Below are 72089 nucleotides of genomic sequence, written 5' to 3'. Positions count from 1 at the left end.
TGGGCATGGATGACAATGGAAGGTTAAATTTACTAATCTAACTCCAGTCCTAAAATATTTGGGGAAAGAGCACCTTTCCCCCAAATATTCCAGAAAGTTTATTTACTATTCTAACAACAGCACTTGAATATTTTGGGGAAAGTTATGCATCTTAGGAAGGGTTGGTAAGTAGGTTTTGAACTGGAAAAAGTGCTGTCCTGAGGGAGCAGCTCAGGGCAAAAAAAAACTAGGAATACCGCTCTGGTGGCTCTGGCTCCAAGGCCAATCACTAAGTCTCAAACTGGTGTGCGGGGAGAGGGGTGAGCTACTGTTCAGCTCACAGTCTCCTTGAATGCAGACTGACCCAATACACTCTTCGCACTCCCTGTCAACCTTTTAGGTAAGGCCCAATCTAAAGCCGCTAAATTATGCTTTTCACACCCTTAAAGCATCTTTTCTTGCAATCCCAAAACGAGTCAAAACACACTCCCAAACACAGAAATCACATTAAGCAGTCTGTACACACTCAGGTTAGGGTATGTTTGTTGGCCTTTTGTGACTGTATTTTGGGGTGGGGCTAAGCTTGGCCTTTAGTAAACGTAGTACAGTTCAGGGTAAACAGGGAAAGAAATTTAAGCAGTTGTGCGCATACATAAACAACAGACGTTAATTAAAAAAAAAAGTTTCCTAACCTTTCTACATGCCCAGAAGGTAGTGAATCACAACTGAATATTACCAGCAGTAGTCGTTTTTCGTGGTTGCGCTGTTGTATTCTTGCTCTGGGGCATGAATGTTATAGGTTCAGATGTTCAGAAGCGACATTACAGGAATATTCCGACATGGAGGTGTGCATAATGGGAAAAGGTTGCTTAGTAATGCCAGGCATACTTCCTCTCTTATTTGCATCTCTACATAACAATGGCTTATGAAAGTTGGTTAGCTCCTTGTAAAGAAATAAATGACCCTCCTCCAGGGGTTCATTGTCTTGGTCTGTGCTTTACTGGCGATTTTATAACTCTATGCAGCAGCCATGCATGGTGGTCTACTGCAACCACTTGTGTGAATGTCAAGCCGCAGTCTCCCCCACTCGGCACCTCACGTAGGTGCCTCTGAGCAAAGCCATTGGGTGGATTGCGATGTCCCAAAAGGCCAGCAAATGCCTGGAGATGAGAGTTTGTGGTCTAAGGGGTCCTCTTGTATGTTAAGCGAAAAGCTTCCTATTGTCAAGCCCAGATTAACATTGCCACGTCAGTCGCTTTTCAGGATTTGATTACAGATGGCCTGTTATATTACCCCAGCCTGTTTGTGCAGGGATTGCAGTTACTAGTAGTGCAATATTGATCACATCTGGTAATCAATAGGTGAAAAAGTTTGCACAGTTACATTTCAGGTCAAAACTGTCAGAATTTAACAGGGAGGAAAGGCCTAGTATTTACAGTGACATGTGGATTTGGTGAGCAACAAAAAGTGCCTGTTATTCTCTAAAAAGGCAGAATAGACTAAAATGTTCAAATTCCATAAATTCTGAACACCGCACTGTCATATTTTATTGGGTGCAATAATTATCACATATGAAAGGAGACTCCTGCATTGGGCCTTTATGTTTTTCTTGGAGTATATTCTCAGCTCAGCCACAGGATGCGAGAAACTGGCTTGGCAGACAGAAGATGGTCCTTTTGCGCAAGTCTTCTCGTCTGGACTACCTATCATCACCAATAATTGCCGTATGCAAATCTAATTCTCTCGCACATTCATGGGCATGCCAAATCAGAACACTTAGAGAGCTGTATGAGACCATGTATGCGCTCTTCAACGGATGGAGGGTTCCGATCTCCAAGGCGGCCTCTGGGAATGGAGAACGGAGGCCACTTCTGATGGCCAGGCGCTGTGCTCATGATCGCCTCAATATGGAGAACACCAGCTTAAATAATTGAAAAACTCTGACCCGCGGGGAGGCATCCAGTGTCGGCCTGATATGAGGGCAGTTCCTGAACTACACTGTGCGGCACATATATCGCCACACTAAAGAGTTGCGAAGCAACACTGCATCTCTCCAGTGTTGTCTTGAGGTGACAGGGTGCAGAGAATGTAGTTAATATTTTTCTGGACATTTTACAAAGTTGGCAGCCATGAGAGCCGCTGTTGACCCCAGAACCCGTGGCAATACCCCTGCAATCCAATTTTCAGACTAAATACTCTCTGCTGTGAATCCATTAATAACCCCCTCCCCCATCAGCACACAACAGAAATGATGAAACAAAATGCTTTTTAAACTGAAGAGCAGAGTAGCGAGTCAACTAAGAACTTTCCACTTATTCTGGATAACCAGATCCAAGGAAAGTGTTGTCAACATGCACCTTCTCATCTCCCAAACTGAATATACGTGAAGTACAGATGAGAGGCCCTACCCAGGGGTTCAGAAGGTCCAAATTTACATTATTTCGCTGACCCAATATGATGGAAAGGAAACCTACACCTGACCTCAAAAACATTTAAAGTGGACCCTCACTTCCCCCAAATCCAGACTCACCTATTAAAGGCAGGACATCAATGCTACGATGCATACGATCCTCAGAAGGCTCTCTAATGCTTTACAGCTGGCCAAAAGTACCGAAATACAGGTGCAAAAAGGAATAGCTGGCCTAAAATCAGATCTCAAACAAATATCTGAAAGAATTTCACATATTGACAGTACAATAAGTACTGTGAAAGATGAAGCCACCAAATTGAAGAAGGACCTAAACATTGCTAAGACAAATTCCAAAGGCATGCAAAAGAATTTGGACAAACTTGAAGACAGTAACAAAAGAGAGAAGTTATGCATCTTCGGTATTCAGGAGGGACCAGATGATCAGGCTGGCACTTGTATCGCCTTTCTGGAGAACTGGATTCCTATACAAACAGGCACTGCATTTGCACATAATTTGAAATGAATAGTGCTCACTGAGTACCTACCCATACACACAGACCGTCCTCCCCCTTTTCGTCTCCAAGACGGATTGTCTGCAAACTGCTTTGATATCAACATGTTGAACTGATATTCGACTATCTGCACAAACACATTTATTTAATGGGGGGCTAAGATCAACAACATTTCACAGAACCATTCTAAGGACCTGGTGCAAACACAGAAAGGATTCTTAGTCTACTGCCCAAGGCTACACAGCATGAACAGTTTCCTTTCTTTTGCAGGTCTGCCTCGCTTTAGACTTGTCTGAAAAGGAAAGGCACAGATTTCCACAACTGCAAAGACTTGCTTTCATCTATAAGACTCAGACATGGACAGTCAAACTATACATGAGTATGTGGAAAATAATTTTCCTGGGACAGTAGTACCCTTTGTTTAGAATACACTTGAAATGCAAAGCGCCTAGTAAAGCACCCTCCAGTGATGGGTTCAGACCATAGGATCACTTTCCCTAAAAGGAAGTTATGTTCTTAGACATTTTAAAGAGGTTTGAATTATAGATTGGTTTGGGCATGTATTGTAGTGTCTTCATAATCTGCTGATTCATCTAATGATTCATATCTGATGATACATAGGGAAATACAGAGTGACTTCATAATCACTCAGCTATTTAAAGACGGAAACAATGCAAGTCCTTATTAGTTCAATCTTAAAACAGTTATTTCAATACAAGTGACTGTTCAGCATAAAAAATGATAACAATTACTTGCATATATGCTTTCGTTTCATCTCATATGAAGTTTAACGGTTCACTCCTATTAGTTGATAACAAGTTGTTTGTCAGCTGTTTGGGGGAGAAGTCCTTGTTACTATCCTCTTGGTTGCTACCATGCACTTCCCATTTCAGATGTAGGTGGGGGGGGGGCGGAGTGGTCAGCAAGGAAGTAGCGGAGGGGTCACGTGGTATGGTGACTGATACACAATCTGATGCCTTAATATATCCCATAATGTAGCTATCTACTCTTCTTTTACTCAGAGCCAATCACTTTTCTTGATGTAATTCATGTCTAGCCACAAGTGAATGTATAAAACTGGTGTTGTTGAAGGTATTAACCAAACCATAAAGAAGAAGGAAGATCTCAGACTTCTTATACACTTTTAAAGACGACATTATGTTACTCCAAGAAACTAAAATCACTGTAAAAGAAATAACATCTCCTTATGGTGATTGGGTTGGTGATGTACTCTTCTCACCTGCACTCAACAAAAAGAATGGTGCACCAACACAGCTAACAAAACAATGCAAAATATTGATTCTAGAAACTCACACCCAAGAAAGAGAGCTGGATGTTTAAAAAACACTCTAAAGCAGAGAAATAATTGTATTCACTTAACATATGCACTCCCAATGTCAGTGATACGAAGTTTTGAAATTCACTTAATGACTTACTAAACAAGACCCAAAGGACACAATGGTCCTATTTGGAGGATATTTCAACGTCCAACTAGGTAAGACCCTGTACCGTCTGCTCATCTATCCAGGTTTAATGTCCACCCAAACCATCACACAATAAAAAAATTTAAAAAAATCTGTAATAATTAAGCACTTACAGAGATGCTTGGAGATTAGAACACCCAAACAAAAAGGAATGTACGTGTTACTCCCACTCACCTCAAACACATTCTCAAACTGATCTATTTTCCAAAAACACAGTTAGTACCACAATCGAACCTAGGGTCGTTTCAGACCACTAAGCTATCACGTTGGCAATTGATCGGAACAGGACCAAAAAAAAAAAAAAAAAAACACAAAGACGACAAAAGTTGGTGATTAAATCTGGAACTTATGAAGAATCAAACATACTGTAAATACATAACATAATAAAAAATTACTAAAATGAAAATACCGAGGAAGACTATAATCCAAACTTAAGGTGGGATGCCTTTAAGGCAACAATCAGGGGGCTTTCTATAAGTGTATGTGCACAAATGAATAAAGAAGCCAACAACAAATAGAAATGATTAGATCTACATATCAACAAATTAGAACTACAATTTAAATCACAAAAAGGCATTTTTTTTTTTTATGTTGAATGGTAAGAAACATGAATAGCATAAAATTCTAATTAAAAGAACAGGGCAATGAGTAACAAAACTAAACTATAAAGCTGGACAAATTTTAGCAAGATATTTGAAATACAAACTAAGTAAAATCTAGGCACTTAAAATCGTAGTCAAAGGTGGTAAGATACACTCAGACCCCATGACAATCTCACAAATCTTTTTTGATTTCTAAAAAAGGTCTTTATGATGAAAGTAAATCCATCAACACAGAGGAAGGGATGAACTTTTTTGAGGAACATAAACTTACACAAACTCAACAATGACCAAAAATAAAAACCCTAAACAGTGAAATTACTTTAAACAACATATATCTGCTAATTAAAGAGTTTAAGGAAGGGAACGCACCAGACCCAGAGAGCTCAATACTATCAAATTCATTGGGATGCCTTGAAAGACCCCTTGTAAGACCTATAAAGACAACGAGAAATCAGGACAGATAAAAGGAACACTGGCCAAAGGCAATAACACTCATCCCAAAGGGAGGGAAAGATTGAAAGTTGCTTATTAAATATAGATCAATATCCCTGATAAATCTTGAACATAGAATTTATGCAAAGGTACTAGCTGAGACTAGAAAACTTTAACCCTCACTAATTGGATCATATCAAGCAGGGTTCAAGAAAGGATGATTGGCAAGAGATAGTATAAGAATGCTTTGTCATGTCTTCGAAATAGCTAAATACAATAAACACAAGTCGCCTCCAGTGGTGGCAATAGCTCTCCATGCTGAAAAGGCTTTCAATAATGTGACAATGCCTATTCTGCAAAACATACTTAAAAAGTGATTAAAAAAAATTCTATCATTGAGTCCTGGTCCTAATAACTACTCACTTGTGGCCAAATGTATGTTTTTAGCAGTCGCAAACTGAGATCCAGCCCGTTTGCAATGGCTAAAACAGCCTCTGGCATGTACAAACCCTGTTTTGCAAGTCAGTAACCTATTACGACTTGCAAAACCGGGTTTGCGAGTCACTATTAGGAAGGAGCGTGCCAAGGGCGTCCCTTCCTAACAAACTGTTGCAGGGGATGTACGATTGTTTTGCAATGGAATGCGGTTGCAAAACAATTGCAGTTTACCACCTACTTCAAGTAGGTAATAAGCCAGTCACAAATGGGAAGGGGGCCCCTTCCCCTTTGTGAATGGTAGCAAAAATGTTTTTAACAGCAGGCAGTGGTCCCACAGATCACTGCCTATCTTAAAAAATGAAAAGAAAACTTCCCTTTAAGGAAAACGGGCTGCATAAAAAATAAGTTGCTTTATTTAAAAGCAAACACAGACATGGTGATCTACTGTCCCTAGCAGGCCACCATCACCGTGTTATTGCCCCTTCCCAATAGTTTGTAAATTGTGACTTGCCTCATGAATATTGATGAGGCAGGTCCATTGTAACCCCATTGAGACTCGCAAAATGTGTCTGTGACACATTAGTACATTTCCTTTTGCGACTCACAAATTGCGAGTTGCAAAAATTCACAATTTGCGAGTCGCATAAGGAAATGGTTGAACATCTGGCCCTTGGTGCAGTAAGTTAAGATTATCTCCCCCATAATTGAATTACTTACTAATCATGAAACCAATCACATTTTCTGAAGGTTTTTTTTTTTTTTTTTAAATACTATAGCTAAAATAATTAACAACTTTACTCTGGTATGGGAAGGGAACAGAAAAAACAAGCATCTTTCAATAAAGAAACTAAGACTTCCCAATGAATTGAGTGGTGTTAATTTGGCAGATTTTAGGCAATTACAGACTGCTTTTTTTATTTTTATTTAATCAAGGAATACAATGGTTTCAAAACAAAGGTAACTATAACCCGCCCTGGCTTACTTTAGAGAAGTTACTGATGGAAGACCTACTCTTGGCAACCTCACTATCAATAAAGGCAAACCCATTCTGCAAAATGTGATCAGCGCACTAACTGATTCTACATATTCACATATTACCATTACAAATTTCAACATAGCCTCACTATGGCCAAACATGGTTAAAATGGACTGAACTTTCAACCTAGTAGTGAAATGGAGCAAGAAATGTGTTCTATATATTAGAAATCTAGGTTCCACAGACGATATTATGTCCTTCACTAACTTGCGGCAAATTAACGATCTGGAGAATGTACACTTTTATGACTTACTAAAATTGAAGGTGGCTATTCCAGACACCACTTCTTCCCCCAGCAAGACACCTCCATTAATCAATAAAATCAAGAAATGAATTTTCCATAATTTGCAAACTATTAAAGCCTTCCTCCTCCACTTTATTGAAGTCCAAACAAAAAAGATTAATAGGCTGGTTAGAGCACAATAAAATAAAGAGAAGATGTGCTCCAAGATTTGGACAAATGCCTTTTACAAAAAAGAAAAAACTAATCTGGCGCAGGCCAAATATGTTCCCCTTCATAGAGCATTACTGACTTCTGAAATACTGAATAAAAAAGGACTAACATCAAATAAAAACAAATACTGGCGACCTTGTGCATGTGCGTTTTTTTACTGCCCTCTGATTTGGCAATTGTGGGACAATATATATAGGGATGATTTAAATTTTCACCACCCAAGAAATGTAGTCATATGTTCCTAGGTCCCTCTTCGTCAAATAATATACTGATGTAGGGAAATACAACATACCATTATGAGATCTTCTGTTCACTTTAGGACATACAACTATTCTAACAAACTGAAAATAATTTTGGAATGCTTGAAGCCATGTGATGTGGTTCCGGTTAAGATATATTAAAAGGAGGAGAGCACATTATAGTTCCCCTGAATTTCAGTGAATTGCACCGTATGGAACAATTTGGATAAGTATCTTGAAAAGAAAAAACATATAACATCAAAATTTAAACAATTCAGATAACTATTTTTTTCAGATGCGAGTATATTTATACAGTCTTTATTTCAACGTCATTTTGAAGAGTTTATGTTAACGTTGCCTTTTATATTGTTGGCTGTGAGGTAAAGTTTTTCTCCTGTGACTCTCCATCTCTCTGTCCTCTATGTTCCTTCTTATTTTCTGATGTTCGTCCATTCTTTCCTTTTTCAGTCTCTTCTGGTCAGCTGTCTGTATAAGCACACCTGTTTGTTTCTCTTGAAATGACCATATAACCATTTTAAAGTAGTTATATTTGGACACAAAGATTGAATGAGTGGTCAGATACCAACTATCAAGTTTTTATGTTTGTAAATGTTTTTCATACCTTTGTAGTCTTTCCCATTCAGCATGCATAATGGAATACTAAATCTATTTAGGTCAGTTGCCATTTACCAATTTGATGCTTACCTGTTGTATCATCTGCTTTCAAAGGATCCTGCAACAATATTTTGAAAATTTTAAAAACCCAGTCAGGACATGTTTAACACCTGCACCTCTAGCTAAAATGTAACAAACGTGAGCAGCACAGACGCACCAGACCAGATGCCAATCGCCTGGCTGAGGATACTGCAGCATCCAGGGAAGTCTTGCCGCACATGTTCACAAGTTATTTGCCCTCTGGCACAACTATTAACCAATTATTAACCTTTACTCAATGCCCCAGAGTAAATCAATGAATATATTTTTCCTAGCTCTTCATACTGCTAACACTATAGCTTTGAAATACTATTAGGTTTACCACCCACCTCGAAATGGCATCTCCTGTTTCGATCCTCTCATCCACTGCCCAAAGTCCTCTTGCTTTGTATGTCTGCTGGTGGTCTTGGACTGGCACTACATTTCCGTCTGAAGCACACTGGGTCCTAAGACACAGGCCTAGATTGTGTTCAATTTAAATAAATGTGGCATTACAAAACATGGGTAGCTGAGTGAAAGCAGCTGGTCTTAAAATCAAGGGACATATTGAAGGTACTGACATCTACTCCGATACATACCTGGCCATGCGCAATATTCCTACTCTTACGGACAACTCTGATTCTGTTTGTATACACTCAGTATATGTGCATACCTCATATGGACTGGATAATTATTTTGATAAGAGTCAATATCTGCCGTCCCAAGCTTAAGTTTGCTCCAGTTCTTTCTCCACACGGATGGCAGAAGCTGAATGTCATGAGTGTCATAAGCACCAGATTTTTAAGGCAGTGCTATCTGACAGAGTACCAGTATACAAAGCCTCCTTCTCTTTTTATCCTTTCATGAACTCTTGTGGAGTTGTAGGAATTTGCCTCTATAATTGTGAATGTTATATTTTTCTATTATTTGTTGTTGCTTTTAGTTCAGTGTGAAAGTTGACCTCTTCGGCTGCACCATGTCTGGAACTGAAGATTCATTATGTTAGCGTTAGAGCTGCTCAAGGTAGCATCTCTTCTGGATTTCTAACTTGAGGTAAATTTCGATTTTTTTTATAGGTCATAGTGGTTTTTTTTTACAGTACATACTCATACCAAAGATACTGATGTATAATTGAAATGTATATTTTCTCTTGATTTTAGTGTCATTTTGAGGAGTTCTGCTTAGGTACAGAAGGGGAATATTTTTTGTGAGATTCATTAAAAAAAAATAAAAGACAAAATTCCGCTTGATGGGCACATTTAAATTCAAGGGCCCCTCACTGAATGCAACCTCCTAAAATCTGTCAGTTTTCCAATGTCTGAACCACTGCAGGCTGGCTGCACCTACGGACAGGTTTCCTGGTGATCACTAACCCACTGCTCTTCTGTACGCAACCCACTACTACTTTCTGAGTTCCCACACTTACATGCAAAAAAACACACTTGGGTTGGATATGGATTGCTGAAGACATAACCAGCATTCTGCACAGGATCTATTCATGTGTACCCTTTATTACTCCAAGAACAAAACCTAACCACACTTTACTCCCGGAGAACAGAACTCCTGGAAAAAAGCTGGACACAAAAATCTTGGCGTCGTTCTATATACAGTCAAAACTGGTGAATCTAAAATATCCTTCAACAGAAGTACATCCTGTGCCCACCTGGTTGACGCCAGCCTTTGTTGTTGTTTTTCTTGTAACATCATATGTGCTTCACAAGAAGCAGTAGGTAAAACTAAACAGGTCACCGAAGAGGGGGTGACTGTCCGCTTGTTTCAGTGACACTGTGATTTATTCAGGACATAACTCTGTTGGACACCCATATTTTTAAGTTTGAGAAAACAAGATATCATGCTGAGCCCTAGCACGAGGTGGACACATACACAGCACATTAATATGCAACATGATTTACTGGCTTGCAACTTTCTGTACATTACTTTTAATACTGGGAAAACGTTTTCATTTGACTTTTCAATAAATATTTATTGTTTCCGTTTGCCTCTAGGTTGCAAGAACCTTTGAAGATTGCATGAAACAGGACTGTGCCTTAAAGCAGTGCAGAAATAAAATAAATAACGTATACGTGGTACAAAAGCTACTTTGCATCAGAGCCCGCGCCCAAACTTGACCAGTCCTTCTGGTTCTCTCAGCGGGGTATGGTGCGCCTAGCTATGATGCAGCCTGTTATTATCAGCGCAACTGTTCTAGCCTGGATTGGTTTCCTTCCTGGACACTGTACGAAGCAGTTCCACCTGGGCTCTATCGGATCCAGAACAACCACTAACTCTGGTGGTCCTCCATGGTCGGCTGTTTCACCTTTCTGCAATAGCTATATTGCTCCCTCTTATCTGCGCAAAACCACATAGGTCATCATCTCTATGTCAAAATATACCACCAGCCGCAGGAAGGGTGTGGGAAATACCATTATTCGAGGGCCTTATGAAATATACAGTATACAAGAATACCCGAGTGATTTAAAGACGTAATCAGCCACTTTCCTCATGGCTGATCAAGGTAAATCGTAACCCAAACCAGAGCATCCTTCCTATGGTCCGGGTGCCAAGAACCTGCAGACAGCAGGTAGAGATAATAGCAAGCCCTACATCGCTGGGAGATTAGAACAAGCTCCCACTGATCTGTGCATCATAGTCCGTTTCCCCTCGCAATGTTGTGGAGCACTTTCAGGTAGATTATTTTGCACACTTTGACAAACAAGCGCCTTGCTATGAGATTGGTATAGTGGGCAACTAATTGTTGATGGCCAGGGAGCACGAATTCACACAGATGCCACATGAAGCAGTTTATCCTTATACCGCAGTCATTCAGTCTATCACCATTCTTCTGTGGGAGGAAGCTGTGGAATGTATGCAGTTTTTTGTAGTGGGTGAGAAGAGTTGAGGCTATGACCTACAGAACTCCCTATGACCCAGTCATGCACTTTGCACCCCTAGCTTGGCGCAACAATGTTTTTTTGTATTTTAAATTATGTTATTTAATTTTCACACTTCCAGATGTTATTTGCGAGAAACGGGTTTATGCTGAGCAGTATTGGAAATGGAAAAGGTTTAATTTGTGATCCCATATATTGGGTACCACAGAAAGATGCGCACAGTCATGTGGAAGGGAGCCGATGACCGTCTCTGCAATCTTTTTTTTTTTTTTTTATAGACTGCAGCCTTAGAAACTGAAAAGGAAAAATAATTAAAACTGTCCCGATTTGCTTACTGGAAGTTGCATTTTCAGGGGAGGACGGGTGGCGTAAAAGCCATTCTTTACATAGCCTGAAAAAGGTGGGTGTCTATAAGAATCAGTTGTTATAGGTCTCAGAAATAAGAGCATGTAATTTTACATGGAGCCTAAAATATTTGCTTCCTCCACCAGTCAGTATTCCTTCTTCTAGACCGCACCCTTCTTCTAGACCCCATCCTCCTGGTAGTTTTGCTCCTTTGCATCCTCCTCCGGTCTGCACCTGCACTCTCAAACTGGTCGTTCTACCCCTCATGTTCATCCTCCAAGGCCTTCTTCCCCTCCTATGCTTGCCTTTCCCACTGCCCCTCCTAACACTCTGGTTTCTCCTCGTCCTTTTTTCCCCTAGTTTTCATGGTCAACTTAATCTCATTTTTTTGTCTCCCTTGATGCTGCTTGACCCTCTAGTCGTCTTCCGGTCCTCCTGGTGTCCCAGTCTGGTTACTTCCGCTCCTTGGCTTGGCCTATGTTTCTAACATTATCCATAATGGTTGAAGCCTTACTAGATTTTCAAGCCAACCACAGGAAAAAAACGGACACCCCTTCAGAAAGTTACCTTTTAGAGGTAACATTACAACCTGCTATGGTTCGACCATCAACAGACACCAGATTCCAATGCTCTCAGGTTTATTAAAAAAAAATCTTCAACAAAGGCGAGACAGTTGTAAAAATGGACCAATAGTCTTCAAGTCATAAGAAAAGCTTAGTGGAAGGTTATCCTAAAATGCATCATGTAAGACTGCCAGGACCTCTGGCACTTTAGGACAGTATATGTGAAGGGGCATATCTATGAAACAGCTAGGAAGGAAGCCTTCATAAACATTTTTGCAGCATGTACTCCTTTCCTGTTTGGCAAATAAATTCATGACGTTAATTCAACTCCTCTTCCCAGTTATAGCCTATGTTTATGTCCAAATCTATTGTTTGTAGATATTGTGTCAAAAATAGGGATTTAAATTTGACCCTCTGACATTAGGTAATCAATCAATATATTTTACTCTCTGTTCCAATTGTAGCTGCTGTATCTTGTAGTCACTGTGGCTCGTGGGCTGTAGGCTGTTGGATCGGTCTAGTCTATATGGTACCAATGCAGTGAGGGTGGTCATGTTTTGGTGTAAATGCAGGAAAATCGAGCATTGTTAAATTTGGAGATTTCTAGCTCGCTAGACCTGTTTTTGCACTCATTTATCTTGGAAACTATTGTCAGACCAGCATCTCTGTGTGTACGTTGGTTTTTTTAGTGTCTTACAGGTGCAGATTTCAAAAACAAAATCAGTTTTCAAGCTGTAACCTTGTTTAAAATTCATGTAGCAAAACTGTACGCTTTCCACAATACAAGGTACAATTTTGGTGATATCTGCACCAACTGTTTGCTCAAAAGTGCTCCTTTTACATCGTGTTTTCAAGTTTCTACAAACTCTCAAAAAAAAAAAAAACAAGTTGAAGTTCGTGGTAAACGAGACACTCCTTTAGGGATTTCATTCAAAAACTAGACCTAGTCCAAGGCAGTTTCTACTACACAATTTATTACTGGCAGTCTGCTCTTAAATAATAATAAAAAAAAGACTGATGGAAATCCGACGGTAACAAAACAAACTCATGAGCGGTTTAGAGAAGGCTGGTTACGTGTAGGAAGATGGGGAAGCTTGCAAAGGCAGGCACCAAACAGTTCGAGAGCCACAGAGCCTCTGAACAGTCAGAGGGGCCACATTATTCCTTAGTGTCCGACCAGGAGCTGAAATTGATTAAAAACCCCAGACAGAACTCGTCAACACAAGAAACACTTATAGCTCAATGCAGACGAGTCCGAATGAGTGTTCTGTCCCCAGATACAAACAAGTTCCAGAACCCTTGTGGACAAGCACCTTTTGTTTCCAAGTCCGCAATGGACGGCCCTTGTTTTTTTATAAACCCAGCTCAAGGTCTTCAAGTTCCTCCTCCAAGGCCTGCCTCCTCCCTAGCTTCTCTTTCTGTTCTTTGGTCAGCTCCTTCAATTCCCCAGAGTCAATTTTTTGCTGCAAGTCCTCCACTTGCCGGAGCTTCTTCCGCAGATTCTTAATTTTCTTTGCCCGCTCAACGGCAGCAGGATCGGCAGTAGGTGTGGGCTGGGCTAAAGCAGGTTTGGCGTTCCCTTCTGCGGCACTCTTTTGCGACTTAGCATCGCCGTCCACACCAGGCTGCCGCACACCAACATCTGCTTTGACAGAAGCCCTCTCCAAAGCTTGGCAGAGCTCGTCCGCATCATCTGGGTCCCCCCTGTCATGCTGCTGCTTTCGTTTCTCCTTCCGCTTCAGGTTCCTCTTTGCGGTCTTGGACAGCCCAGACTCGCCGTCTGCCTTTTGGACCGGCTTTGCAGCAGGTGCTTCAACGGGACTGAGACCTGGCGGAAGGTCTGGTTTGCTTTTGAAGAACTTCACATATTTGTTTTCGTACCTAAACAAAAGGATGGGAGAAAAGGAAAACCCATCAAAAACCTCACTCGGACATGTGGTCAACTGGTCGCTAGTATCAGACACATCTTAGAAAAACAAACACGGCATAACCTGCCCTTCTTAAATAGCAAGCTAGACATTCATTTAAGAAGGTGCTGGTCCAGTTAATACAGTTTTTCCATGAGCAAATACAGAAGATTTGGAGCAGCAAAATAAAGTGGTGAAATAAGGCGTGTCAAGAGCGATCTATGTAAAACTGATGACCTTTGAGGACTGGGAGGACAACGTTGAGCTGCCTTCAACAAGGATGGTAAACATAGCTATGCTGTTGATCACGCTTCATGCAGATATGACTCAAATTAACACAATAAAGCTGGACAAGTATTCTGCTGTTAAGGCTTTGGTCATTCGTAAAAACTTTTCTAGTCTTTATATAAGCATTACAAAATCACATCCACTTGGTCAGCCTTTGGGGCCATCTCATCGTTAGTGTAATATTATTCAACTGATATATTCTGGAACAAATTAAATGTCGCTTTTTTTTAGCTTTCATGTCTATTTTTTTAACTTTCATTTCTATTTTTATGGGCATATGTTTGTTAGCCAATTCTAAAACCGTGATCTTAAATAAGGCTAGATTTCTGCTCATTCCAGTTTTAAGCCTTATATCTTTTCTCAGGGTAGGCTGCACAGAGATCATTTTAGTGAGAGTGGATTAGCAGGCATTTGGTGGCATCTATCAAGCTTGTGATCAATTAAGTTGTTGAGAGTACGCATGAAACACTGGCATAACTTCTACCTCGACTTGCCCTTGTGATGTTATTTCACACTTTTTTAAATCATTTTGTTTGTTTTCAACAATTACATCATTTCACACCACCCATCAGTGCTGGTTAAAGTGCAGTTACATAAGCATTTCAAGCCTCTTCTGGTTTCCAAGCACAACTCTTGGAGGCTACATTCTTACAAACATCCAATTTCCAGTAGCCCTCCCACCCCTCAGTATTTTCCACATTTCTAGTCGTGCCTTGGTATTTCTTCTTCAATGTTGCTTGTCGTTTTTGGTTTCCTTCCTCCCCTGAAAGCAATGATTTCTCCACTCATCCAACCTCTTTTCAAACTTCCGTGGGGAGCTTTTTCCTTCGCAGACTACTTACTGTGTGTTGGTGTCCATGCACGTCTTTCCTACTTACCATTTTGCAGGCATTCTCCGGCTTACTCATTCTTGTGTTATCTCTCACCTGGCTAAGAGAAAACCAAGGGCACTATACGTGAGCTTCTTCCTCAGGAAGGCAACATCATTATGGATGCCTAGTTTCACACGCTGGGGGATGCGTGATATTTGAAATTTCCAATTCACTTATTATTTCGCTCCACAATATCTGTATATCATCATATCCACAAACTGTGTGCAGAAAGGTGCATTCTTGAACTTTGCATATTGTACAGTTGGGTGTCTGGGCTTGCCTCATCTTACACAGCCTACATTTATAATAGTATGCCCTGTGTAGGGTTTTTAGTTGGATCAACGGCAACCTAGGCTTGATCGTCACTTCCCTTGGATGCATAAATGCTGATGCTCCCTCCAAGTTCATGTCTCTGAGAGGACCTTCTTCCCAGGTTACGTTTAGTTTCTTTAACAGACTGGCTATTATATATAAAGGTTTTGTGTACAGATGATACCACTTCTCTCTCCAAGTACCCTTCTAGTATTCAACTTTGAAGCAGTGTGGATTCAGCAACATCTGACCAGTCGATCGCCTATGTATGAATGGCCGGTCAGCGTTGAGTATAGTTATGAATCTGTGTCTGTGCAAGTTCATATTCTTCTTGCAGATTCATAAAGTTTAAAATCTCTCCCACTTTAGAAAGTCTCCTATTTTGAAATCCCTATGAGGTCCTAGTATTGCAACCCATCTAATTTCTGCACCTCTTTTAGCCTGCTCCCAGTCCATAATATTTATCCACCGTGATCTTATCTTTTAACCTTAGGAAATTACTGGTCCTATCCCAGGCTGTTAAGTTCACTGGTGTCGCTGATAGGAGTCAGTGTGCAGGCATGTCCATGAAATGTCTGTCTAATCTCACTGCTGGGTCATATTTTGGGGTGTAAATCCAATCATATGGGATGTAAATCCAACCACCTGTTACTGGGAGGTTAGCAGCCCAATAGAAAGCCCTTATAGCTCTGCTATCCCTCTGTTGTGCACTGCTTCTGCACATTGTTTTCAAAGCTATCCTGGTGGTCCTCTTCTCATAAAAAGATACACAACTTATATTTTAGTCACAGAAAGAAGGATTCGGGTATTGTAAATGGTTTATTTTGCATCACAGAGCAACCCTGGGAAAGCAATCATCTTAAAGATTCCCACCGTACCCAATATTGTCAGGGTGAGTGTTCTCCATCTGCACACATCTGTGTGAAACCCTTTTAACAGTGGTTCTATATTCCTTGAGAAGAAGAATTCTGTACTGGTTGTTTTATGTATTTAAAACCTTCTTTTGTTATGTTGATACTATTACGCTATTCATTTCCCATACATCATGCGTTTCCCCAGTTTACTGTGTATTCGAAGTAAGTTCTGAATTTCCCAAAGAGAGAATATTAATAATAGTAGCACTGGTACTGTCAGGGCTCGATTGGTGGTGTAAAGAAGTAGGCCTTATGCGTAAAGTGAGGTCTCCTCCTATGATGTATTACTTTAAATGGAAAATTCTACTATGCCCGTTTGACCTGAACCAGAAAGACAGTGGCTCCATAAACTATACAAAAACTAGGGCGGACGGCAGACACCCCACTCCTGTGCCTTGCTTCAAAACAAACTATGAGGACATAATTCAATTTACCAAAGCTATCAGACCATGTACAGTAGCCCCAGCCATTTAAAGAAAATCGGGCCAAAGCGTTGTAACGCCTGAAACAACTCTGGTCAGTGGATTAAGTCAACAGCCTTTTCGGCATTGAATAACATTATGACAAGGGATTTCTTAATAAAGCCTATACTATTCAACAGAATATGTGGCCTCCCAAGGTTAAGCATGGTGAAGCTTCCTGCCGTGAATCCAGACTGAGCTTTGTGAACTAAAACAGATATTACTTTCAACAGTCATCTGCTAGAGTCTTAGCCAACACCTTGGTCTCCACATATAATAAAGAGATGGTGCGATACAAGGCCCAAACCCCTTTTGATTGGTCTTTTTTTAACGTATTACTGCAATAACGGCACAGCTTATTTGTGGGGTTGGGTCCCAAATTCTTGAGCATCCTGTACATATTTAATAAGTGAGGTCTGACTAATGAGGATAGCTTTTTGTAAAGCTCAAACACAAGGCCTCTTTTTAATTTGATTACCCAATACATTCACATTCATGGAGAATCTTAAGTCACTTCCCAATACATTCACATTCATGGAGAATCTTAAGTCACTTCCTTTGCCTTGTAGCACCCGTGGTGATTTCTTACTGTGTGGTTTATTATAACCCTATTTATTATGAATCTGTCTGACTTTCCCTTCAGTGTTCTGTTCGACCTAATTAACTTTTGTTTAAATCTTAGCATTAACTTCCAGTACCCTTGTTCATCCCCACTTTTCCACTGCGTGAGTGGAAACTGCTCTCCTCCGCAATTCTGGAAAAATTTAGAACGACAATTATTTTTTATGTCTTAATTTCATGATAAACTATTACCTGTAAACCATTTTAAAGTGGGGGAGCCATTTCCCTCTTCCCTGTTAGATGGATTCAATCGTGTACACCTAACCTAGCAGTGCAGTGCTGGAGCAATGGAGCGAATACATGTCTTAAAATACAATTTCCCAGTTTATGTCCCACATCCGCCCGTCCACACTTGCAAAAACATTTCCCCTTTACCCTCTTGTATGACACAAGCAGTCAATAAAATAGGTTAATTGTGTGCTAACACTCTTCTCACTGCTGCTGCTGCCTGTCCCCCCCCGTGCCAGACTCTCTTTCTGCTTGGGCATAAAGGTCAGTCTTTGCCTTGCCAGGATTCCGATCAACTTCTGTTGAAGAGGTCTTGACAAGTTGTCACTGTGCCAACGACCTCACGCTGTATGTCGCTTTGTCAGCGTATGCAACCACGCAGAATACTTCCGGCTGGGTAAGGGTACGCACAGAGGATAATGAGCAAGTATACCTAACGTCATTGCTTATAGAGGACGGAAGCCTCATCCACCCAGGATGGCAGGCTTTGTCTTAGGGTTGCAGCCCATATCAACGCAGTGAGAAGGTGTTGATTCCTGCTCTAGAAGAGGAAAGCTTGAGTTTTTTCAAGCCCCAAAGGAGAGGAAATTGCTTATGAATTTCAGTGTTGTCAGAATGGAGAAAAAATAAAGAGAAAAGAGCTGGGGCAAGGGGGAAATAAGGGAATTAAAACGACCTATTAGTAGATCTGAGCTTTATTCTCATCCCCAATGGTATGAGAATATAAATTAAAGCTGCAGAGGCTAATTTGGTTAATTCAGACTCCAGAGAGAGATCAAAAGGTTTCTGATTGTATCACACCCTCCAAAGAAGTGTAAAACATTTGGCAAAGACCAAAACCCCATTTTTCTGTCATGTGGCTGCCCTTCCAGAAGACTGCAGGAGTGCAATGAACTGGAAGTTACATTTGCCTCACATTTTCGATTTAGAAGCAACTTGAGGTTAAAGTGCGTCTAGATTCAGCTGTCTGCAGGATAGTTGTTGCTCTACATCCATCATCACCCCCGATTCAGAGCCCTCCGAGGCCGCAACTTGTATTCACCTGCATTGCAGGAAGCACTGAAGAATCAGCACCAACTCTCAACCGCGGGGGATGCACTTCCAATGAGGACGGGGAAAGCAGTCGGAAATATCGAGAAGCCTTCGTGCACTTCTTTGCACTCTACAGCTCTCAAGGTTTAGGGACTGGTTCCACTTTCCGAGACCTTGTGAGACAAACGGCAAGTAAACCCCTGGGAGTGATTGTTCAGCACAATTGTGCAACCATGCGCGGCTCTCTAGGACAGTTTCCACACTGCTAGTATGGGAACTCCATTTGCCCGTGCCTGTGGCTGTGGCTCCTACTGCGCGACCGTGAGGTGTTTTTATCTGGCTCTAGTTTAACATATACCAGCTTCTTTTCTGGCCTGTCTACCTGTCCTTGATCCATGCACTGTTTACATGCAGCCTTTATCCTCCCTGTGTCTGTTTGGCCTCCAGGCTTTCTTTGCAGTCAGCAGCTTGTGTGCATTAAGTCTACGCAGCTCCTTCTTAGATCTCATAGGTCAAAGGATTTACTCTGCAGGTGTGGTTCCCGACCTGTGGTCCGGGGACCACTGGGAACCAAGAAGCCTCCTCAAGGGGTCCGTGACTGCTTAGAAAATGCAATAGTATTAATAGATTAGGTCCCCAGCTTCCAATAATGATTCAGTGGGGGTTCCCATGTTGCACTACTGATAAAGTGGGGTCCACAGAAGTCAAAAGGTTAGGAACCACTGTTCTACAGCCTTTTTTTGTCCATTCTGTCCTTTGTTTCCAGTTCTGTCCTCAGTTATAATCTGGGCCCACAACAGTGAAAAAGAAATTTTGAAAACCATCACAGGAATTTAAATGTTAATTTGTAATTTGAGCCCGAGGAGGAGCGCACGGGTCCGCTGTGACCCAAGAAGACCAAATGAGAATTAGCTGACACGTCTGGGTTGTAACTAAACATGCAGCAAGAGAACCTGGACCTTATGAGAATTCTACTTCACCTTAATGAAGAAAACAACGCTCTGCTTGCACTTCTCTTTGAACAGCCTGCACCAGTCCAGCTCTTCCTAGTTGTTCATGCCTCGGGTCTGCAGCTTGCTTCATTGCGCCCGGCCTTTAGTCTCTTGCTCCTGCCTGGTACGGTATGCCTTGTGTTGTCCTCTTGCTGCGAGCTACCACAAGAAACGTAACCCCTTTCCCCTTCTTATTGGCCATCTCAGTTCTCTGCCTTTGTATTCACTGTGGGTTTCTATTGTTTGATAAGTGTTCTATTGTACTGATGCCAATAAATGGAGGAAGAGTCCTTATAGAATATACAAAAATGTTTACATTTTTAAATACTCATTATAAAACCTTAGCAACATTATAATGACTTATTAGTACAATGTAACTTTTCAATTATTTTTGAGTTGCTTGCATTGCCAAACTCCTAACCAATGGTACAATATAATGGTTTATTAATGCAATAAGCCCCAAGCAACTTAATAGGCGTTGGACTTTTCTCTATTGTGCACGTTCTGTAAATTTAATGGTTAGAAAAAGAGTCAGTTGATGATGCAGTAACGTTCCTAAATAACACCTAACAAACAGAATAGTACATATAAACCACTCAAATTATGACCACAGAAAAAAAGAAGAACAACAGACCCGCAGCTGATTGTTTAGCACTACTGGAAATTACTGAAAATTATTCAGCAAATTAACTTTTTGACTACACGTAATCTTCTACACAAGTCCAAACAGTTAGCTTCAAAGCTTTACTTGTAAGTGCACATTTAAATAATCCTGCCAATAACCGATTTGGTCCACACCTCAGAAGGATTTAAAACCGGGAATGGATTGAGATTCTGAGCAAACAGATTAATTAATTTGTGCATTTTAGTTATTTTTGGTAGTCATTCTTCATTGCTTTAGCGCTGCCTAAAAACAGCCCCCTATTCCATTCTTAACTAGTAGGTTTCGCATACATCAATCAGTGGCTGCCCTCAACAAAGTTCTTTTCTCCACATCAAGTCATTCAAGACTGCATAATTCCAAAATAGGTGAACAATAACAGGGAAATAGTTTTATTTATAAACTTTTACCAATAGCTGGAGTTAGTGATCACCCACCTGTTGACTAAAGAGTAGAAGTCCACCAATAAGACATTTCGTCATAGCATTTCTCAAGTTTCCGATTGAGTTTGGAATCAATTATTACACCTAAATGTATTAGATTTCAATTGGACATTTTGAGGAATGCCTAAGGAAATACTTTTGCTCTTGGCATGGTTTACACCCAAACCATTATGGTTACAGCATTATTCCAGCTAATTTAGCATGCAGCGTACACCCACAGACGTGCAGCTAAGCAGTATCAAGTCATCGGCATGTAACAGTGCCAGGACCTGCAATAATTCCCTGGTGAATGTGCAGCCATTTCTTTCGAACGGCGATTAATGCAGATCGGAAATATATGAAAGAGCAGAGGGCCTAATAAAGAACCCTATTTTACATCCCAATGAGTTTCAATTTCCAACTTGCAGCTAGTCCTATTCAGGTCCCAGGTTGTCCACTTTACACACACTTTCATAAAGTTTTAAGATGCCACTTATGATTTTATCAGGAAAACACTGAGCATTTTACTAAAATGCCTTAAAACTGACAATTGTGTCAAATGCACACTTTAAATCAATAAAAGGACATGTATAAACCAGAATTTTTCTTCTGCAATAGACAGGGTACAATGCTGGTTAACACTGTTTGGTCTTTACAGAACCTTGTTTGGAAGATCTTGCGTACTGCATTCTCCTCAACCCAGACTGTTAGTGCACCATATATAATTTGTGAAAGCATTTCCGTTCAAACACCCTCCGCAGGATCTACAAGTGGATCCCGACCGACACCAGGAAGACAGTGACCCACACCCTCGTCAGCAGCAGATTGGACTACGACAAAGCACTCTATGCAGGAATCCCAGCAAAGTACCTCCAACGACTACAACGCATCCAAAACGCCTCCGCCCGACTCATCACCAGCACCCCCAGCCACAGCCACAGCCACATCACCCCACTCCTCAAAGAGCTCCACTGGCTTCCCGTCGACAAGAGGGTCACCTTCAAGCTCCTCACCCACGCACACAAGGCACTCCACAACGCCAGCCCTACCTACCTGAACAGCAGACTCAACTTCTACACTCCGACCCGCCAGCTACGCTTCGCAAGCCTCGCCCTCGCCACCGTCCCCCGCATCCAACGAACCACCTACGGCGGCAGATCCTTCTCCTACCTCGCCACCAAGACCTGGAACACGCTTCCTACCTACCTACGAGAGACCCAAGACCTACTCGCCTTCAGAAGACTCCTCAAGACCTGGCTCTTCGAGCAGTAGCAGTCATACACCCCCCCCCCCAATCCACCCCCCCCCCCAGAGCCTTGGAACCCTAACGGGTAAATATTGTGCTCTATAAGTGTATGTGATTGATTGATTGATTGACGGACTGCTTGGGCATATTATCACTAGAAGGTGAACATTTTCAAGGACTGTTTTCTCGCCCTTTTTCAATATGGGCACCATCACCACCCATTCCTAGTTTTTTAGGTGGAACTGATATACCACACTGCTTTAAATATATTGTAGGGTGTTAGTGCCACCAACTGAAGTAAGAACTAAGATCTTAAGTTGGTTTTATTGATTTAGTGGTATCCTTCAATGTCCTTACTGGGAAATCGCAGACATTCCTACATTTTATTTCCAATTAACGTACTTGACTTGAGTTTACATTACATTATGCCCCAACATGTTCCTCTCAGACCAGCTGAGGCAGTCATTTAACTTGTTTGTTTTCTTCCAACAGGATAGTGTTGGCTTTTTATGCCATCACATAAAAAAGTCATACCTTTGTTTTTTTCCATGAATAACAATTACATTAGAAGGTGCTGCTGCTAATAATGTGATTGAGGAGGTTGTCTTACCAGTGTAAATAATGTATTATTTCTTAAATGTAGGTCTGAAATCATCATGTCCAAATTCAAGTGACACTCTGTGGCACGGTACTTCATATATTCGATTCTTAACTGCCCTAACACTATTATTTTCCTACAGTGCTAAACTTGGTAGGAACTAGGCTGCGCAAGAGCATTTTCATGTAGATGGTGGGCAAGCAAGCTGACACACTGCTCTGTGACAAAGCACCAACAACTCCAACCAATCCTTTGCCCAGACGATTAATGAAGATGATGGGTTAGAATGCTACCCGGAGCGACTGCCAGTGGTTAGGCTTTTATAATCATTCCTCCCATATCCCTTTGAGTGAATTATGTTACATCCTAGGTGCCCAAGTGTATGCCAAGACGCGGGTCACTTGCCTACTGTGCCATAGGATCCAAGTTATATCTAACCTGACAAAGCCTAACAAGGCCGAAATCTGTCTGGGGTTGATAGGGTTCCTTTTTTGGAGAAGCCCCCGTCTGGCAGTTTGGAACAGACTGTTCCAATGAGGAGCAGGGTCAGTACTGATTTACATAAGGTGGGCCTTTGTCTTCAGTGGCACAATAGATGAAAAACAATGGGTTTGAAGGCTACCTCAAGCGATTGCCAGAGGTTTGACTTTTTGCAAGCATTTGTCACATCTCCTTTTGTGTGATTAGTGAGGACGACCCCTGCCCCCCAATATCGCTTTTAAGGGGTCTTGTGTTAGGCACTCTAAAGTACTGTGCCTAAAGTTGTTCCACCAGAAAAATCCAATTTTATGGGAGGCAATTTTACCATAGCCCATTGGGTAGGACCACTGATGAACTGTGTGTTGGGGTACCCTTGAATGTCATTTGTCAAATGCGTTTACAGGGGACAGCCACTTGTAACTGAAGACCCACAATGAAATGCAAGGCATCAAACCAGAATGAAATGCAGACTGAAGTAGCCAACCTGTTGTGGTGCTAAAGACATGTAGGTTTCTTGGCACTACAGAAGGAGAGCAGAGTATGCAGAATATCAAAAAGATAGATTTCAGTAATGAGGATAGAAAAAAGCCCGAACAATACTAAGTATATAACAATTCTGTCAATGACGTGGAATTTCAAATAGTCATGGGTACGGCCGAGGATTAAGAGAGACAACTACTAAATCCAAACACCTGTTCCCTCACACCCACCTTCTTCAAGCATCCCAGCACTTACAATAAAACAACTTGGGCTTGCAACAACTTTAAAGTGAGTACCTAGGTCAGAGTCGGAAAGTGCTTCTTCCCAATGAGAGTCCACTAGACAACAGTCATGCATTCCTCTTATCCCCTCCCCTACAGGGGTGTCTCATACTTTTCTCTGCAGTGGCAAACAGAAATGAAAATCAAAATAGGCTATTCCATGCACTGAGCTCCTCGGAGAGCAGTAGCTGAACATCCGTCTGAAGGAACAGAATGTTGTTGCCATACAATGTTGGGTTGAAGAGAAAAGAAAGCTAAACCTTCTTGACTGACATTTCCAACCCAGAACAAACATGAAGAGGCACAGCAAGCGAGGATATCATCTCATATGGATACATGAGACATACTTATTAGACCAGCAGCCAAAATAGTGACTGGAAAAAAGTGTTCCTTCCTTCTACGACCTGTCCATAAGAGCTCGTACCACACAGATCCTCTTCCACAGACATCACACAGATCCTCTTCCACAGACATCCACTAAGCCAAGAAAGATGATTTGAGATGCTCTAAAAGAATATCGTACCCTACAAATCACTGGACATGAAAAATAACATCAATTATTTTAATTGTACTTATTGGAGTGAAGGCCAGGATGACCCAGCGTTGGAGCTGGTGGGTGAAATTGTGAGTAAGGTTTTTAATTACGGTGAATTTAAATTTAGAATGCATGATTCAATCACCCCACCCAAACACAGTCCAGCACGCAAGGCTCTCTATATTCAGCACCATCAACTGTGCAGCCATTAACATTAATGCCCAATCTTGGCTGAGGAGGAGGCCCACTGCTGCATTAGTATGTGAAAACTCCAAGACTAACAGTTTTGGGAAAGAAGAAACATGTATTTCACATTTGAGTGACTTAATGCGTGCTTTTAAGAGTACCAGTGATTTTCCTATGCAAAAAGGCAAATACTTATAATATTCAGGTACGTCAATAACTAGGTCTGTCAGCACTTAGTTTTTGTATTTAAAACAACTCCTTACACATAAGCATTCTAAAGATAAAAGGGAGAAACCGTGTACTAAAATGCCAGCTTTCACCATCTCACAGATCAATATAGAATAAAGTGAAATGTACATACACGGGCACCTCCTCTTGTGGGACATATCCATCCTTCACCTTCCGCGGCTTCCTCCAGGTCCCATCAGGGCGCTGTGTGGCGGCGATGTACTTCCCTGAAATGTGACAATCTTAGGGGTAAAACATGAACTTTGGTCATTTACAGAGAAATGAAAATGTTTCAGATAAATGTACTTCAAAGTTAACAGACGGCAGGCCCATCACCGCGAGTTGCATCAAAATCACAGCTTTTGCAGATCAGGTAAGCGGATTAGTGAAGGCATTAGTAAGCAGTGAAGCAGCTTCATCGGAGACGGGCAACCTCAGGCCCTCGGTGTGCTTGAGATATTCTACGAATACTAGGGAGGAGGGCAATGAATAAAAGAATGATCTGTAACTAAAGGTGGACAACCTTCTACTATGTAGTTATGTTCAATACTAACACGGCAAGACTGCTCGAGGGGTCAGAGTCTGCAGTGGAACTGTATGAACAGTCGTGCAAACAGAAGGTATGGTGCCCCACAAAACGTCAAGAACTCAATCTTCTCGTACTCTAGGGGCACGCGGAAAGGAAAGGTCAGAGATTCAGTAGCATGAGATCTCATTTAATACAAGTCTGCCAGTCTCCGAAAGCCGCATACCCAAGAATGTTTTTTTAGTGATAAAGCACAATCAACAATACAAAGGCAAAAAGAACAGCAGATAAGAGAACCCAAGCATATTAGATGTGTTGTGAAGGAAAAAACAAACATGACTAAAATAAATAACCACGACAAATTCCCAGGTCACACAATTGAGGATGTGATTAGAGCTGATCTTGCCTCACTTAGGTATTGAAATCAGCAAAGCCAGTGTTTTAGGAAAAATTCAGATCCAGAGTTAGAAACCATGCATATTCTACCACAAACCTGCATCAGAAGAAGAAAAACACACAATAAACACACACTCAAAAAAACACCTTGTGTACTCAAGTCGAACCCCAGTCCACTTTGTAAACTATAATACTATTAAAGCTGAACGGCATAACAGCTACCTGCATGTTTAACTAAAAGAAATGAGCATATTCCCTTGGTTTTACAGATGTACAATTGAACTATTTGGCATAGTTGATTTGCAGAAGGCAGCACATTTCGGTGCCCTAGGTGTGCCGGCAGGCCGGGTACTTCTCTGGTGCGGCCTCCATGCATACTGCCAGCAGCTGAAGGAGAGTTCCTACAGTGTTCAATGGATGGTACAACTTGTGCACCACTGCGAAGCCCGCGGCACCTTTTCAGGGGATTGGGGGACTCGGCTACACCCGGCCAAGAATAAGCCTTGTAATAAGATGGAGTTGTCTCTGGATGATCGTACTCTTATCACGTAGTTTACTTTTCTGTTCTTTTAAGGTACAGAACTCGCTCCGCAGAGGTCGGTGTTAAATTCTCTTTTCAGCAATCACTTTTGCAAAAGAGACCGAAGTATATTTCAAATGCACATTTGTGCAGTGGTGGGTACAATAGCAATGTTCACACATATTTTCCATGCTAAGAGTTATAATGTGAAGTCCAAGGATAGGGTTAAAAAAACGATTCACAAAATGTGTATGTACTCAATGTCTACCAACACGAGTAAACATGTGCCCTCTGTGCATGCTACTATGAGCACTTATTTTACAGAAAAACAGCGAAATACTCTCAATGCAGCAAGCACAGCACAGCCGTTGAACTAGGACTCCTAAGCAGGGGCTTTTCAGTGAGAAGTCACATATTCGGAGTACAGAGCCTGCAACACCCTGGCTGCACTCCGGGCAGAAAATGTACGTGTCTGATAGAGCCAGAAGAGGATACTCAGTCAGTGGACACGTTACAGACTAGTGTCACCACCACCGGAGCGTGACAAGCGCCTCGAGATGCACGTGAGTGGCGTCCTTCCTCAAAATTCTGTATCAGGAAAGCAGACTGCCCCTGGCTTTGCATGTTATGGGATTTTACCTCGTGCGAGGTTCTGACCTTGAACGATTATTACAATTTACCCTGTGTGAAAATGAAAGTGTTGGTAATGACTGGACCTCAAGCCACTACATCGAACGCCGAGCCAGAGGTTTGTGTTCATCTTTGAAAATTAGTAATCCTTTCTTAATATTATGTCTAAATCTCATGTGTGGCTAGGGATTTCCAGATGATGCAAGACTTTGTTTATCAATAACATCAGTCTCCGTAATGTCTCCAATCAGCCTTCACTCTTCGGCATTCTCAAGATCTAGACAAACCACAGAAGAGTGTTACCTCAAAAAACACTCCAGATGAGACATCTATTAGCAATTGAAGTACTCGAGGTGCGCCTTTCAGTTTTTGACAATACCCTGACACAAGGGCAGAGATCTGGACAATGCCACATAGGAAGTTTCCACACCAGATAACAGTATAGATGAAATCTTAGAATTTGTTGTAATAATCCAGATGTGGCCTTCAGAGGTAAATACTCAATACAGATGAAGCCACCAGAACTGGAGACACATAGGAAGACAAAGCTTCTTCAGCGTGATATTCCAAACTCCCACTGTTTTGCTGGATATAGTTTGCCCCTCTGCCACAACATATTGTTTCACCACTTTGAAGACATCCAACACATAACCCCAACAGCTATGTCCTCTTTCGAGGTCTTAGTGCCTTCTTCATAGTTGTTACTTCTCCTTAGTCTGCATTCTAGGCACGTGATGTCACACTCGGGTGATTGTAGAACACAGATGCTCCGAGTCTAAGCTTTCACTTTCGAAGATACTCTTTCAACTTCTCAAAATCATCTACCATGCGGTATTATCTGTGTAATCAGGAAATAACCATCCATTATGTACAAGTATCTCTACCATGTCATTTCACAATACTTTGAAGAACACTGGATTGGGAGTTGCTGCTAAACTCACTCCTCACTATTTCACTATTAGTTTCTGAGAACGACTCTGAACACCTGTATATCAGTTTACCGACTCAGTCTGCACTGCAATTTGCACCGTTTCTTCTGTGGGTAAGGACAGCAAATGCTTAACCAATAAACAAGTAGAACAAATACGCTGCACAGGAAAAGGTCCGTAGATCAAACTGTATAGAAGATCTGGGAAGTCATGTAACAGTCTAAATAAATAAACAAGCTCCAAATCCATATCCTTAAGCAACGGACAGTGATCCAGTTATCGATCAGCACACACTTTCGCTATAGATAATACTGGAATTATTCCTTTACATTAGGCCTGATGTAGCTTTTTTTTTTTAAATCTTTTTATTTGTGTAATAGAACATTGTGATGAATACTTTTGAGCGATCAACATTATTCGCATAATTTTTTTGCAATACACAAATCCAAAGTGAGGAGAATATACGGGGAGCGTGGGGGGAAAGAAATAAAGTAGAGAGTGGTGGAGCTCTGCGATAAACTGTGTGAGTCGTCTAGTCAGGGGGGTTGGGTACGAATGATCTTTGGTGAACGGGTACAGTCCTGTGCAAGTATGCTGGTTTAAATGGTCTAGTGAAGGAGGGGGAAGGAGGTGAAGGAGGTGAGGGGGGAGGGGGTGGGGAAGCACTCGTATGCGGGACCTCTTGTTATTGATGAGGGATATAGTGATGTGGTGCGTTGGGAGCCAGTGTGCCGGTTCAGCGCTCTCGTGGCTTGGGGGAGGCCTGATGTAGTTAACTCTAAACAAGCTGCCCAATTAGGGCTGAAAGTACACCAAGTCAAGAACCAGGGCAGTGAGGCAAAGCACCGCAGCGCAAGTACGTTCGCTCATCATTAGTGCAAGCCAAGTGATAACTTTTTAAAACATGCATGCAAAATTTGAAAGGTCATCTCCGAAACAGCGAAAGTAAGCTTACAGGATAAAGCGGAGTGTCTCGGTTTATTGACACAAGTCGAGTTACCTTTCCTGGCCCATATAAGAGTGTTCAGTTTACAAACAGACATACACATATCTCGAACAAACACAAAAATTATATGGCTCATACTACCTTCACATCGTAAGAATATAGTGTAGGGGGTGTCGAACTGGCTCGTGTGTACAAGTGCCGTGCTAATTACACACAATCCTGTGTTTCTTTAGATAGACACACTGTTGCGCAAAATGAATACACGTTAATCAGTTGGCAATTCTATTATTTTATTGACTCACAGAAATCGCATGGTGCTGCAGTATATACAGTGTAATGCCTGATACCCCAGTGCATTTGGGAGGGACCATTCCGGCAGAACATGGAAAATATTAATATCAAACGTCTTTTAGGTCAACCCAGAGGCAAACTCTAGCCTACTCTAAACTGTGAGACGCACGCTACCTCTTGCATACAGAGCGCACATAGCCAAATACTTCTCATCTCATAGGGCTCTTCTAGAGAAAAATAAGAGTCCAGACCAGCCCTGGAAGGAGTCAACGGTAAGTGGTATCGAAGGGGAGGTTTTCGCTTTGGCAGTGCTCAGTGGGGCTGGCGAATCTAGCAACCTGCTGGCCAAACCAGTGCCCGTGGTGTAAGTGTGCGGTCTCTGCGCTGTGTATCGGAATTTGGGTTCAGGAATTGTGCCCCTCTGCAGAGAGGGTGGTGGAAATACACCACCACTCGAAGGAAGTATCATTCGCCTTTTGAGAAGTGTCCACAACAAATCCAAAGACAAAGACATTCATTTATGGAATACTATTGGATCTGTGACCTCATGGTCACCTACAGACGTGAAGGCACATGCCGTGAATAGAGACCACACAAACACCAGTCGTATGGAAATCGCATTTCCACATCTTTCGAGAGCTGAAACTGGTGCTTGTATAGTCTGTGGACTGGAAGCCAGAGATGTATCAAAGGAAAGAACATGTAGTTACAGAAGAGGGCTTCCAACAAGTTTTTACTACTGAAGTGCTTTAACTTCGGCATAAACAATGTCTTAATCAATATAATATTAATTGGCATTCCTGAAAGGAGTGTTTTAAGAGGGCATACATGTATTTTCATAAATCTCACCCTAAAAAAAAAAAAAAAAAAAAAAAAAAAAAAAGATTGCCATGCAAAATTAATTGTTCTGTACCGTTTGTCTTGCGAAACAAAATATTTGCTTTTCAATTTAGTTTTTACTTGTTTATTTACCTTCAAAATACTATATCTGTGTATAAGTATGCAGATACATACAACACGCCAGAAGGTTTTTTTATAATGGAAATATATTTCAGGAATGAGGAATTTATTAGTCACTATGAATGCGAGAATTGTGTGCACCTGCATACACATGGATGCATATCTCAAGAGGCTTTCAAGCAATCGTCCAAGCCACTTGGAAACAGAACATTCTGAGCTGCATAAAAAGACATCCTTTAAAAACAAAGAACAGGAACTTCAGTAAGCACAAGGTTTGCTCCATTTTATGTCAACAGTTTCAGGAGATTTATGGGACATACCAAGACAGCAATGATATGTTTAATGTGTAGGGTAAGAAGTGGTGCAAGGCTCGGTTACATACGCAAGTCGTGTGTTTTTGCAAGGGACTCTTGAAGAAATGCTTGAATAATCACAAATTGTTAGAAATCTTAAGGACACAAATGTCTCACCAACTACGGACTATACTAAGGAAAAGACCGAGTTTGTCGAGGCTATCTGGACTGCAGTGGGATGGATTGGACTGGAGTGGAGTTGAGTGGCTGGATTGGGTAGAGTGGGGTGAATTGGACTAGAGTGGTGGGGTGGACTGGACTAGAGCGGGGTGGGTGTGGACTGGACTGTCGAGGCTATCTATCAAGGATAACCTATTAAACAGTAAATTAAATAGGAAAACGAACATCAGCAAATAGCCTACTCCACACACACTCAGGCCACCCCAAGAAACAAATACTTAGTATACCGTGTAGCAAACAGATAAGGGCACAAAGATTTTGCAGCAAACCTGCTGTGTTTGAACATGAAACCAGTACTTGGAGAGAGAGTATCAAGAACACAATTAGAACAAGCATTGGCAAAATCAAAACGTCTTGCCTCTACAAAAGTTATTGGCTCTGGCAATGTGTTTTGCCATGTTGTACATCAGTGTGTGTGGTTGCTGTTCAGCATGGCTACAAGTTAGTGGTGTGTAGTGTCACAGAAAGGAGTGGGGGAGTAGTGTCAGAGTTGAGTGGAGGAGAGTAGAGTTCAATGGTTCAGTGGAGAATGTTGTGGGGTGGCATAAGTCGGAGTGGGTTGGAGTGGACTGAAGCAGTGGGGTGGATTAGATTGAGTAGAGTGCGATGGGCTGGAGTGGGGAAGACTGAAATGGGGTGAGGTGGATTGGAGTCAGGTGATAAGATTGGATTGGAGTTGGTGGACTGGAGTGGTTCTGATTAGAGTGAATCTGAGTTGAGTGGATTAGACCAGACTGGAGTGGGGAGGATTGGAGTGAACTGAACTAGAATGGGGTGGACTGAGGTGGAGTTGAGTGGATCAGGTAGAGTGGGATGGATTGAATTGGACTAGAGTGGGGTGGGGTGGAATGGATAGAGTAGAGTGAGGTGGTTTGGACTAGGGTGGGGTGGATTGGACTAGAGTGCGATGGATTAGACTAGAGTGGGGTGGGTTGGATTGAATAGGACTAGAGTGGGGTGGGTTGGACTGGGTAGGGTGGACTAGAGTGGACTGAGGTGGGTTGGACTGAAGTGAACTGGGGTGGATTGGAGTGAGGTTGACTTGCCTGACTTGGGGTGAGGTAGACTGGAGTGGGGTGGGCTGGGATAGAGTGGGTCTATCAGAGAGGTGAATTGGACTGGAGTGGATTGTGGAGTGGACTAGATTGTGGAGTGCACTGGAAGGATTAGGGTGAATAGGATTGGGTAGAGTGGGGTGGGGATTAGAGTAGGTGGAGTAGACTGAAGTGAAGAGGGGTGGATTGGAGTAGGACTGACAAATTAAATTGGGCTGGGGTAGACTGGAGTGGGGTAGATTGAATTGTGGTGGGGTTGGGTGGACTGGTCTTGAGTAGGGTGGAAATGAGTGGGGGATTGGAGTGGATTGAATTGAATTGGAATGGGGTGGATTGGAATGGAGTGGGTGGATTAAATAGAGGAGGATCTGACTGGTGGGGTGGATTGGATCAGGTGGGTTGGATTAAGGTGGTTTGGAGTGTGGTGAATTAGGCAGGAGTGGGGTGAATTAAGGTAGATTTGAGTGGGATGGACCATATTGGAGCAGAGTGGACTGAAATGGGGTGGGTGTGGATTGGTTTGAATTAGAGCAGGGTGGACTGGATTAGAGCTGTTTGGATTGGGATGGAGTGAATCAGGGTGGGGTGGATTTGAACTTGAGTGAAGTGAATTGGACTTAAGTGGATTGTGGAGTGGACTGGAAATGAGGGGGTGGATTGGATTGGGTAGCGTGGGGTGGAATGGATTGGGTAGAGTGGGGTTGACTGGAGTAGAGCAGTGTGGATTGGACTAGAGTGGAGTAGGGTGGACTGAAGTGAAGTTGACTGGATTGAATTGGAGTGGGGTAGACTGGAGTGGGGTGGATTGGATTGAAGTGGGATGGAATGGAGTAGACTGCACTTGAGTGGACTGGAGTAGGGTGGAATTGAGTGGGTTGGAATGGAGGGGGATGGATTGGATTGAGAGGGGTGGATTGGACTAGATTGAGTGGGGTGGTCTGTCTGGGATGGACTGAGATGGGATGGAATGAATCTGAGCAGGGTGGACTGGAGTGGGTTAAACTGGATTGGAGTGGGGGAATTGGAGTAAGGTGAGGCGGATTGGGCTGAGTGGGATCAACTGAATTGGGGAGGATTTGCTTGGTGTGGGGTGAATTGGATTGAGGGGGTTTGGAGTGGGGTGGATTAAGGTAGATTGTATTGGACTGGAGTGGGATGGACTGGAGTGGATTGAAGTGACGTGGACCGAACTGGGGTGGTGTTGGTTGGATTGGGGTAGAGTTGGATGCAGTAGAGTAGGGGTGGAATGGAATAGATTGGGGTGGAGTGAAATAGATTGGGGTGAAGTGGAATAGAGTGGGGTGAAGTGGAGTGGGGTGGACTGGATGGGGTAGATTGGATTGGGGAAGATTGGATTGGGGAAGATTGGATTGGGGTAGGATGGATTAGTTGGGGATGTGGTAAGGTGGACTGGAGCGAGGTGGAATGCACTGATGTGGTGTGGACTGGATTGGTGTGGGGTGAGATGGATTGAGTGAGGTGAACTGATAGGGGTGGACTGGAGTGGCGTGGGGAGGAATAGGGTGAGGTGGACTGGGAGGGGTGGAGTGGGGTGGGATAAATTGAACAGAGTGAAGTGTGGTGGATTGGGTTGGACTGGGGTGAATTAAGGCAAACTGGATTGGACTGGGGTGGATTACAGTGGATTGTAGTGGGATGGAGTGGGGTGGACTGGATGGATTGGGGTGGGCTGGACTGGAATGGGTTGGATTGCAATGCAGTGGTTTGGATTGTAGTGGGGTGGGTTGGATTGTGGCGAACTGGAGTTGGGTAGATTGGATTGGACTGGTCTGGATTGCAGTGGATTCGATTAGTGGGTGGGGGGTTGGGGGGGGGGAGAGGATTGTGGAATATTGGAGTGGGGTAAATTGAGATGCAGTGGAGTGACCTGGGATGGAGTGGGGTGATTTGGATTAGGGTGAGGTGGCCTGGATTGGAGCAGGGGGTCTGGAGTAGGGCAGATTATTTTGGATTGGAGTGGGGCAGATTGTTGTCGGGTAAATTGGGTTGGATTGGGTTAGACTGGATTGGAGTGGGTTGAAATGTGGTTATTTGTAGTAGGAGGGGTTGGATTTGAACTGTGGTGGTTTGGAGTGGGATGGGTTGTGGTGAATTGGAGTGGGGTAGATTGGATTGGTCTGGGTGGATTGGATTACTGTGGAGTGAACTAGAATGAGTGGCGTGACCTGGGATGAGTGAGGTACATTGGGGTGAGGTAGAATGGATTGGAGAGGGCGGCTTGGTGGGGGGGGGGGGGGGGGGGTGATTGGAGAAGGGCAGATTGTGTTGGATTGGAGTGGGCCAGACTGTTTTGGACTGGAGTGGGGCAGATTGTTTTGGGTTGGAGTGTGGCAGACTGGAATGGGGCATACTGTTTTGTATTGGAGTGAGGAAGACTGTTTTGGATTGAAGGTGACAGATTGGAGGGGGTGGGTTGGGAGTAGTGGTGGACTGGGATGGAGTGGGTGGATTGGAGTGTGGCAGATTGGAGTGGGAGAGATTGTTATGGATTGAGTGGGGCAGATTGGTTTGGACTGAAGTGGGGCAGATTAGAGTGGGGTGGGTTGAGAGGACTAGAGTGGACTGGAATGAGTGGTTTGGATTGGAGTGGGGTGCATTTGGGCATACTGCACGATTATGTGTTAAAATATAATTTTGAAATTTATACATAAGAAAGAAACAACATTGCTTTGCAATATTTCGAAGAAGATAATAGCCATCTTCTGGGAACAGCACCCATTAGCAAAAACAAAATATGAGTGCAAAGTGAGAAAAGAAGACTTGTTAAAATAAAAAAGTTAACTATAGAAAATACAACTTTTTCATATTTTTTTTTTTGCCCTGCTGGGCACGTTTTTGCCAGTCACATGCCTTCAGTTTACAGGGAACTAGAAGTTAAAACATCAGTGTACAATGAGATTAGAAGACTTGCCAAATAAAAAAAAACAAAAAACGTTAACTACAGAAAATACAAATTCACAATTTTGTTTGTCCTGCTGGACCTGTTTTTACTAGTCCTGGCACTGTTTGCAGGGCACTAGAAGTTAAAAGAAGAAAATAGTATCTTAATCACATTGCGAGCAGCAGACAGGCACGGATTAAGTTGAATCAACCAATGCTTAGTCCCTGCTCCACTGACGGGAAAGGAAGTAATATGCCCTCCAGTGACGAATTACCAGGCTATAAAGAAGAGTGCCACGCAGGCCAACAAATAGCCATGGACAGGCTTCAAACGCTTTTCTAACTACAACAGCGTCTCGCTAGCGATATCATGCGCTAGCACAGGCTCGATCATAAAAATGGTACAGTTGGAAGGGTATCATTTACATAAAGACAAAGATAATACACGATTTAACAAGAAACCCAAAGTACCCTCATAAACTACCTCAGCCATAGCATTTCTATCACATATCTTACTGTAATAAAAAAAAAACAGCACAATTATCCACACTTGATCTGTCAAACAACATTTTCTATAACTAGGGCGTTATATATGTGTTGCCAATATTTTGTAAACACAGACTTCATGAATGCAGAAAATTATTATTTTTGTAACAATCAGATGAATCTTTTTATTACAAAACACAGCAAAGTTTGACCCAGTACATGTATGCAGCATATATAGTGGGTGGGACTGTGGAGTTCAACTATTTGCCCTCTCAAAGAGTAGAATACATTCAACCATAACTTAGACAACTAATATCCTATGGCAAAACCACTTGAAATACTTTTTCATGTTCATGTGGAAAATATTATTTCACAAAAAAATGCACTGTGTGCAGCCTAACAGAAGAGGCATGAATCAGGATCAAAAGCTATAAATTAAGAATTTTAGGTTCAAAGAAATTAATACAGCAAACAAAAGTTTAACCAGGATGGAAAATTACAGATATTCTTTTCGGATTGTGCTATTCTGATATGTGCAATCACAGCGTCAAGTTAAGATAACAATGCGTTACCCAGGGTGCTTAAGCGTCACACAAGCAAAGTTTGAGCCTACTAAGAGTGTGGTTAAAGCTCATTTAAAAAAAATACCTTAGTAGGTTCCAACCCTTTATAAATAAAATATTTGGCTTTTAGAAATATATTCTCGTTTGTATTTTAGTTTGAAAAGCGATATGATGCTAATTAGCACAACTTGAAAAGAAACCACCGTTTGCACACTGGCTTTAATGCATCATTCCAACATGACTTTAGCCACTTATCCTTTTAATATATGGAGCATACCAAAAGGCACACAGAAGAACTCTTCAACAAATTGCAACTTCTAGCAGCCCTGCTCTTCGACAAAGCTTCTGTTTCATGCACATTAGAACCCCAGAGGACAACCTCCATATTCCACACAGGTCCTCCACAGGCGCGAGAACTCTTCTCAGTCTCTTTGCTTGAACTGTATCTACATGTTAGGTGCTCGTGGCACTTAACATGTAGATAGGATCCATCAGTATAGTCGTCCGAACCCAGTTATTGGTGTGCTGCATGGGCTTCTATCCACGTAGGCAACTGCTTGCAATGGAGAGGCAGGACATCAACACCCTTTTTTTCGAGATCAGTCTCCGTGGGAGGGCTGGAGAAATGGGAGAACTCTAAGAGAGAGGTTTAAAAAGCACATGGTAGTTCAAATGTCTGTACACAAACGCACCAGTATGTGTAACGAGGAATCAATCAATACAGGTGGTCGATGTGTTAACAAAACAAAGGAGAGTCCGACTGGTGTGTGTTTGCCCCTCCACAAGAGTGAAGTGTGACTCAAGCATTTAATTCTGGGAAGGGAGTGTAAGAAGTTAAGATTAATCTGGTGAACCACACACTTTTTGTGTGAAAAAGAGAAATATGACCATTTCTAAGCAGGGCGTTTGCATTAAGATACGTAATTTTAGTGATGCCTCCCAGGCAATTTTTGAGTCACTCACAAGAAACAGCTAAGCCAACAAGCATTTACAATGAAATTGGTCTAGCATTTACTTGAGTTAGAGCTACTGGCATTGTAAATGCATAACTGGACTTTTCTTGCCACATAATTCCAGTGGCCCTGAATATAACTAAAGGGCTTGCAAGTCTAATGGAAAATTATTTCAAACAAGACCCTTAAAACACAAACTACTCCCAGCTGTAAAACAAAAAGTTCCAGACATAAGAGAGCTTAAAAAGACACTGAATGGTATGAGGTGTTATTATTTTGGTGTCCCCAGTAACCTAGTGTGGGGGCCCAGAGTTGATTTAGACACAAGGACCACCACATGCTGAGTTATGAGCAAAAATGTTGTGTAAAAGTAATGCCCCTCAAAGCAATATGGGGCGAGTTTGTAAGAAACAATGGCATGTAACCATATATTTAACCCCTAGAGGGCGTAATACATTACACATTTTCAGGGCTAGCAGGCCTACTCAATGATATTACAAACAAAGCCCCTAAAATACAAAGTACTCCCAGCTGTAAAACAAAAGCTCCAGCCTTAAGAGCACTTAAAAAGACACTGAATGGTAGGAAGGGGTTTATTATTTTGGGGGCCCCACTAACCTAGCGTGAAGTCCTAGAGATGATGTAGACATAAAGAGCACATAGGTGTGAATGTTTTAAAGGTGGTTCCATTGCCCTAGGACCACCACAGACTGAGGTATGGCTAAAATGTTTTGTAAAAGTAATGCCCAGCAAAGCACTAAGGGGCGAGTTTCCAAAGTGCAGTGAATATTGTAGTATCAGCTTTCCCTGCTGTTTTGGGAGAGCTGCTTTGAGGATTTCTCCTTTTTTAACATAAGGCATTTACTAATTATGATTGTTTTTTTTAAAGCTGTGGAGCACAAAGGGAAGAGTAGAACTACTACTGATCGAGTTCAAGCTGTGACTGCCGTGGCTGTCATGGAGAGTGAAGGGGAGATACAAAAGAAAAAAAATGTGACGAGCGCTCCAATACCGCTGCTCAAGTTTGCGCTGTGAGCGAAATGGCTGCGATGGAGCGTGAAGGGGAGAGAATAAAGAAAGCAATGGGATGAGCACTCCAATACCTCTGACTGAGAATTATCCATGTAACAGGGTCAGTCTGCAAGGCTTAACAAAAGTAAAGCATTTACCAAAGAAATCAAGGGATTTTTGAAAGGCAAGCCCAGGAATAAATGAAAGTGATGGGCGTGAGGTGGGCACGGTGAAAACCCACAAATAGGTAACAACAGGTCGGAAAAGCAACACGTGCGCACTATGCTCGACCTAAAAATACACTAGATCACTAGTGTGCAGATTACAGAAGAACACACACACACGTTAGCAATTTGAGACACTGTTACAGCACTCAATGCTTTTGAACACTAGTGTAATTTGATGAACGTTTCCATAAGTGTTATGAATTTGTGCACTCACGACAAAAAAACTGCTAGATATGCATTTACCGCACACTACAGTTGCACAGCAATTACGATAAAAAGGCAATCAGTTTCAGTAAAAATTAACACTTGTATGAGGAATCCTCTCTGAGTAAGAGAAAGCAGGAAACCAAAGATCAATCATCAGAAGCCATGCAAAAACATTGCGTAATAAACAAGCTTTTGCAATGCAATATGTGTCACATTTGTGAGAGTTCGAGCTCTTGGGGTTGTAAATGCATAACTAAACTTTTCTTGCGAAATATATTGGTCAAGCAAACCTCATAATTAGGTCCTTTCCTGCATCATAATTCCAGTGGCCCTGCATTTAACTAAAAACGCTTCCATTTACATAAAGCAAAAAATTACAATGTAATTAAGCATCCTAATTCAAATCTTCCATGCTAATTACAATAGAATACTACTTTCAACACCCCACCATCAAAGTTGCTGGCTAGCTAACGCAATTTCCCCCAACAAAAAGACAAGACACCCACAGAGGAATAGCAAGAGAAATAAACTACAAGAGAAATAAACTAAAAGGGTCGCCCAACCACATCAAGGGTGTTCAAACAGTCAAAGTGCAAAAAGGTTGTTAACGTTGGCCTGAATTACGGTCATAACTGCAATAAGGAGAGATTAATAAAACATATACAATCATCATGTAAACCCAGTAAAAAACTTTTTCAGAAATAAACTTTTGGCATTAGACTGTAATGCTCAAAATACCCTCTAGAGGGTACCACAACAAAAATAGCATTTGGAAGAAACATGGTCATGCAACCCATACAGTCATACCCTACAGGACATAATCACATGGAAACAGAATGGCAGAAAATGATGCAGTGTAACCATATATTTAACCCATAGAGGGCATAGTGCATTACCCATTTTCAGAGCTAGCAGGCCTACTAGAATATTACAAGGCCCTTAAAACCCAAACTAGTCCCAGCTGTAAAACAAAGTGCCAGTCATGAGAGAGCTTACAAAGACACTGAATGGTGGGAGAGGTTATTATTTTGGGGTCCCCACTAATCTAGTGTGGGGACCCAGAGATCTAGACAGAAAGAGTACGTTGTGGTGAAAATTGTAAAGGTGGTCGCCTTGTCCTAAGACTACCCCAGGCTGAGTTATGAGCGATAATGTTTTGTTACATGAATGTCCCACAAAGCATTATGTGGAAAGTAGCTAAGTGCAGTGAATATTGTAGTATCAGCTCTCAGGCTGTGACAGGAGAGGCGTTTTGAGGATTTCTGTATATATATATATATATATATATATATATATATATATATATATATATATATATATATATATATATATATATATATAAAAAATACATACAGTGCTGCAGTTTGATTCGGTAACAATGTGACTTTACTGGTACTTATGCAAAGTTCTCTGAGTTTGCGCTTCAAACTGCCATGGCCACCATGGAGCACGAAGGGAAGAGACAAAGGAAAAACTGAAATGACTCCAATTCGGTAACAGTGCGACGTAACTGGTACTCATGCAAAGTGCTCCAATCGAGTTTGTGCTATATGAAACTTTCAATGCATCATGGCTGCCATGGATCGTGAAGGGGGAGTGACGTCCACACTAAAGACCTATTGCATTGCAACAGGTTTCGCCTTTGGTACTTTTGGCAATGATACACAGCGTCATCTGCACAGCAGCTTTTGGTAATACTGCACAGTGTTAGCAAAAATAAACAAATGATAACGAGGACAGGCACATTCTGCAGGCAAGCACATGCATCAGCATGTGAAATGACACAGGTGCATTTTTTCCCCCCATTTACCTATCCAAAAATGTCCTGTAAATAAATAAAAAAAATATATGTATATATAGGAAAATTAAGTTGCGGGAAATCGCTTCTTAGGACAAATGACCCAGCAGCAATTTCATGCTTGGCCCTCCATTAAAAAAAAACTAAAGACAAAAATAATAGGCGAGGGTGAGAAATCATATGATGGGTGGGGCGGAGATGAAAAGCAGCACAGGAAGGAGATAACATGTAGCAAAGGGAGTTTGTTATATTATGTTGTTGCTGTGCGGTGTTGATCTGTATAGCTCGATAATCACCAGAGAGGGTATCAAGGTGCTTGGGCAGGTGTGTGCTCCCAAGGTGTTTATACGCAGGGCCAGGTCTTCAGCTTCTTGCGTAGCTCAAGAAGTGGCAAGGAGGCTCTGATGTGTTGAGAGAGGTCATTCCATATCTTCAGTGTGATGAAGGAGAATAACCGACCTCCAGTTTTGCTTTTGCAGATGCAGAGACTGTACACGAGTGAGAGTGAGGCAGAGCATAGGTGTCTGGTGGGTTGGTGAATGTGTATGCATCTGTTCAGGCATTCTGGTCGTGTGTTGTGTAGGGCTTTGTATGTGTGTGTGTGTGCGACAGGTTTGAATTGGCTGTGCTTGTAAATGGGAAACCAGTAAAAGGTTCCTGAGGAGTGGTGTGAGGTGGATGCGGTGTGGGAGATTGAGTATGAGTCTTGCAGCGGTTTTCTGGATGGTGTGGAGTCTGTGTAAGAGTTGTTTGGAGATTTCGGCATAGAGAGTGTGCTAGTGTGATGGTGCTTCTGATTTTCAAAGCCAACCATTTGAAGAACTTTCGTAGTATGCACAGGATGTGGAAACAGGAGGTGCACACTGCATGGTTATGAGTCGTCCTGTTTGGTGAGCGGCACAATAATGCGTGGGAGACAGCACACGGGGGGCAGAAGCATAAGGGGGAAGAGTGCTAGAAAAGGCATGTACTCTTGTGCATTGCTAAGCCAAAAAGAAAAAAGTAATTTGTTAGAAGTGTGCAATGGAAGGAGAGAAGCCAGCCAATTAGAGTTGGTCAAGTGGCTACGCTCCAGGTTAGGGACAACCACAAGATCGACAAGCAGGGATAAGTAATGCCATCAAATAAGCAAGGAGATGAAAGCGACAATGAAGCCGACCAATGGTACATTGGGTGGGCTGTAAGCCCCTGTAAACCCACAGAATGCCTTTTTCAACCAGATAGCAACAGAGAGACATGAAGTGAAGGGTGGTTTAAGAAAGAGGAACGAGGCATATTCAAGACTAGGAAGCTTTGCATCTGCAGTGGGCTCCTCAAAAAAACTGATTCTAAGTTTGCATGAGAAGCACATGAAGCAAGTGGTGAGTATCAAGAGACAACCTAGCGTCTCAGGGGGTGAGATTTTAGCCCACATTATATTGTATTTAACTTGCGTTGCTGTCGGGGCTAGGTCTAGTCAGGAAGAACTAAGGCTGGTCTGATGTCTGTGTTCTGAGTGCAGGAACAAACACTCATCCGTCATACTCTCCCTTGCCTCTTTGTGCCCTATGGCTGACAAGATGTGCACTGTGCTACTGTTAGTAACAATCAGAGCCAGTTTTTATACAGGGATGACACCGTTTACTAGGTTTCTAGTATTGCAAGTCACAGGTATCAGATGATATAGTGTAAAGTCGGTGTAATGCATAGGATTAGTGCAAGAATGCTGTACACTGACGAACATGTGTAAAAAAAAAAAAATGCTCAACTGACCACGTGCAAACATTTTTGCACTTGGTAGTGGGTACGAATATTGCAGTGACTGAGGCAAGGCCACTGGAGTTCTGCGGCAGGGGAGGGCTAAATTATGCCGCAGGGTTGAGTAAATTATGCAGCATGAAAAGGCAAATTATGCGGCATAAGGCAGCACATTTTGTGATAGTATTACTTCACTATTTTGTCATTTTTAAACTTGTTAATATGGTCTGGGCATTAGTTGTACCTTATCAGTACCAGTTTACCACCCAAATATGGCAATAAGCAACAGGAAGGTGACCAGTCAACCATTGTAAAGGGCCTTACACTGCGCTGCAACATGTCGCTGCGTTTTAGTAACTTTTGAATCGTTTGCGCTAGGAACATTTTTGCTGTTAAAATCCGATTATGCCACAGGTGATGTGGCAAATGCGGCAAATCAGTAACCATACAAAAACTGCCACAGCTGCACAGTCACAGAATTTCAGAAGCCTTGTTGATAGGCCCCTGGGTGAGTGACAAATTAATTGGTTCCCCTGTCCTGCTGGGGTCATTGACCACAGCTTACTCTAGGCACTACAAAGGAAGCTTCAGAGGAATTGTAAGATGAGTAAAATTAAAAAGGTATGATGACAACTCAAGCCTACATTGACTTAGGTGTGTTGCCAGATAAATGCTAATCTTTAGGTCTGGCTAAGATGCTGCTTTAAAATCATGTATGGCAAATTTGCATCACATCTTCACAAAGAAGAAAAGACTTGGGGGTGGGATGCAAACTGTAGGCTCTGTAATTGGTGCTTGCAAGAGAGAACAGTGGGCTGTGTAGTGTTGTTTCTCCTTATGTCATGGCTGCCATAAGACTTATAAAAGTGACCCCCTTGTTAGAGCCCAGGGTGGGGTCCAGCTCTCATTGTAAATGCCTCTGTACAAATGTAACTGTGCCTGTACTGAGACTACTGACTTCAGCAGCATGAAAAGCTGAGTCAGCCCTGCCATAAGGTCACAAGAGATTTCAACACCAGACACTTAACACACACAATGTTATTAGCAGCTGGGGCAGGTTTCTGTGATCATCTTTGAAAGTGGACAGTAAGTAAGTCTTAACCAGCCCTCTCCTTGTCACCACCCACGGTAGTTCCTCTTCTCTCTGCCCACCCTTATGCCAGACTGCCTCCATAATTTTGTGCCCCTCCCCCAATAATTTGCGTGCTTCTGCACTCAGCCCTGCAGCCCACTCAAGCTCTCTGATGTCCCACTTTTTGCAGTTACGTGGTGTGTGCCTGGCATTAGCTATCTCAGCGCTACAAGGAGTTTCCAAAAGGACCCCTGCGGCTAAATGGAGGTTAATGCAAGACTTTTACTAGAAAATGTCAGACAGACAGTTCTCTCCTGTTAACCTCTGGCAATGTTGGCATAGCGCTCTGCCTTTCATCACCACAGAAAGATTCTTCGTGCACTTCTCCAGTCGATGAATACTTCACTGGAGCAAGATATTTTTTGTGCAGAGAACCAAGGAGGAAAAAAAAACAATTCGAAAAAAGTAGCACAAAAGCACACTGTTTCAACAGAAAGTCAGAGGGGTGATGCTGGGCAGAGAACAAAAGGGGCGAGAGACGGCAATTTGGATGTGGGTTGCTAATGCATGGGGGTTACAGAGAAGCCTGCAGTGCAGACAACACCACAAGGAGAGGGGGAGATGGCATGTACAAGAGAGACAGAAAAATAACATATACTCTCACCCAATGCTTTACATCACTGCATTCCTGGATTTGTTACAGTTTGTCGAAGGAGAGGAAACAGTGCACTTTGGCTCATGAAGGGAGAAGTGAGCTTGCTAGGGGACAGTCGATGAGATGAAACTCCTGCATTCTATTTCAGGACCGGAGGCTCAGATTATGCTATCCCCTTCTTTACTGTCCGAACAACAGCAGCCAATCAGTTAACATTTAACAAAAAACAAATACATATCCCATGATGCTTAATACATGGTCACATGCTCCAATCACCAACTGTGACCTCTGTCCATAAATATCAAGACCTCCAATGTCACTTCCTCTTTCTTTGCTGCTCCGCAGCAGATAAGTACCATATTTTCCTTTTCCTTCATTACTTGTGTTTTACTAACACTGTGCATTCTTACAGGTATCGGCCCTTTAGTGACTCGATTCCGCTCGCTTATTTGTTATTTTTAGCGCTTCGTGCGCTTTTTCACCCTCTGCTTTGCCGACCTTCAGTGCCCCGTTGTTTGTGGAGTTGGAGCAGGAGCGTGCTACGCGCATCGCCGTTCTTCCATTGCTTTTGTTTTCTCGTGCGCACGCACTGCAACACAAGTCGATCCTTCAGTTTTTTTTACTTATGGGAGAGATCAGCTCGTGGTTGCTGCTCGCGTGTCAGGAGAGGTCCATACAATCTATTTCCCCATTGTGCTCCCTGACGCCCAATTAAACACCTGGGTTGTAAAATTCAGAGAGGCTTAGCCTAGAGTGCTTCACAGGCTGCTCCCTCCACGTCCTATTGGCACTCATATTATTTCTTCTGCCTGTAAGGGGGTTTTTGCACTCTATATATATATATATATATATATATTTGGATCAACTCTACATTAATATTTTATTTTTGCTTGATCCACTATAACATTATGGCTCAATGGAGTGAGCAGGAAGCAGGTTACTACCCTGAAGATATCGGTAACCAACTAGAGGTTAACCTAGTAGAAACCCTTGATACTAGGGTTCAACAGTCTGTTAATGATGCTCTAGTGAAAGCGTTAGGGCCCTTTTCCGGTCAACTATTTGATTATGCACGCTCTCAGGATTGGCTTCCTAGTCAACAACCTCACCCTAAAGGAACTAAATCTAAGTCCAAATTTAAATCAAAGATCGTAGAAGGAACTGATGCTTCTTATGGGGATTTACATGCTGACTTGTTTGAGAAACTGCGAAAGAAGAGAGCTACTGAACACAACTGTAGCTATAGGAAAGATTCTGCCTTTTCCCCATCCTAGTCGAATCAGGGTTCTTCTTCTGAGGACTCTGAGGCTCCGGGCCCAAGAAAGAAAGCAAAGCATCAGGCACCTCCTCTCCAGGTTTTGGATTTTGATCTGTCCGACATTATACACCCCAGATCATCTAATTGGGTCCCATCCCCTGAAGTGGCACATTATGTGCACTCCAATATTAGACGGAGATTTGACAATGACGTACGCTCCCGCCTCTGGGCGGAATGCCCTAGACCAGATTTAGATGACAAAGTGTCAGACACTCCAGAAATTGACCCTACCATGGTCACTTTTATGAAAAAATTTGCAAAAGATCCTAAGAAAGGACTTGATAGGTCTTGGCGTCTCTGCCAAGATAAACTGTTAGATCTAACGGGCCCATTAACTAAGATTTGAGATTTGGCTTTTATGGCTAAGGAATCTGATACTCCAGTAGACACTGATATTCTGATGGGATGGGCTCAGAGAGCCATTTGTCAATTGAGCAATACTAATTGCGCAATTTCTTCGGAGCGCAGGAAATATGTTCTCATGCAAATTGATCCGAAATTTGCTGACTTATCCTCTTCTGAAGCAGGACCTGCAGCAGATGGCCTCCTTTTTGGGTCCACCTTTATCAAGGAACTGGCCAAGTTTTGTTCCACCTTTTCTTCGCTTGATAAGGCACAAATGTCACTTAAAAAGGTTTTCAGACGAGGCCTTTTTGTCAGGGCCTGGCGTTATGGAGGACGAATGCCTGGCCGAGGATCCTTCTCCGGTCCTCAAAACTATTATCCCAGAGGGAGAGGTAGTGGATATGGAGACCAATCAGACACTAACTTTTATCCCACTCGCTCCAGAGGGGGTCAGGGCAGATTCCGTAGAGGACCTCGTAGAGGTCAACAAGGAGCAATCCAAGACGCAGGTTACCCATGTGAGCATTATACCCTATTCTCAGGGATTCTTGGAGGCAGAGTGGGATTGTTTCTAGAAAACTGGAAAAATATTTCTGGAGACCCATGGATTCTTCAGACAATTTTGGGGTTTCATCTAGAGTTTATCAGTACTCCTCTTTCTAATCCTCCTCAAACTAGATATTCCGTACTGTGGGATGTGAACATTGTATTGAAGTTTCTGGACGCATGGCCTTCCAATCAATATTTGTTTTGTAAACAGATGTCAGCAAAACTGACTATGTTATTATGCCTGATTTCTTGTAAGAGAGTATCAGATGTCAAGGCTTTAGATTTGGCTGGTAGAGTGTATTCCCCGGAAGGTGTTACTTTTACTATTACCAGAAGAACAAAAACTAATTGCAGGCCAGTAACTTATCCAAGGTATCCTGATAATTCAAACTTATGTGTGGTTCAATGTTTAAAGGATTACGAAGTGGCCACAGATGAATCTAGACAAGTTGCTAATGGGCAGTTACTAATTTCCTTGCAAAAACCTTTTAAACCAGTTTCTTCAGCCACTCTTTTAAGATGCTATTGAATTGATTGTGCCCTCCCTTATTAATGTCTTAAATAGTTTACAGCATTAAGGACTATTTAATTTTTATGAGATTTTACCTTCCATTATTTTATGTTTTAGGTTCTGATCATAAGACTACCTGAGATCCATTCAGTTTGTGGCTCAATGAAGTCATCTATCTGCGGATTGGCTCTGTTGGAAGTTCTACTGCTTTAGGCTCCTGTTGAGCTCTTTGGGTTAATCCAGATCTAGTTTGGAGGATCGTTGAGGAAGCACCTACATAAGTCGTTTCAGTCTGAAAATTTTTAAGGATTATCTACCTTTGACAAAGAAAGAGGAAGTGACATTGGAGGTCTTGATATTTATGGACAGAGGTCACAGTTGGTGATTGGAGCATGTGACCATGTATTAAGCATCATGGGACATGTAGAATTTGTATTTTGTTAAATGTTAACTGATTGGCTGCTGTTGTTTGGACAGTAAAGAAGGAGATAGCATAATCCTCGCCTCCGTGTCCTTAATAGAATTGAAAATTCTTGATGCGTAAGCTAGAAAAAAAATTATTCCTCAATTTCCTCAAGTAGGTCGAAAGAGGAGGAGGGGAAGCGGGCTTTTGGTCATGGAGGGAGCAGAATAAACAAGAATCATGATAGGCTCAGACTGAGCTGAGCTTCAAAAGAAAAATAAATAGTGCCAGAATGTAAGACAAATGGCCTAAAAGTGAAAGTCTACAAATAACAGGGCCAGTCCCATGGGCATGAGCAGCACACCAAAAGGAGGGACAAACGTAAGCAACTGCCCACAGAATAGCACGCATTCTCAAAGGGCATGCAAAGGAACAAACTGCAAGAGGTGGCCATGTTCTATGCCCACAGATAAGATACAGCATGCCTCCCAGAGGCAGCGAATGCGCTGCCTAGTCAAGACCTAAAAATGTGTGCGAAGTCAGCTAAGGCTGCTGTACCCAAACACACACAAACAATGTATTTTTTTGTTTTTTTTATTTACACTGACGAAGCCCAAAGGATTACTTCAATACTACTTGGAGTATACTACTGAGGCATAGAGTGCTGTTTTATTTTAGTGGAATCTCACCATGTTTTAAATTTAATATTCCATGCCTCGGTTGGTGCAGCTGAGTGAAGTGGATGACACAACAGGCTATATGGCTATTTAACATCCATTAAAAGTTCCTGTAAACTATCATTATTGGAATGATAGACTGCAAATTAAGCAACAAGCAGTGAAGATCTGGTTAAGAACCTAGTATGCAGTAGTTATGTTTATGTCAAGAACAATCCCTTCCTGTCATGAAGTAATGCTGTAGCCATGTCACAGAAGGCTGATAAATCGCTATGAGGGCCAAGCTGTTTTGATATATTGTGTATTTCAAAAGGTTACAGAATTGAACGCTACCAATTTTGGGAGCTGAGAAACAACCTATTAAATTTAATCTATGGCACATGATCCCTTCTTATCCCTGCATTCTATTAACAGTTGGCTCGAGGATTGCTAAGAGCTGGCAGTCGGAGGAGGCACCATGATGGAGCGCATCATTTATTAATGTAAGGTGTCGTCACACAACAAGAGGTCCACAACATTAACACGTGTGTCGCCGTCTTGTGACTCAACACACTGGAAGTACGAGGCGCTGATATTCTCGAAAGGAGAGCGCTACTGGATTTGTAGGATGTCTCAAAAGTTCTTCAGGGACGGCAATGAGAATTCACACAAAATCCATAACGTAAGGGCTGATAACGTTTTTTATTCCACTTAGTGGAAAACAGTGGCTTAGTTTGGTTTTTCGAAAAGAGGCACACCACTTCTGCAGATTCTCTACACTGTTTTTTAATTACTAATCCGAGTTGCATTGTTAACCAAAATGAGAAAAAAAATTGTTGGAAAGCATTTTTTTTTTTTTTGCACAGGTTTGTGTAATCAACACGAGGGGTGAAGTAACACTAAGTGCGCAGGTGGAGGGATCAAACGAAGGACAACCACGTGGAATTGGTGCCGAGAAAAAACATAGGCAAGAAGGTAACACAGAAACAGGGGAGAAGTACACGCGCAAGTGAGGAGCATGGCACGCAGCAAGGTGGAGGGGTGAGGTTGGGTTTAATCACACAAGAGACAGTTGGAAAACACACCCACTCTTGCAGATAGCTTCAACTAAAAGAAAAGAAAATTCTGAAGAAGCAGGCAGTGGAAGAACACACAAATGCATCCATACTATAGAGGAGGCATAGACCAGATACAAGAAGAGGTTAAGAAAGGCCATGCACCCCTAACAAATAAGAAGCTAGCAAAAGAGGGTAACAATGAAGCTAGACAATAGTAAGCAAAGGGTGGCCTCTAAGCACACTGTAATCAAACAATACGCCTTGTAAGAAACGTAGCATGCACTGTCTTAGGCAAGACCTAAAAAGGTGATAATAAGGATCCTCTAAGATGCTACCATTGTTAAAGTTTGCATCATTTAGCATACAGCAGGGGTTGCCCTGCAGTAAAAATAGAAATGTAGTGTACGCAGTGTGATGGGATATTTTGCTAGTGTGCAAGAAGAAACAAATTAAAGTGTGTTAAGGAAGTAAGAGGGTACTTCTCGAAAGAAGATCTTACTGTCAATCCTAATGTGACAAGTGTCAAGGGGAGATTTCATCCCTAATGTGCATAGCAATGAACTTTGAAGAACAACCCAGTGTGTTTTCTGACCATCGGAGGGGTGATTTTGCAAGTACATGCAGACACTGGTTCATGTTACACTATTGTGGATCTGAATATTTTGGAAAATAAATTTGTGAACAGAATCAGTAGCAAATTTTGCGCACCCCGACAGCTACAGTGGTGAAAACAATAGATCTACTAGGGTACCAAAATCTGTTTTTTAAGTTTAAAAATAGGAGTATAATATTAGGATCTTGGATGCTGTGAAAGAGTCCACCTGTGTTAGCATGGCATTATCAAAGGAATCTACATATTGTGTTAAACCTGAACGGTAAAGACCAACTTTTAACTGTTCATGAGGGTGTAATGACTGGCTCAAATATGCTAAAAAAAATCCCAAATATTTTCAAAGGCACTATTGGGAAGTTGATTGGTTTTGAACATGAAATAGGACTGAAGGGAGATGCCACTCCCAATATACATAACGCTAGGCATGTGCCTATGCTTTCGCGAGAGACTATGACTAAGGAGATGGACAAATTAGTAGAAGCTAATAATATTAAACGTACTAAGGGTTCTGACCACATTTCTACCTTGGTCATTGCCATATGCAGCACCGGCAAGTCAAGGCTGTGTCATCTTCAACATTTCAACAGCAAAATCACTTTTGGTACGGTTCCTTACCCAGAATTTCTGAAATGTGGCTATGGTAAAAAGGTGTGGAGTTTTTCCACTACTGATTTATCTGCTGCATTGCGTCAGGTATTCCTCCATCAAGATAGTATAAAATGGGCTCTCAATTTAATGGAAGCTTTTAATTTAAAACCATGCCATTTGGACAGGCGTCTGCTGCAGCAACCAACTTTTCGACATGGGGTCTGGTATTCAATGTTTTCAGGATGACATTTTAGTATTTGGGCGAGACAAGGGAGTTTGTGACAGGAGGTTGGAGAACGTGTTGCATATCCTGGATAGTAAAGGACTCAAGGAATTTTGCTGGCGTAAATTTGATGAGAAATAGGGCATGTCATCAGTGAGCAAGGGGTACAACCCGAACCACTTGTGATAGATGCAATCAAGAATCTTAAAATTACTTATGGTCGTTATTAGGTATGCCTAGATATGTTATAAAAAAACAAGTTGGTGGCATTTCCTAATTGAAAAAAAAAGTATGTGCAAATGAGTACGACAAGGGCTGCATTCTACAAGAAGTGAAAGAATGTACTGTTCGTTGAGGGTCATGAAAACATTTTGGGAGAATAGGAATAAAATAACCAATGAATGAGACAGCAATGAGGGATGAGAAATGTGTAGTTCCATAGGTGTTGAGACTATTAGTAAGTTTGGTCATGAAGGATATTCTGGGATTGTCAGAAAAAACATGAATGCGTACTGATAACGTGGTATCGATATTATAAATGGGAGAGTGGTAAGGGAATGCATGCAATGTCACTTGATAAATAAAATGTTGAGCATGCTGAAGCTATTCATGTGTGAGAAAGTGATACAGGAAAATGTATGTGAATCTGTTGCCACTCGAATAATGTACCTATGGATGTGTTGCAAAGGTATGGTAAAGACAGGAAAGACATTTTTCCGTCTTAGCCAATGGTTAGAGTGGTGGGCAAAACGAATATCGAGTCAATCCTGGGTGTTTTGGATGAGGTATTTATGAATGAAATGTTACCTGTGGTGTTACTCCTTGCCTGTTTTTGGCCAATAACAGGAAGAGTTATTTGGACAGGTTAGTTAGGCACAGTACATAGAACAAATCTGTTGTACCATCCAAATGGTAACGTGCTCAAAATGTTTTATAGGGTCTTGAAAAATGCCAAATAGGGATCAGGAGCATTACAGATTGGGAAGTCCAGTTAGCTAAAACTTTGTGCATGTACAGAGCTAACAGAAATAAAACATGGGTTTCTCTCCTTTTTAGATGACAAAGGGAAGTATTCAGTAGAGAAATTGGAATCCAGAGGAATGGCCAGTGTAGGTTTTTACGAACAACTTTAGGCAGACTTATAGAAAGTATAAACATTACTATGATTGGAAGCTACTGTACCTGTAAGAGTTGGTCAGCAGGTCAGAAAAAAAAACCTGGAAAAGTTCCCAGGGGAGAAAGTCAGTTTTGTAATCATAAAGTCGGGAATACTTTCGGACTTCAGAATGATGGGACAGTTTGGCATCTCATCTACACTGCTGTAGAATGAAAAGGTAACTGCAGGACGTTGCATCTCGGCGGGGATTCTGTATGTTTTGACTTGCCACACATGGACAACTTTATTCTGGAAATGAGAATATAAAGACTAGGTTCCAGGTGAAACATTCTCGGGGACCCATGATGTTAGAGGAACAACTCAAACTTGTGGGGTGACTCAGAGCATGAGAGGGTGAACGCGAGAAACAGGATTGTGGTCTGGAAATGTAGACGCAAATAGTAGTCGTAAAAAAGCATTCTCGCAAACGGGCGAAAGACTGTCTTTATGCTTTCCAATGTCTGAGACCAACCTAATTTGTGTACACATTGGTTTTCTTTCAAGTTATTTACCATTTATTCGTATCCTCCTCTTCCGTTTCATTAATATTTTGGCCCTTTCTCCCTTCATTGCTAAATTTGGTTAGCATTCTCTATCTTGCTCTCATTTTGAAAAAGGCTATAATTTGCTGAAGTAACTGCTACTCGCAAGCCAGGTAGGTACAATCCTTTATTTAGAAGTAAGGACGGAAGAACAGGTCCGTTCAGGGAAAGGCCCTGGCTCAACTGACTTCAGGAGACTACACGACATAGAACGTGGAATCTCCCCAAGTCAGCATCACGAGCATTCTAGGAATGAAACTAGAACACTACACATCCTCCTTCTTTTCTTATAACAAGAAATATGGAACAAGAAAAAAACAATTAACAAAACAATAGATAAAAAGAACTTAAACATGAAAACCAGAAACGTCAGTTAAGTATCCTAACACGTAATCCTTCAACCAAACCGGAGGAATCACTTTCCTTTTCCTTTCCACAGACTCGCACTGTTGCACCCCACCAGATATACCACCACTCCCAATTTCCAACTCGGCAACCGAATCCCTTATCACATCTTCCTCCTCGCACAAAACACGATCACCAAAAACGTGTGGAGGCGCTTCCTTATTAAACACATTGTGACTCATAACTTCATCTTCCAACCATTCAGCCTTTCCACCCTCCTTATCGTTAGTGTGAGCTCCACCACATCCCAATTCCTGTCCGTTACGAAGTAAGACAATACGTTTAAGATTCCACACCTTACCATCACTCAGTTTTACCGCATTATGCAAAACTTCCATGACACGTTCAGGATTAAAGTACTGCCTCTTGCCCTTCTTAACCTTGTAGGGTTTCTTAACTCTAACCAAATCACCAATATTAATATCAACAGACTTAACATGATGGAGCTTATCATAATAGGACTTCGATTTCTCAAGAGATTTATTCAAACAATCCCTTACATTCTCCACAGACCCGTATTGAACCCCAGTCTTGGTCAACCAAGCAGGGTTATGTTTGCATCTTGGCCTTCTTCCCCTCATAATAATGAAAGGGCTGAGACCAGTAGTAACATTCTCAGTTATCCTATATGCCCACGCAGCTTTAAAGATGGCAATGTGCCAATCCTCTCCACCATTCATAGCACTTTGAATTATACCTTTAACGACTCTATTGAATCTTTCTACCGCTCCATTCCCACTTGGATTGTACAGAGAAGTAGTTTTATGTTCAATTCCCACTCTCCTAAAATAGTTTCTTGCAGCATCTGACATAAACTGTACTCCATTATCGCTCAACAATTTAGAAGGGATACCTTCTGCAAGGAAAATCTTATCCAAAAACTCCAACACGCTAACAGTGTCTGCTTTTTCCAAAATGCCAACTTCTGGCCATTTGGAAAACAAATCGATAAGGACTATTACAAACTCTTGAGAATCACCCACCGGACCCAAGAGATCAACAGCGACATATTCCCATGGTTGTCTTGGAATGAATGTTTGCTGCATGGAAGGTCTAAGGGTACACACACTTTTGTCAGCTGTAGAACATATATGACAGGTTCTAACAAATCTTTCCACCGATCTATCAACACCAGGCCACCAGAACAGCTCTTTTACCACAGATTTGGTTCTAACGATGCCGAAATGTCCCTCATGACATAATTCTAAGATCACCTCCCTTATACCAGAAGGAGGAACTATCTTATCACCTCTCCAAAGAACATTGTTCACAACAGAAAGTTTGTTCCTTACCTCCCAAAAATGTCTACAAAGTTCAGGTAATAGATCCTTCTTAGGCCATCCATTCAAAACGAATTTTAAGACGGACTGTAAACTAGCATCTACCTGCATTTCCTTCCTCCAACTATGTTCATTCAGCGCAGGGCTGCCAAAGTCATGTATAAGAGCCACATTCCATTCATACCACGGGTCATCAACACATTTTTCCAACAAACTAGGTAATCTAGAAAGGCCATCCGCTAATACATTACTCTTGCCTGGTACATACATCATACGATAAGTGTAGTCCTTTAAACGTATAGACAACCTTAAGATTCTAGCAGAAGCCATTACACTTCTTTCACTTGTAAGAAGTTTAATCAAAGGCTTGTGGTCACAGCGAATGGTTATGTCCTTACCCCACACGAATGCACGGAAGTGCTCTAAAGCCCAAGCGCAGGCTAAGGCTTCCTTCTCTATAACAGAGTATCTCTCTTCTGAAGGAGATAACGATCTGGAAGCAAAAAGTATAATCCTTTCCTTACCCTTACAATTCCTTTGAGACAAAACAGCACCTAAGCCTTTATTACTTGCATCTGTGGTAACAAATGTATCCAAATTAGGGTCAAAACTTTCTAAACATGCAGCCTTGCTTAACTCCCTTTTAATACACTCAAACTCCTGATTACACGTTTCACTCCACGCGAAAGGTGAATTCTTTTTTAACAAGGATCTTAGATTGTAAACCTTACTGGCAAAGTTTGGAATAAATTTTGCACAAAACTCAGCCATACCCAAAAAAGATCTTACCTCATCTTTAGACACAGGAGGAGACACCTCGATTATAGCATTCACCAAAGAAGTTTTTGGTCTAACACCCGCAGCACTAATCTCATGTCCCAAATACTCCACACTTCTTTTTGCAAATTTGCATTTACTTAATTCCACTGTTAACCCCTTATCACCCAAAACTCCTAATACATGTTCCAATCGCTCATCATGCATGCACTTATCCTTCCCAAAAATTAAAATGTCATCTTGGAAGCACATAACCCCTTTAACCTTTCCAAACAGTTTATGCATTAGACGTTGAAAAACAGCTGCTGCAGACGCTAGACCGAAAGGCATCCTCTTGTATTGGAAGCATCCGAAGGGTGTGATGAAGGCTGTTAATCTTTTGGAACCCTCGGATAAGGGAATCTGATGATACGCAAATGACAAGTCAATAGTAGAAAACCAACGCGCTCCCTCAAGACTAGAAACCATTTCCGTAATCTTGGGTAGAGGAAAACGATCAATCAGGATATTATTATTTAAGTATCTTAAGTCTACACATAAACGGATTTTCCCATTACTGCGCCGAGCTATTACTACAGGCGAAATCCATTCCGAACTCTCAATTGGCTCAATCACATCCATTGAAATCAATTTGTCCAGCTCCTTGGAGACTTCTTCTCTGATCATGATCGGCACAGTTCTGGCCTTATGAATTTTTGGTAGAGCTTCCTTCTTTAATATGATCTTGTGCTCGAAACCGGTAAGTCTTCCCAAACCCTTGTGAAAAACTTTGGGAAATTTGACCTCCATCACAGAGGTCACGGAGCATTCTTCATTCACCATTAACACCTTTTCTTTACTGTTAGGATCTAGGATCATTTGCAACTGTCCTTGATCCTTCCACCCTAGAACAGACAGTCCTCTCTTAGCTACGTATAACTTTCCTCTGGCACTCCTGTTCTTGAACGAGAATGCCAACCATCTAACACCTAACAGGTCTATCTTCTCTCCTGTGTAGCTCTCTGGATGAATATCTGGCGGAGTAAGTTGCTTGCCAATCTTCACTACAATGGACTTGTTCCACACATCCTCATTCACGATTGTGAACGGTGAGCCAGAGTCAGCATACATTGTAACTGGTACTCCACCAATTTCCATGTTACATATTGGTTTTTCCTTAGTGTTTACTTCCGTTATATTGAGTATAAAACTCTTATCCTCATCCATTACCCTGGAATCCATAGTTTTCTCCTCCGTGTCACTCTTTGCCGTATAATCACCTTCATAAATACACTTAACTATTTTCTTTTTACTTTTACATACTTTGGCAAAATGGCCCACCATTCCACATTTATTGCATTTTAATTTTAACGCTGGGCACAACTTGGAGTGAGCCAAATGATCCTTGTTATCACATCTATAAAATTTCCTTTCAATGAAACTAGAACACTACATTTGCACTTTTCCTTGTTTGGTTTGCACAGAAGCTGATGTATCGGTGTTGTTTTGGTGGAATCTCATCATGTTCTAACTTTCATGTTCCATGCCAGAGAGCACCAGATTAACCATTGGTTTATGTCAGTTAGTGCAAACAAGCGTAAACATGTATTTAAAGCCGTACAAGGCTGCTTTGTACTGTCATTATTGAAAGCTTGCACTACAAGAGGACCTCGATGTCAGGCTCTGTCACGATTAAAGAACCAGAAATACGTTTTTGACGGTGTAAACAACCCAAATGAGAGACGAAGAGCAGAAAAACAACAAAAAGGGGGCAGGACTTACTCAAGACGTCGCCAATTGCCATAGGCCAAATCTTAGGATAGCGAGCCACTAAGCAGAGGACGCCAGGCACTAAGAAGCTGAGATTGGTACAAGTGGTTCGTATAACGGGATAACAATGAGTACGAGAGTTACAAGTCACAGAGCGGACTCAAAAATGTCTCCATCGTGTCAGCGGGAGCACCGAGGTCACGTCCTTTTCGTTCACTTATTTAGGTTGACAAGAGTTTGAACACCATTCCACGTACATATTAGTAGGGCTAGAATTGTGCATCGAGCAAGGGACACAGAATGACTTCGTTGACAATGATCACCAACACAGAAAACGAACGAGAATTTAATGAAATGTTTACACATAGCACCACGTCCGTTAATTCAACTGCTTTGTGCTAGTGGGTGCTACTTAACTCTGAACCGGAACACATGACAAATTGCCCCTCCGTGTGTTCAGTCAACCCTCTCTGAACATCGGGGCATTTGTTAAATGGGGCTATGGGGGTTACAATACATTTGCTGAAAGTAAACCGTAACCTCCGCTGGATGGCACTGAATTATGTGGAAACCTTAACAACCGGTAGGGAGAAGAATAGACAGCGACAATGGCATAAGGAGTCGGGTGAGCACTGAGTCGATGGGCAGTGTTGAGGGAGAATCTGGGTATAAGGTTGGCACTAGGAGATTAATAGAGGGGATCCAGATGTCAGCAGCAAGCTGGATCGGGCACTGAACAGGAAAGGGCAGACTCTACGGTTAAGGGAGCAACCCCTAAAAGGGACGCGAAACTAACTCACCGGACTCATCAGTCACATACGGGGTATTCGCCATCTTGGAATCCCATCCACATCCGGCCACTGTCTCAGGTCGCCGGAAAAGAGGGCAGAAGGAGGAGGATCGTGAAACACTAAGTAGCTCGGCCGCCATATTTGAATGGTGCTTCACCACCAGGAACCCGAGGGTACAGAGGCGAGCCTCCGCACGGACATGTCGATGGGCCCGAAGCACGAGCCACACGCGCAACACCGGGGAGGGAAGAGCAAACGAATCCGAGCGCTGCAACACTCCCGATCATCGTGCGTAATAAACGCAATGAGCACACAACCAGCAAGCGCTCATTTTACAGATGGTTGTCATGGTTATGACGGTTAGGTCACAACGGTGTTGCAGTCCGTTATTCATTTCCATGGCTTCAGTCTGACCGCATGCATTGGTCTCCTTCAAATCACGGATAGTTGGGCTTTGTTAACCCCTTCGCTGCCAGGCCTTTTCCCCTCCTGTGCCGAGCCTTTTTTTTGGGCTATTTGGGGCAGTTCTCGCTTAGGCTCTCGTAACTTTTTGTTCACATAAGCTACCCAGGCCAAATTTGCGTTTTTTTTTCCCAACATCCTAGGGATTCTAGAGGTACCCAGACTTTGTGGCTTCCCCTGAAGGAGACAAAGAAACTAGTCAAAATACCGCGAAAATTTCGTTTTTTTCCCCCAAAAATGGGAAAAAGGGGCTGCAGAAGGCAGCTCGTGATTTTTTTCCCCTGAAAATGGCATCAACAAAGAGTTAGCGGTGGTAAGATCACCATCTTCCCAGCTTTCAAGAAAAGGCAGACTTGAATTAGAAAACCCCATTTTTCAACACAATTTTGACATTTTACTGGGACATACCCCATTTTCAAAAATTTTTGTGCTTTCAGCCTCCTTCCAGTTAGTGGCGGACATGGGTGAGAAACCAATGCTGGATCCCAGAAAGCTAAACATTTCTGAAAAGTAGACAAAATTCTGAATTCAGCAAGGGGTCATTTGTGTAGATCCTACAAGTGTTTCCTACAGACAATAACAGCTGAAATAAATTTTTTTTTTAAATTGAATTGAAATAAACAGCTATTTTTCTCCATGTTTTACTCTGTAACTTTTTCCTGTGATGTCAGATTTTTTAAAGCAATATACTGTTACGTCTGCTGTGCTCTTCTGGTTGCAGGGATATATAGGGCTTGTAGGTTCATCAAGAACCCTAGGCACCCAGAGCCAATAAATGAGCTGCACCTTGCAATGGGTTTTCATTCTATACCGGGTATACAGCAATTCATTTGCTGAAATATAAAAAGTGAAAAATAGGTATCAAGAAAACCTTTGTATTTCCAAAATGGCCACAAGATAAGGTGTTCAGAAGCAGTGGTTATTTGCACATCTCTGAATTTCAGGGTGCCCATACTAGCTTGTGAATTACGGGGCATTTCTCAAATAGACGTCTTTTTTACACACTGTCTTACATTTGGAAGGAAAAAATGTGGAGAAAGACAAGGGGCAATAACACTTGTTTTGCTATTCTGTGTTCCCCTATGTCTCCTGATAAAAATGGTACCTAACTTGCGTGGGTAGGCATAGCGCTTGCGAAAGGAAATGCCCCAAAACACAACGTGGACACATCACATTTTCACAAAGAAAACAGAGCTGTTTTTTACAAAGTGCCTAGCTGTGGATTTTGGCCTGTAGCTCAGCCGGCACCTAGGGAAACCTAGCAAACCAGTGCATTTTTTAAAACTAGACACCTAGGGGAATCCAAGATGGGGTGACTTGTGGGGCTCTGACCAGGTTCTGTTACCCAGAATCCTTTGCAAACCTCAAAATTCAGCCAAAAAAACACTTTTTCCTCTCATTTCGGTGACAGAAAGTTCTGGAATCTGAGAGAAGCCAGAAAGTTCCTTCCACCCAGCGTTCCCTCAAGTCTCCTGATAAAAATGGTACCTTACTCGTGTGGGTAGGCCTAGCGCCCGCAAAAGTAAATGCCCCAAAACACAACGTGGACACATCACATTTTCACAAAGAAAACAGAGCCGTTTTTTACAAAGTGCCTAGCTGTGGAGTTTGGCCTGTAGCTCAGCCGGCACCTAGGGAAACCTAGCAAACCTGCGCAGTTTTGAAAACTAGACACTTAGGGGAATCCAAGATGGGGTGACTTGTGGGGCTCTGTTACCCAGAATCTCTTGCAAACCTCAAAATTTGGCCCAAAAAACACTTTTTCCTCTCATTTCGGTGACAGAAAGTTCTGGAATCAGAGAGGAGCTACAAATTCCCTTCCACGCAGCGTTCCCCCAAATCTCACGATAAAAATGGTACCTCACTTGTGTGGGTAGGCCTAGCATCCACGAAAAGAAATGGTCCAAAACACAACGTGGACACATCACATTTTTCCACAGAAAACAGAGCTGTTTTTTACAAAGTGCTTACCTGTGGAATTTGGCCTCTAGCTCAGCCGGCACCTAGGGAAACCTAGCAAACCTGCACAGTTTTGAAAACTAGGCACCTAGGGGAATCCAAGATGGGGTGACTTGTGGGGCTCTGACCTGGTTCTCTTACCCAGAATCCTTTGCAAACCTCACAATCTGGCCCAAAAAACACTTTTTCCTCTCATTTCGGTGACAGAAAGTTCTGGAATCTGAGAGGAGCCACAAATTTCCTTCCACCCAGCATTCCCCCAAGTCTCCCGATAAAAACGGTACCTCACTTTTGTGGGTAGACCTACTGCCTGCAAAAGAAAATGCCCCAAAACACTATCTGGACACATCAAAATTATCAAAAACAAAACTACCTGTTTTTGCAGGGGGCACCTGCGTTTTAGGTCCTGGGCTCAGCAGCCATCTAGGGAAACCTACCAAACCCAGACATTTCTTAAAGCTAGACACCCGAGGGAGTCCAGGGAGGTGTGACTTGCGTGGATCCCCCAATGTTTTCTTACCCAGAATCCTCAGCAAACCTCAAACTTAGCTAAAAAATCAAATTTTTCCAACATTTCTGTGTGGGATTACCGCACTGGGACAAATTTCATACCACTCAACGTCCCCCTCAGTCTCCCGGTAAAAATGATACCTCCTTTGTGTAGGTGGGCCAAGTGCTTGTGTAAGGGAAGAGCCAAAAACATGTTGATATTGAGGGGGAACCAAAGGGGGCCCAAAAGGGCAGTTTCCAAAAAATCATTTTTAGGCTGACACGTGAAGCATAATTTTTATCGCTATAGATGAAACAATGCTGGGTGGTAGGAATTTTGTGGATTCCTGCAGATTCCGGAAGGTTCCATCACAAATACTTGGGAAAAATGTGTGATTTCCAGCCAAGTTGGAGGTTTGCAGGGCATTGTGGGTCCGAAAATGGTGTGGGGTGCATGTGAAACACACCACCCTGGAATCACCCAGATGTTTAGTTTTCAGATTTGTCTAGGTCTTGTGGCTTTTTCTACATGGCAGCGTCCCAAAGTCCATAAAGTGTAGCCCTCACCATTCCAAGTGGGACAATTTCGAGAGTTAGCCAAGCTCTCATGGGCCAAATGTAAAACCAAAACCCAAAATAATCAAATGTCTTCTTGCTTGCTGTGGGATAAGATGTTTTAGAGAGCGGGGAGAGCTGAAAGACTGTTACTCCCTTCAGTTGGGGTGGCGGCATAACCAGGCCCATACTGGTTGGTAGCCACCACCCCAATATATATATATATATATATATATATATATATTTAAATTCCCTGGCATCTAGTAGACTTTCTGCCCCCCCTGGGGTGTGGATCAGGGGTAATTGCCCCAACTGCCCACTGGTGGGCAGAACAACTTTGGCCCCATTTATTTGGGGTGGGGGTATGGCCATACCCCCACCCTCTTATTTTGGAAAAAAAATCTTCCCTGGTCTCTGGTGGGCTTTCTGCGCCCCCTTGGGGGCAGATGTGCCTTTCAAAAATAGGCCCATCTGCCCCGAAGGGGGGCAGATATGGCCAACAGTAATGTGCCCCCATGGGGAGCGACCCTTACCCAAGGGGATGCCCCCCCTGAAGAAAACACACACATACACACACCAACCCTGGCGCCTAGAGGTTTTTGCCCCCCTTGGGGGCAGATTGACCTAACAAAAATCGGCCAATCTGCCCCCAAGGGGGGCAGAAATGGTCTAAATACAATTTTCCCCCAGGGGAGCGACCTTTGCCTAAGGGGTCGCTCCCCATCTCTAAAAAAGCAAACAAACAAAAAATTATTCCTGGCGCCTAGAGGTTTCTGCCCCCCTTGGGGGCAGATTGACCTAACAAAATTCAGCCAATCTGCCCCCAAGGGGGGCAGAAATGGTCTAAATACAATTTGCTCCCCAGGGGAGCGACCCTTGCCTAACGGGTCGCTCCCGATCTATTAAAAAACAAACAAAATTTTTTTTATCCCTGGTGCCTAGAGGTTTCTGCCACCCCCAGGGGCAGATCGGCCTAACAACAGTAGGCCGATCTGCCCCCGGGGGGGCAGAAATGGCCTAAAATACATTTGCCCCCCCGGGAGTGACCCTTGCCTAAGGGGTCGCTCCCCTTGCGTGAAATTCGCGTAAAAAAAAAACTCCCTGGTGTCTAGTGGTTTCTATCCCCCCCCCCCTTTGGGGGCAGATTGGCCTCATTAAAATAGGCCAATCTGCCCCCAAGGGGAGCGACCCTTGCCTAAGGGGTCGCTCCCCTCCCCTAAAAAACAAAACTAAAAAGAATGATCCCTGGCGCCTAGAGGTTTCTGCTCCCCCTTGTGGCAGAAAAGGCCTTGAAAAAAAATGCCCTCCTGGGGAGCGACCCTTGCCCAAGGGGTCGCTCCCCTCATGCCAATTTCCTTTTACAAAATAATCCCTGGTGTCTAGTGGGCATTTCAAAAGCCGGATCGCTTTAAGATCCGGCTTTTGAAATGCTCTGAGAGACTTCAAAGGGAAGGAAATTCCTTTCCTTCCCTTTGAAGCCTCTCGGGCCCCCATCACATGATCGGAAGTTAAATGCTTTGCATTTCTCTTCCGATCGCGCTGGAAGCTGAGCATCCAGCGCGATGGGAGGCGGCCTCTGTGAGGTCAGCGTGCGATCGCACGCTGACGTCACAGGGGGGTGGGGGAGTTGGGGGGTGGAAGGGGAAGGGCTTCCCCTTCCATCCCTGCCTTTAGACCACAGAGGGAGCGCTAGCGCTTCCTCTGAGCTCTGTGCCCAGGACGTACTGGTTACGTCCTCGGCACACGAGCACTGTGCAGCGGGACGTAACAATTACATCCACAGCACAGAAGGGGTTAAAAAAGTCACAAGAAGGTGCCTGGTGGCACCCATATTTTAATGGACAACCCATGTTCAACCACAGGTCGCTCCGAGGTGTCCTATTTTAGCAGGTTGCCTTAATTTTTTTCCTTAGGAAAGGGATAATTCTGGGTATGAACCACAAGCATGCAGACCCCAAAAGTGCAATCTGTTGTGTATAGTATGGTATAGCCCTTCGTAAAGTATAGCTTGTCATTGTATGGTATGGGTGTTGTATGGTATGGCCTGTCACTGTACGGCATAGCCATGGCTCACTGAAATTACGTGGCAAGGAAGGGCTAAATTATGCAGTGTAATGCAGCACATTTGGTTATAGTATCACTTAATTATTTTGTCGTTGTTACATTTGTTACCACTTATCTGGGCACAGGTTGCCCCCTGTTAGTACCAGTTTAACACCCAACAATACCAATGAGCAATACAACGATAACTAGTCAACTTTTCCAAAGGGCCTTTCACTGTGTGGCAACACGCGTTGCTGTGTATTTTGTAACTATTAAACTACCTGAGCTAGAAACAACCTCTTTTTGTTAAAATCTGCAAATTATGCAGTAGATGATGGGTTATTTGACAGATGCTGCAAATCCATAATTATGCAAAAAACACTGCAGCCACACAATCACATAATTCCAGTAGCCCTGGGTTTTCCTGTATTTCTACAGTATTGTATTGTATGGGCTGTCATACAGCATGGTATGGCCAGAGCTGTCATTATACAGTATGGAATGGTATCTCAGTGTATAGTCTGGTATTGGTTGGTATGGCCTGTCATTGTATACTATGGTATGGCCTGTCATATTATAGTATGATCTGTCTTTGTATAGTGTGGTTTGTATAACTTCTCATTGTATAATACAGTATGATATGTCATTATATGCTGTGGTATAGTCTGTCATTGTATAGTATGATATGGTATGGTATGTCCTGTCATTGTGTGGTATAGTCAGGGCCACTGGAATCATGCAGAAGGAAATGGCCAAATTATGCAGCAACGTTGAGTAAATTATACAGAAAGTAGAAACAAGTTTCATAATAGGATTACTTCACTGTTTTTACACTTGTCAGCACTGTCGGGGCATTGGCTGCACCTCATTAATTTAATGTTCAAATACAATAATAAGCAACAGAAAGGTAAATTAATATGATAGGAACGGTTGTGGTAAGAGATACTGCACTCAGGGTCGTTCCTAAGTACTGGTGTTATCCTCCCTAGGTTGGCCATTCAAACAAAACACCCAAATCACAATTAGACAAAACAGAGTGGGAGAAGCACTCGGTAAGTCAAATCACAACATTTTAAATTATCTCAGCAAAGGAAATATAGTTACCTTCATCAATCAGTAAAATCTTCGTGATAAACAACCCCAGCAGAAACACGCTTATTTGGCAGCCACTGCTTGGAAATACAAAGGAACTTTTTAATGAAATGTAACTCTGGTGACCACAATACATTTGTATGCATTGTAGTTATGTGGACTCAAAACATGTGCCCTAAAAGACTCCTAGTATCTTTGGGACAAAATGCATTGGCTGTGTCCATGTCTTATTTGAACTTTTCAGGATGAAAATAAAGAATACAAATTTTATCCGACAAGAGGAGTTGCCTATTATGAATCTCAAGTGATTGATGAATGTTACTATATTTCCTTTGCTGAGGTTCCTTTAAGTGTTGTGATTTGATTTACCAAGTGCTTCTCCCACTCTGTGTTGTCTATATGCAACAGAAAGGTGACCAGTCAACTTTTGCAAAGGGCTTTCTGCTGCACAGCAACATGTGCCACTGTGTTTTTAGTAACTTTTTAACTCTTTGAGCCAGAAACAATTTTTTTGTGAAAATCTGCAGATTATGCAGCAGATGATGGATTATGTGGCAAATGCATCAAGTCCATAATTCTGCGGAAAACGCCACAGCTGCACAATCACATAATTCTAGTGGCCCTGGATATGGCATAGATTGTCATTGTATATAGTAAGATATGGTATGGCCTGTCATTGTATAGTATGGTATTTTATGGTAGGATCTGTCATTGTATAGTATAGTATAGTTTGGTATGGCCTGTCATTATGCTTCGGCTCGACAGCACAGCTGTCACCAGACAATTAGGAGATAATAACAAGAAAGGGGCTTTGGCCCCACCCACTTGTTGGAAGCCACAAGTACATGTTTTGTTTGGGCATAAGTTGTGTGCTTCCATAAATAAAGTGCTTGCCCTGCACACAGTTGTAATCATTTTATTTATCAACCTGCCTGAGCTTGACCTTTCATAGGGCACATAAATGACATTGTAATATTAAAGTGTCTTAGATAACTAGTTAATTTATGATATTTTTCTCTGGCAGCTGCACAGATGGGAGGAGGGCAGTAGTTAACCTACATGGATTTTTAGGTCTGGCTTGACAGTGCAACTGTCACCTGGCCTTTTAACCTACACCAATATTACTGTACAGATCTTTGCTTCCACACAAATACATATTCATCCCCATGCTATTTACTTGTCATGCTTCACATTACCATACAACAATCCTTTAAAGCTAGAACTACTTGCATTGCCAGTGCTTTTTTTATATTATAGTATGGTGTGGTCTGTCATTATATAGTATAGTATTGTCTGACATTGTATAGTGTTGTATGGTATGGTATGTCATTGTTTGGTATGGTATGGCCTGTCATTGTGTAGCATGGTATAGTATGGTCTGTCATTATATAATATTACCTGATATTGGCCAGTTTGGTAAAGTACGGCCTGTCATTGTATAGTGCGGTATCGTATGGCCTGTCATTATAAGGTATGGTATGGCCAGAGCTAATGGAATTATGCAGAACGGGAGGGCCAAATTATGTGGCAGCGTTGAGTAAATTATGCGTCAGGAAAAGGCAAAATATGCGGACTAATGCAGCTCATTTTGTGATAGTATTGCGCCATTATTTTGTCATTTTTAAACTTGTTAACACTGTTTAGGCATTGGTTGCATCTCATGAGTACCAGTTTAACAACCAAATACAGCAATAAGCAACAGAAAAATTACCAGTTAACCTTTTGAAAGGGCCTTCCACTGCGCAGGAACATGTCACTGCGTTTTTGGAAACTTTTGAACTGTTTGAGCTAGAAACACCTTTTTCTTGTTAAAAGTTGCAGATTATGCAGCAGATGATGGTTTATGTGGCAAATGTGGCTGATCTATAATTATGCAAAAATCGCTGCAACCACACAATTGCATAATTCCAGTGGCACTGGGTGTGGCATGGCTTGTCATTGTATATTATGGTATGATGTTGTGTGGTATGATATGACCTGTCGTTGTACAGTATTGTATGGTATGTTATGGTCTGTCATTGTATAGTATGTTATGGGATGAAGTGGTGTGGTACAGTATGGTATGGCCTGTCACTGTATGGTGGGGCCTGTCATTGTATGGTACGGTATGATAATCTTTGTTAAAACGCAAACATTAAGCTGCTGCAGGAGCAGCAGTCAAACAAAAAAGTGATTTACAATATAATGTTATTTTCACACCAGAATGTTGTATCCAATCTATAATTGTGCAAACATAAACCAATTTAAAACACACCCTGTACTTTGTTACGAACTAAACAAGTGATTACCTAATACCAAATAGCACAAGCCCATTAATACATTTTGAAATATTTGTTAAAAGCGACACAAACAACCTGGCCTGCTGGTGTTGTTATGCTGCACCAAAGAGTAGAAGGGAAGAAGATAAAAAGTAAAAATTAACAAACATGAATACAAACTCTGCCAAAGCTTCTTTTATTTCCATTTTGGTATCATTTAGTAATAGCCCTGCATCTTAGATAAACAAACCCTCAAGTACATGAATGTAAATATGATAGGAGAGGGCGTGCTACTGAAGCTTTGTACAACAGAAGAGCTTTGAAACAGAGGCCAATCAATATTTGGGAATACATTGAGAGAGAGAGTTATACAAAATATTCAAGAGGTTACTTTTCCCTATTACGTTGAAGCAGAGCTACTTTTATGCAGAAGAAATTTCACACAAAGACAATTTGGGCTTAACAAATCATGACTCTCCTGCAGGGCTACTGCTATGTATGCAAAAGGGACTGGGCAAGCAAGCTTGGGAGTAGTCTAAGAGAAATGGATTTTTGACTTAATTTTTTACAACATTTCTAAGGCAATCTATACATAAGACAAATACCAATGGTTTATTTATTTACGATATATTTGATGCATACACTGCAAAGCAAATCGCTCTTAGTGGGAAGCAATGCCAGGTAAATCAGATTAACAGATAACACCAAAATAAAAGCAAAGCGAGGATGGCAATCAAAGGTGGCATGGAGCATGTTAAAAAAGAAAAGTACATCAAATGGAAGTCTTGACGTTTTTCGTAAACACAACGAGGGGCTCCAGGAATATGTTTTCTGGTAGAGCTTAGCTATTATTTAGGATCTATGACAGTGACCTTGCAGTTCCTGTAGTGTCAGAACCCGTGGACAATGATTAGAAGTAAACTGCGACATCTCAAAGTTCTTTATCAAGGTAGTAGAAGCAATTAGTTGTCCCGAACATGATTTATCAGAGAAACAAAACAAAATAATACAAAACCTGGAAATCTGGGCACGTCAGGGGCGGACAGTATTCCCCCACTAATTTTAGAGTGAGGATGCCACTCTTCAACTCAAGGCCAGGTACATTTAAGAGCTGTGCCTTTTATGTTGAAGCTAAGTACTGGCCGTTCTTTGATGTGAGTGCCTCGTTTCCTTTTTTCTTCAGAAACTGTTGCTGCTGTGCTGGGAAATGAGATTTTATGAGCATCTTTGTGTGAGTTTTAATAAGAGCCCATTAGAAGTGTGATGCGCCCATCTGCGCTTGAAATGCATTTCTACTCTCTCTCAGTTACAGCCAGGGTCAGGTTGCACTGAAGAACAGGACTAGATGGGTGGCAATCTTGGGAGTTATTATTAAGAACAATTTTTACTTTTCTTACCAATTTTTCTTTTTAATGCCTAGCTAAATGTACACATTTTAGGTTGGGGATGGATGGCGCACAACCCACATACTGCATTTTATTTGATTTTCATTGTATTGTCAAGTGGTTATAAGTCATGTGTGATACCTTCAGCCACCCCTGACTATTGTGTCAAAAGCATGTTGCACTCGTGATGGAGGTGTGGCATCCGACATATACATCGGGCTGTGCCCTCAATCCATTACAGCCCCAACAGTCTTTCTGCTCCCCTCAGAGGCAGATTGGAGGGCTTTACCCACATTCTGCTCCCCAGGTAAGACGGGGAGACAGAAAGCCCACTAGACACTATGGGAAAAAAAGGGGGTAGCCCATCCAAGTATTATGAGGTGACCTCATGTAAGCAGGGGGCCAACAATATTTCTGTCCCTCGGGAGGATATTGGGGTGGTTTACCCACAGTCTGTTCCCCGAATTTATGTAAGCCCACTGAGCACCAGGAAGAAAATGGTAATAAAATAAGAAGTTGTGGGGTGGTTTGACCAGGTGTCTGGCCAAGTTAGCATCCTAGCGAGGTCCCAACAGTCTTTCTACCCACACCTTGGTGGCAGATGGGGTGGTTCATGTCAATTTTCCACCCTGGCAGCAGAAAGCCCACTAGACACCAAAGGGAAAAAGTCCCAAAAAAACAATGGGTGGGGTGGCGCCCAGGCACCAAGTAGTGTTCAACCTAAGATCAGGCGTAAGAGTGTTTCTGCCTCCTCTTCCTCCCTTCACCCCAGCAGCAGATTGGAGGCTTTACTTCGAAATAGCCACAAGGGAACAAAAAAAATTAGACTTTAGAGATAAAACAGGCTAAAAAAAGAAGGTTGGGGTTACCAGCTAACCATTAGGCCATGCCCCTTACCCCAGATTGGCCCAATATTGTTCCTGCTCTTTCAGGGGTGAATACAAGAGTTACTCCCCAAACTGATCCCGGATGGAGGGGGACACCAAGCCCTCTATGCACAATGGAAAAAACAGTAAAAAAGGGGTGGGGTGGTCTGCCCCGGCACTGGGCTGTGCTCCCATCCCAGAGACAACACACCATTCTTTATTTTACCCCAGGGGAAGATTGGGGAATTTACCCCCCAATGTGCCTCATATGTGGGCCAAAAAGCACTCTAGATACCAGGTAAAAAAGGTAAAACATGGGTATGGGGATCTGTCCAAGCATCAGATTATGCCCACACCCAAGATCAGGCGCAAATGTTTTTCTGCCTCCTCACAAACCAGTCTCCACATGGAGCAGAAAGGCCACGAGACACCAGGAAAAAAGGTGGCAATAAAAAAGAGGTGGGGCTGCCGACCCAGGCATCGGGCATTGCTCCTGCCCCAGAAAAGGCCTAACAGTCTTTCTGCCTCTTATGGAAGCAAATGGGGGAATTTACCCTCAATTTACCCTCAACCCGTGGGAGGTAGAAAGCCCACTAGACACCAGGGAAAAATGGTAAAAAAAGAAGAGCTATGAGTGACAGTCCGGGGCTCAGACCATGCCTCCACCTCTGAATATCCCAGAAGTCTTTCTGCCTTCCCTGGAGCCAGACTTGAGGGTTTACCCACAATCTACCCCCTAGAAGGTCAGAACATCCATTAGACAGTAGAAGGAAAATAAATAAAAGGGGGTGGGGTGGCCTGCACAGGCATTGGGTGATGCTCCCACCCCAGAAAAAAGCCAAGTGTCTTTCTGACCCTCGGGGTTGGGGTGCAGAAAGTACGCTAGGCACTAGGGAAAAAGTGATCCAGCAAAGAAGGGTGGGGGAGGCATCCCAGGTCCCACCCCAGGGGGAGCCTAACAGTTTTTGTGCCCCACTGGAGCAGATTGCGGATTGACCCACAATCTCCCCTTCCAGAGGAGATGAAAGTCCACTAGAAACGAGTGAAGAAACAATAAAAAAAAGGGGTGGCCTGAAGAGGCATCATTCTGTGCCCACTCAAGAACAGGCCCAACAAACATTCTTCCCTTCTCGAGCGGGTGTGGGGGTTCAGAAATGCCACTAAACACCTGGGGAAAAATGATCAAAGGCTGCAAACTGGGATGGGGTTTACCCTTAATTTGCCTCTGGGGAGATCAAACTTCACTACACACTAAGGAACAAAATGGTCCAAAAAACAATAACAAAGTGGTGTGGCAGTGCCAGGAATTGGGCCATGCATCCACCCCAGAAGAGGCCCAAAATATTTCTGTCTCCCCTGAAGGCAGATTGGGGCCTACCAACAATCTGCCCCCTGGGTAAGAAAGGCCTACCAACAATCTGCCCCCCTGGGTAAGAAAGCCAACTAAAAACCAGCAAAAAAATGGTAAAAAAAAGAAAGGGTGGAGAGCAGCCTGTCCATGCATTGAGCCTTGCTCCTTTTCCCAGAATGGGTGCAACAGTCTTTCTGAACCCATCTGGATGCAGATTGGAGGGTTTTACGTTTACTCTCCCATGGGTAGGGCAGGAAGCACACCAGGCAAAAAACTGTAAAACTAAAAATAATTAGTTAGAAAGGCCCAAGCAGGCATCTCGCTCTGGAATCAGGCTATGCCTCCTTCCCAGAAAGGGACCTAACAGTGTTTCAGCCCTTCAAGGTGGCACATTAGGGGGGGTCCCCACAATCTCCCCATTCAGGGACCAAAATAATGATAAAAAAAGGAGTAGAGGCACCGTGCCCAGATATTCGGCCTTGCTCCCACCTATTAACAGGTCCAACAGTCTTTCTACTGCCACCACCCTTCCAAACCCCACCCCCCTCCAATCGGGTAGAAACCCACTACACACTAGGGAAAAAGTGATTAAAAAAAGGCATCGGGCAGCATCATGTCATGCCTGCACCCCTAAAGGATCCCACAGTCTTTCTACCTGCAGCTCCATCCTTAGGGGACATGCATTATGTCCACTGGATCCAAGGGATTGATAGATGTTATATATATATATATGTGTATATATATATATATATATATATATATATATATATATATATATATACACATACATATATATCATCCAGTGGTGGTCACCACTAGGTAGTTATAGTTAGGACCTAGTTTCTATAGAAAAGGATTTTTTTTAACTTGCCTATATCCTTGACGCCGGTTGATGAATCTTCACAAAATGTTCCCAAAAAAATACAACACTCACTTCAGCTGCTGTCTGAAAAGTTTCAGAGTGATTCTTCAAGCGGGGTTCAAGAAAACGCAGAGGTCCCAAAATGCATTATCCCCCATACATTTTTCCATAGGGATTTTGAACATGACTACAGCCGGAATTGCTGGAAGTAATTACACCAAATTTGGCAGAAAGTTAGTTCTTGGTCCAGAAAGAGCCCTTTTTGTTATTTGGTGTAAATCCATTCAGTAGTTTTTGAAATATTAAAGAAATAACAAGTTTGTATGTATAGGGACAGGGAGGCTCCGCAAACCCTGCTGATCTTGTGCTGAGATCTGATTGGTTGCCAACACTCCATCAAGGAAGTGTTGGCAGCCATTTTGGGACTCGGCTTCAGACGATTCCCAGAAAAGAAAGATAAAAAATAAGAAAAGCAGCCAGAGTAGTGACGCCCTAACCCCTTAGCTCTGGTGCTGAGGTCCCTGAGGGACCCCCAGGACAAAAAAGCACTTAAAAAAAAAAAAAGAATTGCAGCAAATTCGGAACACAGTTGTGAATTCACCACCAAACTTAAAAAAAAACAAGCGGTCTCCCGCGCATACTTTAAGAAAGCCCCCAGGTGGGTCAGACCATGAGGGCATGATAAAAATTAAAGAGGGGGGGGATACAGGGCCTAGGGACTGCCACCTCCCTCGTGCTTAATTTACATAGATTGTGGGGGACTGGGCGACCCTACGCCACGGGGACCACGACCTCCCAGGGGCAAACTGCATTTTTATGTAAGGGTTGGGGGTGCCTGCGGGACCCCAGGTGCCCCAGGGACCGCCACCTCTCCCCACCCCGCCCCAGGGACCGCCACATCCCCGGGACAATTGTATTAAATAAGGTGGGGGGGGGCTGAGCGGCCACCACGTAGCCCTGGAGACCACCACCTCCCCGAGGCTGAATTATAAGAATGAAGGGGGTCTGTCGTGGACCCCAGCCCCAGGGACTTCTGTAGGAAAGTAGCCTCTTTCTAGCATGGTTACCCCCACTTTTGGCCTGTTTCTGAGTGTGTGTCAGTGTGTTTTTACTGTATCACTGGGATCCTGCCAGCCAGGACCCCAGTGCTCATAGATAAAAACCTATATGTCAGTGTGTTTTGCCTGTCTCACTGGGATCCTTCTAGCCAGGACCCCAGTGCTCATAGTTTGTGGCCTAATGTGTATGCCTGTGTAGTGCCTAACTGTGTCACTGAGGTACTACTAATCAGAACCTCAGTGCTCATGCTCTCTCTGCTTTTCAGTTTTTCATTGTAGGCCAGTGACTACATTTACCAATTTCAATTGGCACACTGGACCCCCCTTATAAGTCCCTAGTATATGGTACCTAGGTACCCAGGGCATTGGGGTTCCAGGAGATCCATATGGGCTGCAACATTTCTTTTGCCACCCATAGGGAGCTCAGATAAACCCTTACACAGGACTGCCATTGCAGCCTGCGTGAAATAGTGTGCACACACTATTGCACAGCCTTTTTCACTGCACTTAAGTAACTTATAAGTCACCTATATGTCTAACCTTCACTTGCTGGGGGCCCCCACATAGTTAAGGGCCATTTCCCCAGAGTATGTGAGTGCGAGGACACCATTACATGCGTGCACTACATATAGGTCAATACCTATATGTAGCTTCAGAATGGTAACTCCGAATATGATTATGTAACATGTTTATGATCATGGAATTGTCCCCCCATTCCAAATCTGGTATTGGGAAGACAATTCCATGCATCCTGGGGGCTCCACCATGGACCCCCAGTACTGCCAGACCAGCTCTCTGAGGCTTGCACTGCAGCTACGGCCGCTGCCACCTCACAGACAGGGTTCTGCCCTCCTGGGGTCTAGGCAGCTCAGTCCCAGGAAGGCAGAACAAAGCATTTCCTCTGAGAGGAGGGTGTTACACCCTCTCCCTTTGGAAATAGGTGTTACAGGCTGGGGAGGAGTAGCCTCCCCCAGCCTCTGGAAATGCTTTGAAGGGCAGAGATGGTGCTCTCCAGTCTTCACCGGTTCAGGGACCCTTCTCCCCCCCTCTGGCGGGAAACTGGACAAAGGAAAAGGGAGTGACCACTCCCCTGTCCATCACCACCCCAGAGGTGGTGCCAGAGCTCCTCCATTGTGTCCCAGCCTTTAGCCATCTTGCTTTGCAAGGTGCGGGGGCACTCTGGAGGCCTCTGAGTGGTCAGTGCCAGCAGGTGACGTCAGAGACCCCTCCTGGTATGTCCATACCTGATAAGGTAGCCAATCCACCTATCAGGGCTATTTAGGGTCTCTGCTGTGGGTTCTCTTCAGATTCTGCTTGCATGTTTCCTTCAGGAATCCTCTGCAACAACTTCAGACTCTTCTGACCTCGGATCAACCACAGCCTGCTCCAAAAAACGCTGTAACTGCAAGGAAGTGTCTACAAGAGACACATTTCTTCAGCAACCCCAGCTCCAAGTCAGCAACTGCAATAGTTTCCATGGTGTGCACGCTCTGGGGACTCCTTGTCTTCATCCTGCACCAGAAGAAC

General features: G+C 42.7%; 1 protein-coding gene across 2 annotated transcripts; it reads right to left on the bottom strand.

Moving 5' to 3' along the window:
• Window positions 1-13032: 13032 nt before the first annotated feature.
• PYM1 (PYM homolog 1, exon junction complex associated factor) lies at window positions 13033-56540 on the bottom strand. Of its 2 annotated transcripts, none has more exons than XM_069230707.1 (3): window positions 56192-56540; window positions 24956-25064; window positions 13033-13959 (listed from the first exon to the last, which is right to left on the bottom strand). In XM_069230707.1, exons 1-3 carry the CDS (start codon window positions 56319-56321, stop codon window positions 13431-13433), a joined length of 768 nt encoding a protein of 255 aa, XP_069086808.1. In that variant the 5' UTR covers window positions 56322-56540; the 3' UTR covers window positions 13033-13430. The 2 variants fall into 2 exon arrangements, with proteins under 2 accessions (XP_069086808.1, XP_069086809.1); XM_069230708.1 differs by having other exon boundaries at window positions 24956-25049; window positions 56192-56422.
• Between the last annotated feature and the right edge of the window lie 15549 nt (window positions 56541-72089).

Source organism: Pleurodeles waltl, chromosome 4_2, assembly GCF_031143425.1.
Source record: "Pleurodeles waltl isolate 20211129_DDA chromosome 4_2, aPleWal1.hap1.20221129, whole genome shotgun sequence".
Lineage (NCBI taxonomy): Eukaryota > Metazoa > Chordata > Amphibia > Caudata > Salamandridae > Pleurodeles > Pleurodeles waltl.
Note: the sequence above shows the minus strand (reverse complement) of the source record. Positions and strands in the feature narration are given on the sequence as shown.

Bases quoted from the DNA above. Each gene is read 5' to 3' on its own strand.
- PYM1 (XM_069230707.1), bottom strand. From the start codon at position 56,321: ATGGCGGCCGAGCTACTTAGTGTTTCACGATCCTCCTCCTTCTGCCCT. The intron at 25,065-56,191 runs GTGAGTTAGTTT...TTTACCCCTAAG, and splicing joins GTATGTGACTGATGAGTCCG to ATTGTCACATTTCAGGGAAG. The intron at 13,960-24,955 runs GTATGTACATTT...CCTTTTGTTTAG, and splicing joins CCACAAGAGGAGGTGCCCGT to GTACGAAAACAAATATGTGA.